The 70,482-nt window shown below is 43.0% G+C and overlaps 1 protein-coding gene across 4 annotated transcripts; it reads right to left on the bottom strand.

Annotated features, from left to right (window-relative positions):
* Positions 1 to 12,948: 12,948 nt before the first annotated feature.
* On the bottom strand, positions 12,949 to 38,590 carry LOC124131680. Of its 4 annotated transcripts, none has more exons than XM_046495123.2 (2): positions 38,260 to 38,590; positions 12,949 to 13,770 (listed from the first exon to the last, which is right to left on the bottom strand). In XM_046495123.2, exons 1-2 carry the CDS (start codon positions 38,264 to 38,266, stop codon positions 13,181 to 13,183), a joined length of 597 nt encoding a protein of 198 aa, XP_046351079.1. In that variant the 5' UTR covers positions 38,267 to 38,590; the 3' UTR covers positions 12,949 to 13,180. The 4 variants fall into 4 exon arrangements, with proteins under 4 accessions (XP_046351079.1, XP_046351083.1, XP_046351081.1 ...); XM_046495127.2 differs by lacking the exon at positions 38,260 to 38,590 and adding an exon at positions 30,795 to 30,992; XM_046495125.2 differs by lacking the exon at positions 38,260 to 38,590 and adding an exon at positions 30,799 to 30,992.
* Between the last annotated feature and the right edge of the window lie 31,892 nt (positions 38,591 to 70,482).

Here is a 70,482-nt window from a genome sequence, read left to right as displayed (position 1 = left end):
GTCATTGTTTAGGGGGAATTGAAAACTGACATTTTCACTAATAAGACAGGCATTCAGCTCCATTCGCTTTGTTCCGTAACCTACATATGATGACTCGGGCAGCAGTGGAGTAGTAACACGGTGCAGTGCTACTACTGTAAACTGAACACTGACCGACCACGCCGAAAATAGTTCGTACAGCATGGCGGTCAATTTTGAGAAAATATTTTTATAGTTAATATTAATTATGTATGATGTCATGACATAGAGCAACATTAATATAAAGGCTCACCGGTGCCGCCAGATGTAATGGGATAGACACGTGAACTAGTCAAATTAGTTATTCCAGTTCCAAAATGGATCCCTCCCTTGCCAGGATCCCCTAGTCCTAGTCGTCGGTTCCAGTACGAGTTTCGCGACCGACTCCGTGGTCTAGCTGTAGAGCGTCCGGGTTCGATCCCCGGCCGCGTCATGCCAAAAAACGTTAAAAGCTGGTACTTGTTGTTACCCTGTCTAGCGCTCGGCATTAAGGGGCTAAAACAAGGACTGGTCGGCTCGGAGTCAGTATACTGTGTCTGAGTGGGGTATTCATGTTAAACTGTGGCATGGTATCTCAGTGAGCTACTACTATAATGTCGGCATCAGTCCGGACTAGTACAAGCAGCCACACACACGTGCATGCACGTCGCTATATAAGTGCAATAATCTAGCACGCGACGTTAAACCCTATTTTACCTCAACTCACACAAGTTTCGCTTCTTGGTGTGGCTTTACTGATGCTGGTGGACTCTGAATACGGTTCTGGGTGTGGCTATACCCATGCTGGTGGGCTCTGAATACGGTTCTTGGTGTGGCTATACCCATGCTGGTGGGCTCTGATTACGGTTCTTGGTGTGGCTATACCCATGCTGGTGGTCTCTGACTACAGTTATTGTTGTGGCTATACCAATGCTGGTGGGCTCTGATCACGGTTCTGGGTGTGGCTATACCCATGCTGGTGGGCTCTGAATACGGTTCTTGGTGTGGCTATACCCATGCTGGTGGGCTCTGATTACGGTTCTTGGTGTGGCTATACCCATGCTGGTGGGCTCTGATTACGGTTCTTGGTGTGGCTATACCCATGCTGGTGGGCTCTGATTACGGTTCTTGGTGTGGCTATACCCATGCTGGTGGGCTCTGATTACGGTTCTTGGTGTGGCTATACCCATGCTGGTGGTCTCTGACTACAGTTATTGTTGTGGCTATACCAATGCTGGTGGGCTCTGGTCACGGTTCAGGGTGTGGCTATACCCATGCTGGTAGGCTCTGATCACGGTTCTGGGTGTGGCTATACCCATGCTGGTGGACTCTGATCACGGTTCTGTGTGTGGCTATACCCATGCTGGTGGGCTCTGAATACGGTTCTTGGTGTGGCTATACCCATGCTGGTGGGCTCTGATTACGGTTCTTGGTGTGGCTATACCCATGCTGGTGGTCTCTGACTACAGTTATTGTTGTGGCTATACCAATGCTGGTGGGCTCTGATTACGGTTCTGGGTGTGGCTCTACCCATGCTGGTGGGCTCTGATCACGGTTCTGGGTGTGGCTATACCCATGCTGGTGGGCTCTGATCACGGTTCACGGTGTGGCTATACCCATGCTGGTGGTCTCTGATTACGGTTCTTAAAGTGGCTCTACCCATACTAGTGGGCTCTGATCACGGTTCTGGGTATGGCTATACCCATGCTGGTAGGCTCTGGTCACGGTTCTGGGTGTGGCTATACCCATGCTGATAGGCTCTGATTACGGTTCTTTGTGTGGCTATACCCATGTGGTGGGCTTTGATTACGGTTCTTGGTGTGGCTATACCCATGCTGGTGGGCTCTGATTTCGGTTCTGGGTGTGGCTATACCCATGCTGATGGGCTCTTGTCACGGTTCTTGGTGTGGCTGTACTGATGCTGATGGACTCTGATTACGGTTCTTGGTGTGGCTATACCCATGCTGGTAGGCTCTGATTACGGTTCTTGGTGTGGCTATACCCATGCTGGTGGGCTCTGGTCACGGTTCTTGGTGTGGTTCTACCCTTGTTGGTGGGCTCTGGTCACGGTTCAGGGTGTGGCTATACCCATGCTGGTGGGCTCTGGTCACGGTTCAGGGTGTGGCTATACCCATGCTGGTGGGCTCTGGTCACGGTTCAGGGTGTGGCTATACCCATGCTGGTAGGCTCTGGTCACGGTTCAGGGTGTGGCTATACCCATGCTGGTGGTCTCTGACTACGATTCTAGGTGTGGCTATACCCATGCTGGTGGACTCTGATTACGGTTCTTGGTGTGGCTATACCCATGCTGGTGGTCTCTGGTCACGGTTCTTGGTGTGACTTTACCCATGCTGGTAGGCTCTGGTCACGGTTCTGGATGTGGCTATACCCATGCTGGTGGGCTCTGGTCACGGTTCTTGGTGTGGTTCTACCCTTGTTGGTGGGCTCTGGTCACGGTTCAGGGTGTGGCTATACCCATGCTGGTGGGCTCTGGTCACGGTTCAGGGTGTGGCTATACCCATGCTGGTAGGCTCTGGTCACGGTTCAGGGTGTGGCTATACCCATGCTGGTGGGCTCTGGTCACGGTTCAGGGTGTGGCTATACCCATGCTGGTGGGCTCTGGTCACGGTTCTGGGTGTGGCTATACCCATGCTGAATGACTCTGATAACCCTTGTTGGTAGGGTCTGATTCGGTTCGTGTTACGGTCATACCTATATTAAAGGAATTATTGGGTGACGTTTTAGCTAAAAATAATATTTTTCTCTCTCTGAAACTGCAACTTTTGTGCACAGCATCTCCATGACTCAATTTGGGGTACTGAAACTCACTATACAGTAAATATATTGACTGATATTTTCATTATAGATTCCCTGTATCATTACCTATCTCGATGACATTCGCGCCACAGCAATCACAGCATAATGTAATTTATTTTCACTTTTCCAAACAAAGGTTCTCAGTAGTTCATGTTCTTCGTAAGGGCCGTTAGAAATTGGGTTCGGGTGATCACTCCCCGTGACTTGGTTGTTCCTCTGTGTCCCGACGACCAACATGCGTGACATCTGCCACTTGTTTACTTTGACGAGACACGACAAACCTACACGATCTCCTCGGTTGTAATAGTGAGTGAGTGAGTTTGGTTTAACGCCGCTTTTATCAGTATCCCAGTTATATCATGACGCGTCGGAGGAATTTCCGAAGTGTTGCAGGTCGAAGTGATGCTCCCCCCCCCCCCCGTAATTGTTTACATTAGAAAAACATAATGAATTTATATCATATCTATGCAATGCTATAACCATTCTCGGTAGATACGTCGCTGCCATCGGATGAGATTTGATAATCGCCCTTGTTTGCCTACTAGATCTGCATTGTTTAAATTGAATTTGACCTTTCAGCAGTTACATGCTTTAGACATGCATCAAAATCGAACTTAAAGGTAAGGCCAAAATGTGTCTAAAACGTTAACGTGATATTGCTGGAATATTGCTAAAAGCGGCGTAAAGCGATACTCACTCACTCACACTCTACCATACTACATTCTACACTTAGACAAATAGGGGATCATGAAATTATGTCAGTACCAAGTATATATTAGATCACAGTAAAGTGTGGACGACAAACATCCTATGCAAGGACGCTCATGTCTGTAAAACATTAACACCAAAACAAATCCTATATTTTGCACGTGCCTCACGCAGTAGCCACACACATGCGTATGGTGTCATTTCTGATTTGGACACTTTCAAGGAAGATCGATTACTCTCTGTGGACCATTATTTCTGTCAATCTTATTCATTCTGCATGTCATACAGTTGTGATTTACTTTATTTTATTCAGTGTTTGTTATTTGCATGCTAGAAACTGACAGAAGTCAAAATGTTCAATCTTTCACAGTTTGTAATTAGCAGACTATGGAACAGGTATAAACAAACTCAAACAGTTGACGATCGACCCCGTTCTGGGCGGCAGAGGTCAACGACAAAAGTACAGGATCGATTCGTCCGAGACCAGGCTTCACGAAATCAGGCTCAAAGAGCGAATCGAAATGCTGCAAACTTTCATAAAGCTACTGGAGTATGAGCTACGGATTTGACGATTAGAACTCGTCAACATGCTGCACATCTCGAAGCTCCACACCCACATGTTGTGCCGCCCCTTACAAATCGTCATATTACCAATAGGTGAGGTGAGGTGAAATGGAGTTTAACGTCGCGTCCAAGATTATTGCACTTATATAGCGACTTGCATGTACGTGTGTGTGTTTGTGTGGCTGCTTGTACTAGTCCGGACTGATGCCGATTTATAGTGCTAGTATACTGACTCCGAGCTGACCAGTCCTTGTTTTAGCCCCTTAATGCCGAGCGCCAGACAGGGTAACAACAAGCACCATCTTTTAACGTCTTTTGGTATGACGCGGCCGGGGATCGAACCCAGGACCTTCCGCTCTCCGGGCGGACGCTCTACCACTAGACCACGGAGGCGGTCTCTATTACCAATAGACATCAATGATGTGCACAACGTCGAAGCCGTAGTAATCGTCGCTGGTAATGTATTATGTTTTCAAATAAGTCCCGAATCACTTTGCACATTCCTTGACAGGCGTCGTCGTGTCTGGATACGTCGAAATGAACGTCAAGCCAATGTCAACCTGGGCCTTTAAGACGGACTTGGCGCTGGATCCGTTATGGCGTGGGTTGGCAACACTATGACAGACCGAACCCCACTTCACATTGTGCAAGGAAGGGTCACTGGACAATAATATCTGGACAGCATACTGACCCTTTTTGTTGTTCCGTTTACCAGGTGTGTGGGTCGACGTTTTGTCTTTCAGGACGTCAACTACCGTGCTCACGTGCACGAATCGTCAATGTTCACCTCCAGCGGAACAACATCCATAGACTGCCATGGTCAGCAATGAGCCCAGACCTTTCCCCCATTGTACACTTCGCCGTCATGGTGGGGAGTCGAGTGTGTCAACGTCATAAGCCGCCGAACACGTTGGTTGAACTGAGACAGGCGCTGCAAGAGGAGTGGAACAGACTCCCTCAAATCGCCATTGGGAGACCTCGCCGAGTGAATGAATGTTTGACAAATCGTGGTGGTATGACAAATCGTGGTGGTATGACAAATCGTGGCGGTATGACAAATCGTGGCGGTATGACAAATCGTGGCGGTATGACCCACTACTGATCCAAAAACGTCAACATTGAAATTTCCCGTCTTACCCCCATCGCCCTTCAAGATCGTTGGCAAACACACCTGCTATCATACCTGACTGCCGGTTGCAATGACTTCCCAATCCGTCCATTATTAACATAAAGCTTTAACTACAAACTAACATCTCTTACAATCTTGTAGGGGTGCCACGATAAATCAAAATATCGATATATTGCTATTGGTAAGCACTTGAAGACAATAAATCGATTGTTAAATCAGTTTCCGATCAATAGTATCGATTTCAGTTGGGAATATCGATAGTTTCGATTGTATTTACCATAATATTATCAATAAAATACATGCAATGCTGATAAAATTTGTTTTTCTTTTGATCGTGAGTGGTAGTAATTCACACATGGTAATGTGGAAGTTTCTTTTCTTAAATTATTAGGGTAAAGAAAAAACAAATCAGTCATATCTCAAACTTTACTTTTGATTTGCTGTTATGGTTATCACATTCCAAGGAAACTTCAGTTCCAAGGTTTAATTCAACTCTAAAATCCATCTCCAATGATACACTGAAAACTATCGAGATTTATCGCAATGGTTGCTTGCAATATCAATAGCTATCGCAATAGTTTCTTTGAATATCAATAGTTATCGCAATAGTGATTCCCAGACAAATAGTCACCCCTACATTCTTGGTGACTTGAAGTTATTTCCGACTAGCCCCTATCCCCTACTTTTTTAAAGATTATATATATATGACATATTCACGGATAAAAGCTATGCTTTGTGGGCGGGAAGACTACACTGTTCTCTAATACAGACCTTGAAATAAAAATATCCGAAGAATCTGCTCGAAAATTATGGCCAGGTTAGATTGTTTTCTACGAAAACCAAAACGGTTTTCATAGATTATATGACAACCCCTGCCAAACCGCTATCGGTTTAAGTTTTCGACCTGAAACCCGAAACCAAACACCGATGAAATGTAGTTAACAAGTTTCAAGGTAAGAGGTTAATGTAGATAGCGTTAAAATATGTTATGATTTGTAGCCAATTAGAGATGTAGAGTGTGATAAAATCTGCCAAATCTTACATGCACATTGGCTTACTTCCCAACAGGTTGTCTATAACCTTCAGTGGTGCAACATCTACAGTTGGCAATGCACGATGGACGAATGGAGTAACAGTAATCGCATTGCAAAACCCAGTTGAGCTGTTTTCAGGTCAGTTTCATTACGGCAGAACTATGTAAGAGTGTATCGCAGGGAGAACTCTCTATCAGATTGTGGCTTTCACTTTGACATCAACCAATGAGAGCGTGGGCTTGACACTTTACACGCGGTAGTTTCTGGCTCTCTTATCGTGGATGGCGGCCATCTTTCTCCTGTAACGATGTCTACCTCGAGGCGGTTCTGACATTTTTACTTGACCATTATGATAGTTGTGACGACACCGGTGTTCTACATTACATCTCCTCGTGGTGTCGGGCACGTAGAACGCTAAACGTTATCTAACTGCAATGATGGACGAAACTAGAATTGTTTTTTATATATCTAATTATATCTAGAGAATACTGGATGGATGTTTAATCTATACCCTTTGCTTTGAACCCTATTCCTCTGAATAAAATGTGTATGGCACGGTTAGAGCATGTTCCGTTACAGTAAACTACGTTTATAACGAACACGCTTACAAAGTGAGTGAGTGAGTGAGTGAGTTGGGCTTAACGCCGCTTTTAACAGTATTCCAGGTATATCACGGCGTGTCAGCTTAATGTGGGAGGAAAGCCCGTAGTGATGCAGGTCTCAGACGTTTACCACTTCGGTGAAACCTACGAGCACGGTTATGGTGCTTACAAACATAGAAACATAATCGGGGCGAACCGGGACTCGAACCCACAATCATAGGTTTCTGGCGTGCCCAAGGGACTCAACTCTGCACAGCGAATCGCAGCGCCTTAGACGACTGGGCCACCCGTGCCCCCCGCTTACAAAGAAATGACGGAGATAAGGAACTATTTCTTGATTTCCGTCCATTTGTTGTATATATCTTCATGTTGTACATATGCTTATAACGAACTACGGTGTTAACAAATTAAAATTCGTGGTCCCTTTGAATTCGTTATAACCGTAGTTTACTGTATATCAAAGTGCAGATACACACACATACGCACGCACGCGCCCGCAGGAAAACATGTACACCAACAAACACAAAATGTACATGTAACACTGATATTCCAAGTCAGATTTCAGGATAAAGCACTGCTTTAATGTTTGTCTTTTCTCTGTTATAGTATTATCTAATCGTCGTGTAGGATCAAATTAATATCAATGCATGGTTTGTCCTCAAGCAGCTACCGTGTACCATCACCAGTTCATTGATCAACTGCGGTATATGATTTCTACAGGGCAACCAGTCAATGCGCACTATCGGACTTCACCACACATTTACATCTCAAATTCACTACAAATCATGACATATTGCTATAAGCATTAGACCTCATTCATTACATGATTTACAGAAGTATACATTAGCAACTAGGTACTGATTATTACTATGTTACGAGGTCGTCCAGCCTGATGACCATATATCTCAAACCAAATCTTTGGTCACACTGCAGTGTTCATCTTTCCAATCAGCTATTGTCATCTTGCAGGGTTTGTCCTTCACAGGACCTATTGTCATCTTGCTGGGTTTGCCCTTTACAGGAGCTGTTGTCATCTTGCAGAGTTTGTCCTACACAGGAGCTATTGTCATCTTGCAGGGTTTGTCCTTCACAGGACCTGTTGCCATCTTGCAGGGTTTGTCCTACACAGGAGCTATTGTCATCTTGCAGGGTTTGCCCTTCACAGGACCTGTTGCCATCTTGCAGGGTTTGTCCTACACAGGAAGTATTGTCATCTTGCAAGGTTTGTCCTTCACAGGAGCTGTTGGCATCTTGCAGGGTTTTTCCTTCACATGAGCTGTTGGCATCTTGCAGGGTTTTTCCTTCACATGAGCTGTTGTCATCTTGCAGGGTTTTTCTTTCACAGGAGCTGTTGTCATCTTGCAGGGTTTTTCCTTCACAGGAGCTATTGTCATCTTGCAGGCTTTGTCCTTCACAGGAGCTGTTGTCATCTTGCAGGGTTTTTCCTACACAGGAACTATTGTCATCTTGCAGTGTTTGTCCTTTACATGAACTATTGTCATCTTGCAGGGTTTTTCCTTCCCAGAAGCTATTGTCATCTTGCAGGGTTTTCCCCTCACAGGAGCTGTTGTCATCTTGCAGGGTTTTTCCTACCCAGGACCTGTTGTCATCTTGCAGGGTTTTTCCTACACAGGAACTATTGTCATCTTGCAGGGTTTGTCCTACACAGGAACTATTGTCATCTTACAGGGTTTGTCCTTCACAGGACCTGTTGTCATCTTGCAGGGTTTTTCCTTCCTCGGAGCTATTTTCATCGTGCAGGGTTTTTCCATCACATGAACTATTGTCATCTTGCAGAGTTTTTCCTTCCAAGAAGCTATTGTCATCTTGCAGGGTTTTTCCCTCACAGGAGCTGTTGTCATCTTGCAGGGTTTTTCCTTCCCAGGACCTGTTGTCATCTTGCAGGGTTTTTCCTACACAGGAACTATTGTCCTCTTGCAGGGTTTGTCCTACACAGGAACTATGTCATCTTGCAGGGTTTGTCCTTCACGGGAGCTATTGTCATCTTGCAGGGTTTTTTCCTTCACAGGACCTGTTGTCATCGTGCAGGGTTTGTCCCTCACAGGACCTAATGTCATCTTGCAGGGTTTGTCCTTCACAGGAGTTATTGTCATCTTGCAGGGTTTGTCCTTCACGGTACCTATTGTTATCTTGCAGGGGTTTTCCTTCACAGGAGTTATTGTCGACTTGCAGGGTTTGTCCTTCACAGGAGCTGCTGTCATCTTGCAGGGTTTTTCCTTCACATGAGCTGTTGTCATCTTGCACGCTTTGTCCTTCACATGACCTGTTGTCATCTTGCAGGGTTTTTCCTTCACAGGAACTATTGTCATCTTGCAGGTTTTTTCTTCACGGGACCTATTGTCATCTTGCAGGGTTTTTCCTTCACAGGAACTATTGTCATCTTGCAGAGTTTGTCCTTCACGTGACCTGTTGTCATCTTACAGGGTTTTCACAAGACCTATTGTCAACTTGCAGGGTTTTTCCTTCACATGAGCTGTTGTCATCTTGCAGGGTTTGTCCTACACAGGAACTATTGTCATCTTGCAGGGTTTGTCCTTCACGGGAGCTATTGTCATCTTGCAGGGTTTTTTCCTTCACAGGACCTGTTGTCATCGTGCAGGGTTTGTCCCTCACAGGACCTAATGTCATCTTGCAGGGTTTGTCCTTCACAGGAGTTATTGTCATCTTGCAGGGTTTGTCCTTCACGGTACCTATTGTTATCTTGCAGGGGTTTTCCTTCACAGGAGTTATTGTCGACTTGCAGGGTTTGTCCTTCACAGGAGCTGCTGTCATCTTGCAGGGTTTTTCCTTCACATGAGCTGTTGTCATCTTGCACGCTTTGTCCTTCACATGACCTGTTGTCATCTTGCAGGGTTTTTCCTTCACAGGAACTATTGTCATCTTGCAGGGTTTTTCTTCACGGGACCTATTGTCATCTTGCAGGGTTTTTCCTTTACAGGAACTATTGTCATCTTGCAGAGTTTGTCCTTCACGTGACCTGTTGTCATCTTACAGGGTTTTCACAAGACCTATTGTCAACTTGCAGGGTTTTTCCTTCACATGAGCTGTTGTCATCTTGCACGGTTTGTCCTACACAGGAACTATTGTCATCTTGCAGGGTTTTCCTCCACAGGAGCTATTGTCATCTTGCAGGGTTTGTCCTTCACATGACCTGTTGTCCTCTTGCAGGGTTTGTCCTACACAGGAACTGTTGTCATCTTGCAGGGTTTGTCCTACACAGGAGCTGTTGTCATCTTGCAGGGTTTGTCCTTTACAGGAACTATTGTCATCTTGCAGGGTTTGTCCTTTACAGGACCTATTGTAATCTTGCAGGGTTTGTCCTACACATGACCTATTGTCATCTTGCAGGGTTTGTCCTTCACAGGACCTGTTGTCATCTTGCAGGGTTTTTCCTTCACAGGAGCTGTTGTCATCTTGCAGGGTTTTTCTCTCACACGACCTATTGTCATCTTGCAGAGTTTGTCATTCACGTGACCTGTTGTCATCTTACAGGGTTTTCACAAGACCTATTGTCAACTTGCAGGGTTTTTCCTTCACATGAGCTGTTGTCATCTTGCAGGGTTTGTCCTACACAGGAACTATTGTCATCTTGCAGGGTTTTCCTTCACAGGAGCTATTGTCATCTTGCAGGGTTTGTCCTTCACATGACCTGTTGTCCTCTTGCAGGGTTTGTCCTTCACAGGAGCTGTTGTCATCTTGCAGGGTTTTTCCTTCACAGGAGCTGTTGTCATCTTGCAGGGTTTTTCTCTCACACGACCTATTGTCATCTTGCAGGGTTTTTCATTCACAGGAGCTGTTGTCATCTTGCAGGGTTTTTCTCTCACAAGACCTATTGTCATCTTGCAGGGTTTTTCATTCACATGAGCTGTTGTCATCTTGTAGGATTTTTCCTTCACGGGACCTATTGTCATCTTGCAGGGTTTGTACTTCCCAGGAGCTATTGTCATCTTAGTTGCACTCTTTCCCACATGTAGCTATTTTGGGTAAATTCTTTGTTAACAAACACAGAGGGAATATAAAAGACTGGTCTTAAATTTGGTTCCTGTATTCCACATCGTTGGTTCGGCGGGGCCAAAAACCTTATCTTGAATGAAAAAGCATGTCAGGATGATGCATGCTGGGATATCCACTGTGTGAAGCAGTCGTAAAATGCTCTTTCATCACACCTGTATACCCACGTTGCTCATTCGGGTCCACTCGGCTGATAACGATGCTAATACCTCGCTGCACTTGGCGACCATCAGTTTCACGGCCATCTCGGATATGACGACTCCGCTGCTTTCCGATTAAAGTATTATGTAGGTAACGGTAAAAGCTGAGAGAACCAGAATTGATACCTTAGCTATAGATTTTCCACAGGTTCTGTACCTCACATTTCAATGGGACACCTTTTCAGTTTAAATGGAGCTGTTTGTGTCTGTCAAATTATATATTTCCAGAGACTAAGCGTTCGGTACCTCTGTAATCTGTATATCACCCACATACAGTTTGAACAAAATGAGGGCCGATTTTGAGAAAAGCCCTTTTCGTGATTGGTAGATATATTTTATCGAGCGCAACATTTATGTAAGGGTAACACCTGTCGCCAGATTGTGTCATGTAATATTCAAGTCACGTGAACTAATGAAACTAGTAAATCCATCTCCAATATGGATTCCGCCCAATGCTGACACCGGATAGTTTTTGTATTGTGGAATGTGTGTAGTGGGATGTGTGTACAGCTGCTACCAGTGCAATCAGGTGATGATTACGTCACACATCTCTTGTTTCCATATCGTAGCACTGATCCCCGTGTTTGTAGAAGCTATATACGCATGATGATCGATATTCCAGACAGATTTTAGAATGGCCTTGACCTCAATGATCGGTCATCACCGAGCCTCCACGTGAGGCAAGCACTTTATATCAATCTGATAACGCTTCTGTGCGCTTGAGTGTACGTACTTACTTCTACTTGTGTGTGTGCGTTTGCGTGTGTGCGTGTCTGTACGTAGTGCATTAACTTAGGAATAGTTCTAGAATCTGCTGATTTTATGTCACCGTCCACCTATGGCGTTGATTGTTGCTCGTGGATGTCGGCAACCATTAACTTCATCCAGGTGCGATTACTTACATGTCGTGGTCTAGTGGATGGAGCGCCTGCCCGAGGGCGGAGGATCGGCGGTTCGAACCCCGGCCGCATCATGCCATAGCGTTTAAAAGATGGTACTTGTTGTTACCCTGCCTTACTCAGTCCTTAATACACAAGAATGTACAAATGGCAATTACGATAGCGTCAACCTAGACATCTGACATAAATAATGACCACAAAAGACACGCAGCTAAAATGATAACAATATTTATTAATCTGAGCCTCAAACTCTCCGTTATTAACTATACATATTCAGCGTGTCCACCGCTTCATGAAATCATCATGTACACATATCCCGGATACATGAACACTGAATAAAGTGAATAAACTGAATAAACATCTCTATACATTTACACACTGTGTCTTCCTGTGCTATCACACAAGACTAAAGGAATATCATGTATTGAAGGACATTCTGTTTTAAAGAAGGGGACACATTTACTCAGGTTATTTATTCTTAATCTAAGACGACGACCATGTAACCCTAAACACACAGACACTTTAAATTCAATGCAGGGAACTATTAACACGTAGACCTAAACTGAACACCAGTCAGATGAACCGGCTGATTTACATCGACATATTCCACAAATACATTTCAGATAGAAAAATCACCAACCTCTAGAATGCCAATCAAACAGATATTTGTCCTAGTTGATACTTCTTTTTGAGGATTGCATGGCTTATTTATATACAGTACGGCCAGTGTACCACTTCCATTGCCTTCCATTGACCCTAGTTGACATCACTGGGAAAGCATGAGTTATTTGCCCCTTGAATTTAAGCAAACTCTAATAGCTGCCAAGTGATGCACACGGCCCATTCGTCACCACTCGCCCTTTTCCGTAACCTGCAAGAAGGCTCGTCCCCCTATCGATGAATGTTATGTGCGAAGATACGACAAACCAATCAGAATGCGCGTATGATTTCAAGTTCTTCGTCAAAGAATCCCTCAGAATATTTACATATGTCTTGCATTGTTTTAGGTATGCCCGTTTGCGCTAAGACGGAACCCGGTCGCAAAAAATGGCCATGAGAGGGGCACGAGTCGCTATTCGGCTTCGAGTTGGTCGTGAATGGCACACGGCCCTGAGTATCGAGTCAACGCACTACACGAGGTATGTGTAGCCATCTGCATCCTGAACAGATCCAGGTTTGGTAAATCAACGAATAAGTATCACGTAACTCTGAGGTCCCTGTAGTAGATGAATGAACCGATGATGTCGCCATCTTTTGTCCGACCTCCCATGGGGAGATAACCCACTTTCTGAAAGCCTCCCGACCGCTCAATGATCTTGATCATAGCCGTATTCGAGCTGAATGTGTCTACATACATCCCCATGTACCCCAATGTCCCGGCGTACTGTACACACAACTGAAAACACAGTTCTCCGATTCCTCGCCTTCTTTCACAACGCTGAACAATAACAAATGGGTCTACAACATTTTGTCCACGGTAATATTTACTTATAGCAAGCACAAATGCGGCTATCATTTCACCACTCTCTTTATTCAAGATGGCGAAGCCACTACCACCTTTTATATCATCCCGGAAGGTATCTTCTGTCGGGAACTCATCGGCCCCGAAACCGTCGTTGTTCTGCGCAGCTTCCTGTACAATGTGCCATACTTGTTTTAAATGGCATTCTGTCATGGTGTCAATTATTATGTCTCGACCATCCGGAAGTGACGTATAATGTGGTAGGATGATACTCTGGTTTTTCAATGTTTCTTTTAACATCTCGCCGCCTCCGCTGAACAGCCAAACTGAAACCAAAAACAAGAACATATTATATGGATTGGCTAAAACACCTGCTGAGCAAGTCGGGTGTTATGCGGTTATCAATATTATTTTAGCCATATCACGACAAGGGGGTAAGAATGGATTGCACATAATTGTTCAGTTGAGACTCGAACCCGGAACTTCGGCGTGACCAGCTAACGCTTTTGGCACTGGATGTTATACGCTGTGCAAATAAAAGGGACAGCTAACATCCAACCATGAACAAATTGTGTGGTCTCTCTCACATATCAAGAGTCTTTCTCCGCATCAGCCAGCAGATCAGCAATGGACCAATATTGCGGTAGCCTAGCGGTTAAAGTACTCACTCGTCACTCCAAATCTTTTCATGTTTTTAATCAAGGTGTTTACATGATTTGATGCACTCCGCGAGGTAAAATCTGTATTTTAACAATAAAGATCTTGATTCTCGATCAGAACGTCTTGTCGAAGCAAATGCAAGTGATACGAGAGGTGGACGCTGATTGGTGAATAGGGACATATAAGGGACATAACTCGTAAAAGCCACTTGTGGCGCTACGATCGAGCCACGTAATTCCAGTCTAGTTCGGTAAGGGTGTAGACTAACATATAGTCTCTGAAATGAACATATCGTTCAGAAATAAAATAGTCATCTTAATAAAAATGTTATAAAAAGGAGCCCAGAGACTCTCTTAATTTTCAGTTACTGCAGAAAACTAGACTTGCCAAACATTATAGACTTGCATGGGCTGTATTGGATATACTTGTATCAGGGTCTGTAAGACAGGCTAGCAAGGGTGGAAACTGGAATTGTACTGTCAGTTTACTCCCTTGCCTCGGGAAGATGGCCATATGACGGCGGTCTGTAAATAATCGAGTCGGGACCAAACAATCCAGTGATTGACATCATGGGCATCGATCTATACAACTGGGATACGATGACGTGCATCAGCCAAGTCAGCAAGCCTGATCACCGATCCCGTTAGTAGTTCTATTCACGGGGAATTGTTCTGTTACTGCACATATAGCGAATAGTAATCATCTGATATTGCACTATATTGATAAAGAAATGATCTACAATGTGTACATGATGCTGTCTCAACAATTCCGTCAATCGATCCCAAGGCCGACGAGTGTTTTGGTGCGATTACCACTTAAACTAATTCGTTACCCTGTGATTATATTCTGACGTTGAAGGGGTTGCTCGTAGGCATGCGCAGAAAAAGGAAAACATCTGTTAATAATGTGCATACGTCAGTACGCTTTATTATATTATAATGCAAAAAACAAAATTGTTTGACTCCAATGCCTTGGGATGATGCTGCATTCCGCAAAAAAAACATAATTAAAATTTACTCTAGCTTCCCTTATCAGAGGGGAGTTGTTTTGTTATTTCAACAGCTATGTCATCATGTGTACCTCGTTACGCTTGGAAGTAATAACCCCAATTCTTAGCTGTGACATTTAATGAAAACAGCGAAACGTTCACGACGCAATAACCCCCGAGTCCAAGATAGCATGTGTGCTGTCAAACAGATGAGTGGTGTAAGCAGAATGTGGAACAGGCTCGCAAAGCCCCCAACAGCGATCGCGTAGTGTGAAGCTGGGACAAGGTGACCTGGATGGTCATTCACATTACGGCACGAGACTTCTACGTAATGTTATAAACTCCAATGAAAATCGCTAAAGGTGTGCCAAAACAAGTAATCTAACACCCCTTCCTTGACTCTTCTATCGTATAGCCCTGTCCTGTTTACACCCGATGCCGGTAAGACACAGGAGGTCAGTTTTGACCAGACTGCAAGGGAGTTACAGTAAACTACGGTTATAACGAACTCAAAGGGACTACTATTTTTAGTTCGTTATAACCGTAGTTCGTTATAAGCATATATACAGCATAACTACAGCAACTAGTCGGGACTAAAAAGTAGTTTACTGTAAATATCAATGTGATGCAACTTATAATGGCTAGGCACCAGATTTGTTTGTTTATAGTTATATGATACTGTCTGGGTCAATTTCGGCAATGTTTGAGAAACTCTGGAATGTCTGCTGATCACACCTTCTTGACCTAGCTGCTTACAGTTCTATAACAGAACAAGATCCTTCTAGATAGGGACAATGTCTGCGAATTGCATTAAAGTATTTAGTACATATACAGTAAACTACGGTTATAACGAACTCGAAGGGACCACTAATTTTAGTTCGCAATAACCGTAGTTCGTTATAAGCATATATACAGCATTTATACAACAAATGGTCCGGACTAAAAAACAAGTCGGTCAGTTCGTTATAAGCGTGTTCGTTATAAACGTAGTTTACTGTACTCTCTAACCGTCCCAGCGGTGCGTATGCCATGTTGGAACACTAGGATGGCCAAGTTGTTAAAGCACCCGCTTGTCACACCAATGCAATGTTTCGATCTCCACTTAGGAACACAATGTGAGAGGTGAGGTGAAATTGGGTTTAACGTCGCGTCCAAGATTATTGCACTTATATAGCGACGTGCATGCACGTGTGTGTGTGTGTGTGTGTGTGGCTGCTTGTACCAGTCCGGACTGATGCCGATTTATAGTGCTAGCCCACTGAGATACCATGCCGCAGTTTAACATGAATACCCCACTCAGACACAGTATACTGACTCCGAGCCGACCAGTCCTTGTTGTAGCCCCTTAATGTCGAGCGCCAGACAGGGTAACAACAAGTACCATCATTTAACGTCTTTTGGTATGACGCGGCCGGGGATCGAACCCCGGACCTTCCGCTCTCCGGGCGGATGCTCTACCACTAGACCACGGAGGGTCGCCACAATGTGAAAAGTCAATTATGTGTGTCCCTCGCCTTACACTGCTGGAATACACAACACGCGGTGTAAAACACTCCTCATTCTATCGCGCACTCGGTTACGTGTAAAAGCATATGTTATTTACATACAACAAATTGGGCACTGATTATTACAACTTAGATCGCACATTCTACAGATTCACAAGTGTTGTTAATTTAAAATGAATATATTAAATTACAGAAAAGAAACAAGATAAATAGAAAAATATATTCACATCAACATTGCTCATTCAAACCTTTCGATTTTTAGAAAACATATATTTGTCTGTTTTTCAAGGTTAAGTTGACATGATTAGGTAAGCAATGCTGCATTATCAATAAGCATCAGGTCAATATCAACAATAACATATAGCTCAAATAATGTCGTAGTACTGCACCTTGACTGTGGAATATATTTATTTTATGAAAATAAATAAATCTAGAAACGCATACAAGAGCAAGTCTAGTTAGCTCTAGCTAGCTTTATTCCACACTATGAAATCAGCATAGGGAATTTGTTTTATTTTTAGAGTCAAGAAGGATATTGTGTAATATAAGATTTCAGAGACTAAATTTTAGTCTAATAATCCCGATGCGTCGTTAAATTGTAACCCACTCACTCAACAATAACAGGTATCGTGCACAACTGACAATGAGTATATCAATATAAAAAAAAGGACATTTCTATAAAACGAATTGTTTTCATATGGGTTGTCAAATCGGCAGTTTGGATCCTCTTTCTTAATTTATCATTCTTTAAGGATGTATGTTATCTTTGGACGGACAGAGTAACCTATGTTTTTAAGTGTGGCATGTCATAATGTGCGTACTTCATATAAAAACTATCGGTGTAATTGTGAGCGTTTTTTAATTTACAGTATCCAGTAGTTAATGCTATTAATCATAACCTGAGTACTTTCTCTAATGAGGTCAGCGTCCCACTGCCCCACTGCCCCAATGCTCCAGTGTCCCCTTTCAGTGTTCGGCGTGCCATTACCCTCATAAAATATAACTGTCAACAGACCTGTTCCCTGATACCACAAGGATTATATATCTCCGCATGCGTCATTGCAGTGACATTTATGAGCTAGACACTAAAACATGTCTGACTGTCAACATTTACAAGAAACCTTCATATCATAATTTCATAAGTTAAACACCTATTAAAGTGAAGAGGCGTTAGCATGGCTAGACATGATTCAAGGTCCCATACTGTCCTGCACCATGACTGTGGAATATATGTATTCTATGAGAACACAACCTAGATTTATATAAAAGCAGTATCAACAAAATTAATTGTTTTCATTTTAGAGGTGAGGAAAGAATTGTGTAATAAAATAATTCATAGACTATATGTTAGTCTTGGTCCCATGGTAACATGGCACGTAAATTAAAGTGTATGAAGCATCAGACAAGATCAGTCAAGGCTGACCAATATCTAGTCTGCCATACAGACCGTAAACAAATATATCCAATACAGCCCATGTAAGTCTATGATATATAATATAGATTACTGCAGTTCTGAAATTGAAGAAAGTATCTTGCCTACTTTTTATTATATTTTAACATATTTAAGATAATTCAACAACTCTTTTTTTCTGTTAAATATATTCTTTTCAGAAACTAGATGGTAATCTTGCCAATATTTCCCCGTAGAACTATCCCGTACCACAGAGCTGACCACAGGGAGCTGAGAACGAACATAAAGTGCACACTGATTCAATGACCAGGATGTAGCGGCATGATCATTCACATTCAGATTCGATATTCTTTCAGCTACAACATCAGATATGTTTCTATTTAGAACTATGAGCCTGAATTAAAGGAAAATACTTTGCAAAAATGTAATTTTTGTGGGAGGCAATTTCGTTTTAGTTTCAATGGAAATTATTTCAAGTGGTCGGTCCCTTAGGTGCTGACAAAGAAACACTACCCAAGTCGGGTCTTCACGGGTTGTATAGAAAAGAGACAGGTGATTATAAGGACAAATAGACCACAGGTAACGGACAGCTGGCTATATCAAACCCTTATAAACAAAATTTTGACCTTGCGATGCCGACGTGATAACGAAGAACAGTTACATGTACAGTTACAATGTATGCGTGTTGCAATGTATCCTTGTCCTCAGTATGCTGATCGAGTTATAAATATATACAGCCGATCAAAATAGGTCGACTTATCAGTGTCCATTTGTGCTGCGAGAACAGTTTACGGCTGGAAATGATTTCGAGACAACCGTAATTTCGAGACATCCGATTCGACACATCAGAGGTTAAATAGTGACGAATAAAGAATAGAACGCAAGGACCAAGCTTAAGTTCGACACATCAAAGTTCGACACAACCGTGTTTGTCTGTATCTCTTGCTTGTCGTAAATAGATATAACAAAGTCACCGCGAAAGAACAAACTGCCTCGGTTATCCACCGAAATAGACTTCAGTGGGTGCAAAAGGCCACACTTTGACTACGACGTAACACATTCACAGCTTGATACTGAAACACGAAGCGGACTACAACGTAACTCATTCACAGCTTGATGCTGAAACACGAACAGGACTACAACGTAACACATTCACAGCTTGATACTGAAACACGAAGCGGACTACAACGTAACACATTCACAGCTTGATACTGAAACACGCAGCTGACTACAACGTAACACATTCACAGCTTGATACTGAAACACGCAGCTGACTTCAACGTAACACGTTCACAGCTTGATACTGAGACACGCAGCTGACTTCAACGTAACACGTTCACAGCTTGATACTGAGACACGCAGCGGACTACAGCGTAACATATTCACAGCTTGATGCTGAAACACGCAGCTGACTACAACGTAACACATTCACAGCTTGATACTGAGACACGCAGCTGACTACGACGTAACACATTCACAGCTTGATACTGAAACACGCGGCTGACTACAACGTAACACATTCACAGCTTGATACTGAAACACGAAGCGGCCTACGACGTAACACATTCACAGCTTGATACTGAGACACGCAGCTGTTCGATATGCAGATGGCGCTGTTCGAGCCGATGTTTTCACACGACAGCACGGGGAGGTTGTGATGTGTTCACAGAAGAGACAGTTGCTCATATGTCCGCATCCTGATTAATACGAACTACGTCACTGACCAAACATTCCCATTATGTTACTATATCACCAAGCACACTTGTTTAATCATTAACGTCCTTGCCATTAAGCATGACTTCTATGACTCATATCTGTAATAATACTGGTTTAAAATGTCTCATATTTCTCATAAATTCACAAACGGACCAACGAGTATATGTAACGAAATAGTAAGCATCCGTCATCACTCTGAAATATTATTTTTTCAAATGCGTAATGACTACTACGGCGCATAACACAAAATGTACGTCCATGGTTTTCAATGTGGAGTCTGCCCTCTCCAGTTGATGGCGTTATAATGAATTCAGAACCTAAAGCTCAATGGCAGTACATGCAGTGTCGTCATGTAATTGATGACATATTTAACAGCAGGTAATCTGCATCATTACAATTTGGATGCAATGTTAAATTTGATAAACGTGCAAAGTTGTAAATGGAAGGGGTACGTCCAGGTATTCATTCATATGGTGATAAATGAAAAACCCTCAGCGGTGCAACACTGTATGTTACGTTCATCATTTTCACATATTTCATTAGAGGAATATCATTGTAATTTGAAACCTCTGATTTGTCAATCGAGTATTTATCAGAATGGTGTACATCATGGTAATATATGCATTAATCGCAACAAAAGCACAATATCGGGTTATGCCATGCGGTAAGACAGACACTAAGCTGTACAATGTCTCTAGAATGCCATAATTATACCAGAATTCACGTAGGGGCTTCGAATTCCAGATTCGCCTGAATATATATTCTTTGGTCTGTTTGCTCCATACCCGTGATTGTCGGTTTCGCCAAAGTGGTAATTATCTACGACCTGCGTAAGTTTGTCTCCCACATAAAGCTGAAAAAAGCTAAAACTGTGAAAACCCAACTCACCTACTACTTATAATGTTGCAGATAGCACGCGAACTACAATAATGTTGCACACGTAACCGATACCATCGTTACTAAACTTGATGGAACGCGGATCCAAAAAAGTCTAAATATACGCTCACAACCTCGCCTGGTCGCTCTGGCTTGATGCCAACGGTACTATCAGCAAGCCGCATCTAGGCCTACCGTGTAACTCATTCACTCACTGGAGAATAAAACCAAAGTTCACAAATTGAATTCATTATATACTTCAGTGTGAAAGACTGCGTTTTCTGAAGTGGAGAAAAGTGATACTTTCATTGCAGTGAACATAATACTTTGACAGAACAATTGACTGCATTTGTCTCCCCGCAAATTGTCTCCTTTTATCCCCCATACACAAACTGTTGACATCCTTTTTACGTTAGTTCCAAATTGACACGGCGAAATAATGGCAGATGGTCACTTATGCAGTTAATATTGCTTCTTGCCGTTTGTTATTCTCTCGAAAATGTTTCGTTATGCTCTGTAAATTTCTCATTTAACTCGTCAATCGAGACACTTGCCATTTCGCAAAGCGCCTTTTTTGTTACTTGACCAGCGTGTATGACTTTGTTGATTTTGATTTTGTATATAACTATATCCATGTGTATGATAAAGAAATTTAGTCATCTCAATAGTTTTTATTACTTTTGTTTATATTTTTTTTAAGATTTTGCAAAATCGGAACTACTTTGTAAGTCGCAATTACAATCGTGAATGGTGAATCGTCCCTGCGTGTTAGGTAGGGAGAATTTACGTTTCAAGGTTTCACATTTATAATGAAAAAAAAAACCCATTCCGGTAGAAAACTACACCAAAATTATACAAATAATAGGATATTCCATGTGTCTCGTGAAGTATCATGTCTCTCTCATCTCGTGACGGGGAAAAATATCGAAATCGAGAAAATATCTCCTTCACTCGACACATGAAATATCCTCTGAATATTGGCTGGTCACTGAGGCACACATCGCATTTGCAATGCTGGCTTAGTGTGAATCCATGTGAAAGGACATATATTAGTGTCCAGTGAAATGAGTTATTGGAACTCACCAGTGTGGGGTCACTATGGTCACACACTCTGTTGGTCAGTCAATAAGTAACAGGCTGACGTCACTGTATTTCTCCCGTCACAACAACCTGTATGGCCGCCATTGTAATTAGTACGCCCCCGGAACTATTTATATCGCTGATGATACCTACACAAGTGGCACAGATAACCTGCTGCACCTAGTATGTACTTTGTAGTCGACAGTTTCAAATGTTAAAGTCAGTCCTGCATAAACACTGAAGAATAAACACTAATTTTAAAGTCTTTAGATCTGAACAAAATATGACATCATCAAAATAAAAAACCATACATGCCAAAATCCAGCTTCCTCATCCTGGCAATTTCAGTGTATTGCAAACCCAAAAATGCATTTGAAGGGAGTTCATGAGCATGATCAAACAGGGTGAAATCTTAAAAGTGAGTGAGTATGGTTTTACGCCGCCTTTAGCAATATTCCAGTAATATCACGGCGGGGGACACCGAGAAAGCTACCAGACAGCCCTCAAATATTATTGTATTGTGAAAATAGAACACATATCTTAAACCCCACTACGAACAACACATACACAAAAAATAATTACATTTTGAACAAAAAATGTTTTAAACTTTCTATATAATATTGTTACGCCCAAATATATCTGAAAAAAAAGAAGTTTTTAAATGTAACTTTATACATTTATTACTCTCTTGTGTAGATATCAACTTGTTCTCGTCGGTATATGGCTGAAATAATGGCGACGCGACGTTAACTTTTAACTCATTCACTTGAACAAAAACGACTAAGTAATAGTTATAAATCTTTTTCAATATGGCAGCCGTGGCAGCCATGTTGAAAATAGGTTTCGAACCTCTTGAACAAATTCAGATGTCACCATTGGTTGGATAAAGCATGTGGTATCTCAGGTTCGTCAGTGGTTTCTGAGGCGAAATGACGCCGGCGCCAAACAAGCAGGCCAAAACATAAGCTGACAAACCATTCATCAATCTTCCAGGACCCGTATAATAATTTTAGATGCAAACAGATGCAAATTGACTGAGTCTACACTGGAAACACGAAAAGGGCCTCTTCAGTGCATCGCTGACCTTTTACCAGTTGGTGATCAATGCATTTATAGTCATCCGACGATGCCATGTAAACCAACCATTCTTCATATTCCTCATTGAACACATAACCATTTTATCGACAATGTGGGCAAATAAACCATGTGGAACATTTTCGACTCGTCTTCCTTCAACAGAACCGGTAATATCGATCTCTGAAACCCAACCGGTCAGTACTACCGCGTTCCGTCCTAATACGACCAAGCCGCTACACGAACGACGACTCACTTCATGGGTACGATGAGACGGTCTTGTGTCCAAGCCAAGGACCATCATCTCTCGGTGCCGAACTGTTCAACCTTGTATTGATTCCAACATGGGCAAACACGTCGTGTGGTGAGAGAGGGGTAAGTTGGTTATTAATCCTCGCTTGGGGCCACGATGTGTCGATCACCAGCCCTAATGGCATACAGAAACATATACATGATTACCCTCGCTATGGGCCTAACTCCAGGACCATTAACCCGAAACATGTATCAACTAAATCTAAAAAAGTCGATTTGATTGGTATAGAGTGTGTGGTTAACAACAAGACGACGATCAGTGGATCTCCTGAAGTATTTCTTTAGGCTAAAACATCGAAACGGATAATGTTCATCTGAATGCTTGTACGTGTTATCAAGGGGATGGGAATAAGAATTTTTCATGAACATTGCAAGTAATGAATTACAAAAGGTGTCCTCACACATAGCGAATCCCTTATGCAAAAATACATAGGCCAGTTATTTTCCCAAATAAAAAAAGGTCGGTAACGGGGAAAAACAGTCATTTACAGAGACGTTGACCTTTTGTTTGTTTGTTCTCTTCCTCTTGCTCCAGCATCGACTTTACCTGAAGACATAAATACCATTTTCCCACAAAACAAAGGAATACCAAGAGGATGTTATGTACTACATAAGAAAATATGACAAAACGCAAAAAAAAGTCATTTTTAAAAATCCTCGTCTATATTTAGGTATGTTTGGCTTATTTTTGGTAGTTTAAGTTTGGCCTTTGCGTTGTTGCATTGTGTCAAACAGAAGCTATATCTGTGGTGTCGGAGCTGCCTCGACGATTGCCTTGGCTGTGACTTTATCAGTATACCAGATCATGCCTGTCAACAAGCTACTTTGATCTTTGTAGATCCCGTACTTTGATATTGCGGAAACCCCATCATAGAATGAAGTCTGTGTTACAGACTACGTCATACAAGTGGTCATATTTTGGAAGGTATTTGTCCGCATCGGTGTGTCAGAAACTGTTGTCGAGTCTGGACCAGACAATCCAGTGATTGTCATCATGAGCATCGGTCCACGCATTTGGGATACGATGACATGCATCAACCAAGTCAGCGAGCCTGACCACCCGATCCCGTTTGGCGCCTCTTACGACAAGCATGGTCGCCTTTTACGGCAAGCATGGGTTGCTGAAGATCTATTCTACCCCGGATCTTCAGGGGTCGCCTTTTTATGTATGCGCTTCGACAGCATCCATAATGAGTATAGCGCTATGATCCAAATGGTAGCAGGTTGTTCACAGTTTTTTTAGGCCTTATAAAGAACTGGCGTAGGTCATTATCGACAATGTAGACGATACCTGTGATTGTATGATGAACAGGATGGTAACAGTGTGACGTCAGTGGAAGTCAGCAAGCCTGACCACCTGATCCCGTTATTCGCCTCTTACAACAAGCACAGTCGCCTTTTACAGCATGCATTGGTTGCATGGGGTGTAGGTGAATTAAGTTGCAGGCGAACTGAGGTCAAGCCATTCTCTGCGGTCTGTGAGACAGACGTATGCTTGTCTGTCAGTTTCCCTCATCCAACATTGATACTATTGTTCATCAAAAATTGTTTGTCATGTCACTTTCCTTCATTCATTAATAGGGGGCACGGGTGGCCCAGTCGTCTAAGGCGCCGCGATTCGCTGTGCAGAGTTGCGTCCCTTGGGCAAGCCAGAAACCTATGATTGTGGGTTCGAATCCCGGTTCGCCCCGATTATGTTTCTAGGTTTGTCAGCACCATACCCGTGCTCGTGGGTTTCTCCGAAGTGGTAAACGTCTGAGACCTGCATGACTTCGGGCTTTCCTCCCACATTAAGCTGACACGCCGTGATATAACTGGAATACTGTTAAAAGCGGCGATAAGCCCAACTCACTCATTCATTCATTTATACACTCGTACCAAACATACTTGAAATGCAATGGACTTCAGTCCAATTCTAGGTCAGTGGCACTGCATCTAGGACGATAAACAAAAACTCAGTCACTGAATCTCATACTATATTATATATTTGATATTTATCAAATACCTATCAATGATATGAGGCATTTGGCATGTGCGATAGAGAGAACATGGTGACTGTCACATCACAAGGGGTGTAATAACCAAACAAGGTAATCTTCCAAACAGGGTGAAAATTTGTTGTGTTCAAGTGTCATTGCGATTTCTGTCACTGTATTAGACTTACATCTAGTCTCTGAAATGAACCTATCGTACAGAAAAAGCAGTTGTTCAGTTATCTTAATATTACTGCAGTAATATAGACTTGCCAAACATTATAGACTTGCATGGGCTGTATTTGATATATATTTGTATCAGGGTCTGTAAGACAGACTATCACTGTATGTACATGACTGGTTTTGTAAACAAAATGTTGCCCAACCATCCCTGGATAATACGACCACTATGTGTTGTCGCTATTCATTAATGATTATACTTTTAGGTAACGAGTCAAACCTCCGCCTGCTCTCAGCGAGACGGAAACCAACGAGTGCACAAATAAATGAGAGATCAGATTCCATCAACAATATTTCTCGTGCAACACATGCGCAGCCTGCGGCCATCTGCTCCACACATTGGTTCGATGTCAGTCAATGGTAGGGTTCGCACAAAGTTCATGCAAGGAGTAGGCCTCATTTCATCAGATGTTAAACAATAGAGACACGTCACGACTACAACGCAATGTCATCACGGGAGTGAGTGAGTGAGTGAGTTGGGTTTAACGCCGCTTTTAACAGTATTCCAGTTATATCACGGCGTGTCAGCTTAATGTGGGGGGAAAGCCCGATGAGACGCAGGTCTCAGACGTTTACCAATACGGTGAAACCCACAAGCACGAATATGGTCATGACAAACCTAGAAACATAATCGGGGCGAACTAGAATTCGAACCCATAATCATAGATGGAGGAACGGGTACCAATCCGGAAAGTATTAATGATGGTCTTTGACAAAATCTTGAAATTCTATCATTCAATCGATTGTTGACACACATTGTTGATCCTTACGAACTTAAATAGTGCTTGTCATTTGTCATTTTAAAGATCGAATACAGATTCTTGGCAAGGCCTTTTCATTACTACAAGTAATGGTCACGATATACCTGTTTGGGTAGCGAGCACTCTTGCACCATAGACAGAACCACTGAAGTAGATCTGATCCCAGATAGTATATCTCTAACAGCGCACAACAGGAACAGAATCTGGCGAGTAATTACAGTCGTGTGACATGTGTTGTAGGAACAAAGGAAACATGTCTCATTTTACAGCCCGCCATTCCACGGGGGCGTGGTCGGAAGGTGGAAAATTCCAAGGTTAGAGGAAGGGGGATAGTCTGTCATACAGACCCTGAAACAAATATATTCGATACAGCCCATGCAAGTCTATAATGTTTGGCAAGTCTAGATTACTGCAGTATCTGAATATGAAAGTGGGCTCCTTTTGTTTTTGTATACCGCATCGATTATTTGATACGTATGCACGTTCTTAATGAAATATTCTATGTGGAGACAGGTGGTGCGATAGAATCAAACTAACGAATGGATCTGATCCTATGTCTGATCAAGGCGGCCATACGGTACTGAGCTCTGTCATTATTCATTCAACAGGGTCTACATTCGAGAGTAAACTAACATGTAGTCCCGGAAATGAAGTATTATTTAAATACTAGTATATATATATACAAAATAAAGCATAAAATCCTAATGGAGCCCAGAACAATGCCTAATTTCAGGCAAGAGTTAAGGCAATATAGACTTGCCAATTTTTCTAGACTTGAGTTTTAATTATTCTCTAGAGTCTGGGAGACAAACTTATTCGAGATAAACGCTGAGGTTAACATTAAGTCTGTGCGTTGTGGGAGTGTTTGTTGTTTTACGTGGCAGACTAGAGGTTGGTTGCATGATGAACACCCGAAGACGTCGGGGTACGATGCCATATAGTCACCCAAGTCATAGAGCCGGAGCCTAGTGATTAAAGCGTTCGCTCGTCACGCCAAAAAGCCGTGTTCGATTCCCCACATCGGTACAATGTGTAAAGCCCATTTCTGGAGTCCCCCTGATATTGATGGAATATTGCTAAAAGCGGCGTAAAACCATACTCATTCACTTTAGAGGTTAACCTCTTCCCCTCAAACAATCAAGGTTTACATGTTGTTTCACAAAACTCTATGCAGTCAACTCCAAGGAATACATAATATCTGTTCATTGTCCTTATGCAAAACGACGATGTCGACCCACCCCTGGGAGTTTAAACCTGGGTTCGTTGTAACTACATATTCTTTATAACCGACTTCGAGATATCCAGTGCTGACTATATTTACCATTTCTGGATGTTACGTGAAGGCCGGAACCAACATTCAAAGAGGAACACAACAGCATATATACACATCAACACATGCATATTAATTAACGTTAGTGTTAATCATTTTGTTGTCACGGCGTGTCAACAGTTATTAACTGTAACCACGAGGCAAAGGTGACAACATCGCTGACCGCATTCATTAATTGAGGAATCTGAACTGTATTGGTAACATCTCGACAATGATCCCCCTCAAACAGTCGCCTGCAGCATACACGGATATAGCATGCCAGTAACATCTACCGGGAGACAATACACCCATTAGCTGCACGCAAGCGGAAGCGTGATGATTTTCCCACGCAGGTAGCTGTTATTACACACGTGGTAAATACACGCAGTAGCATCAGTGTTTACGAACGCCCACCGTGGGATGATAGCTTGTACTGGGTCTGGTCTACAGGTTCTTGTTGCGTAATCATGCTGTGCATTCTAGATGACCGAGGGCGCGCACCAGTTTATATTCTGGTATCAAATGATAATGGTGACGCAGAAGGTTTATTTTTGGTATCACTTCATAACCAACCTCTACATTTAAGTAAATACTCATTACTGGGATTTAGAAATAATGGTTTTCTGTTTACATACGACATACATTGATATTAACAGTTTTAGATTCGTGACTGACAGAACAGTTTCATTGGAACAGACGTATAGTCAGCTTGTAATAGCGTCAATGGTATCCTCCCTAAAACCATAGTATATTTGTTATATTGTTTTGAAAACAATGTGGGTCGTAATGTGTGTGTACAGAAACACACTTGTCCCTTCACCGGATGAAAATTGTTATCTTTTCAACTGTTTGAATTGAGGTATTGGGGAAATGAGGACAAAAATATTCAAAGTTATAATTGTTTTGTTCTTCTTTAGTTCGGCCTGCCTATTGGCACGGTGAAATGACAAGAGGTATATCTAAATACCAGTTGACATTGCGATATGTCACACAACCCATGCTTGCCGTAAAACGCGACTATGCTTGTCATAAGAGGCGACTAACGGGATCGGGTGGTCAGGCTGGCTGATTTGGTTGATACATGTCATCGTATTCCAATTGCGTGGATCAATGCTTATGATTTCAATCACTGGATTGTCTGGTCAAGACTGGATAAAAGCTAGAATATCGCTGAGTGCGGCGTTAAACAAATAAACAAACAAACAAACAAACTTATGACACTTATTTATTCAAATTGTGTGATAGTCCGGTGCTACCGGTAGAGCAGGCCATGCCAACCTGTTTCGTAAACACCTGGGCCCACTTGCACAAAGCGATCTTAGCGCTAAGATGATCGTAACTCCCATACTTCAGCATAGGCTTACAACAGTCTTAGCGCTAAGATTGCTTTGTGCAAGTGGGCCCTGGTGTCATAACTGATTTTAGTGATCAATTCACATAATTTTCATCACTATTTTGCCTTTTACGCCATCCCATTTGTACCCACCCACCACATCCTACCATTACCAAGCCCTTTCCTTGTTAATATATGTACCCACCCACCACATCCTACCATTACCAAGCCCTTTCCTTGTTAACATTTGTACCCACCCACCACATCCTACCATTACCAAGCCTTTTCCTTGTTAATATATGTGCCCAAACCTACAAACGTTTTATACATAAACGTCAGCAACTTCAGTATCAAATCTAGAATTCTACGCTCTTATTGTTACATTGATCTTCATTTTATTTCACCTGTATATAAGATATGCTATGTTAAATAAGAAATGCTATGTTATATCAATATATTTTAATGCCACTGTCTCTCATACATCCAAGTGGTGTGGCTCATTTTAGTTTCATGTCTATATGGAAAAATGAAGTGAGACGTTAATAAACTATCTGTCTGTCTGTCTGTCTGTCTGTGCCCCACGCCAACGCCCAGACTGGCGGCGGATTAAGTGATTACCCCCTGGGCATTTAAATTTTAAAAAAAAAGACCCCAAGCGCTCAAATACTTATTTGAGATGCGACAACAATTTTGTGGCAAGGTTCTTTAACATGGTCGATCGTTGTGCCCAGGCGGTATGTGGCGTTGCTCATTATATCAACCATTGGTTTGTCTGGCACAGATTTAATTATAACAGGCACCGTGATATAGACGGGATGGTACTGACTGCGGCGTAAAACAACTACATGAATTACAGAATCTGGTAAGAATTACATTATGTGGTTAACTAGTTCATTTTGTTTTCGAACGTTACGCTGTGAGGGTGGTGTGAACATTTAGTCCTGAGATGAGGAAGATAACACACTATTGGTCCCGAGATTGACATAGTGTGTCCATTAGTGGTAACTCTCACGTCTTTGAGCTTATCAATAATGACGGACAGAAAGCGGGAACGGCTGGGCTTGTTGTGACAAGATGGATGGATGCAGGTAACAGTAATGAATCTGTCCTGTTTACAGTGTGATGGGAGCAATGAGTGAGTTTGGTTTTACGCCGCTTTTAGCAATATTCCAGCAATATCACGGCGGGGGACACCAGAAATGGGTTTAACACATTGTACCTATGTCGGGATTCGAACCCAGGTCTTCGGCGTGACGCGCAAACGCTTTAACCACTAGGCTCCCCGACCACCCCTATGGGAGCAATGAGGCAACGACACGAATGTTTGTTTGTTTGTTTATTTAACGCCGCACTCAGCAATGTTCCAGCTATATGACGGCGGTTTGTAAGTAATCGACTCTGGACCAGACAATCCAGTGATTGACAACATGAGCATCGATCCACGCAATTGGGATCGATGACATGCTTTAACCAAGTCAGCGAGTCTGACTACCCGATCCCGTTAGTCGCCTCTTACGACAAGCATAGTCGCCTTTTACGACAAGCATGGGTTGCTGAGGACCTATTCTACCCGGGATCTTCACGGGCCTAACTACGTGAATGACAAATACGACCATAGATCGGTTTGCATCTGTCGTGTTGCTGAACATTCAGTGTTTGCTTATTTCTACCTCTATAGCGAAACCTAGATTCAGGGGGTCAGATTCGGTGACTTAGTTGTCAGCGTGACCTCTAATCCCTACGGCGTGGATAACTGTTCACGATATCAATCACTGGATTGCCCGGTCCAGACTCGATTGTTGACAGACCGTCGTTATGCAGCTGGAATATTGCTTAGTGCGGCGTTAACAAACAAGTTAATCTGGAAATTTGTTTTTATCCAGACGATTTCACTGGGAATTGTATTGCCCGGATGAATGGGAGTTCACTGTACAATGTATACCAATCGCATCATGGAGAAGGCTACTGCATATGCACGTCGCTATATAAGTTCAATAATCTTGGACGCGGCTTTAAACCCCATTTCACCCCACCTCACACACATAATGTGAAACAGCCCGTCAACAATGACTGACGACTTGCTAATAATACAAAGGCAGAAAAGTAACTTACTAACCTATTTTGAAGTACTATGGAGCGGTCATTGCCACACATCAACAGCTGGCCCGTCCGTGCTTTGCAACATCCCACAGATTTGAGCGTCAGTATTTGGCCAGAGGTAGTTTAGGTTGCACGCTTCCTTCAAGGAGTCTGGCGCGGAGTCAAGAACGCCAAGCACTCAGCCAATTTCATTCCTCACTACCTTCCTACGAAAGACAGATTCTAGATAGTGGTAATGTTTGTCTTTCTCAGTAACATTATAGATTAATGCTCTAACAGGGCACGTGTATTGGTCAAACCAGCCCTGAATATGATTTGTTAGATACGATCTCCGACTGTAAACACGTGGGCGGAGGAACGGTCCGTCAGGTGATACAGAACCTCGAAGGATGTATTATTCTTCACGAACCAGGTGTTGGTGAGAAACGTGCTCAGAGAGCATACGCATATTGCGGTAACATTATCAATGTTGCATGGCGTTGACATGTATAACACACTCGTAAGAAGACTTTAAAACCTTTAGATTACCGATAGTAGTGTCGAATGGCGGTCTGAAAGATCAGGGTGAATTTAAATGTCAGCGTTGGCTGCAGTACAAGGCGCTATCTTGAGATGCACTATTCTGCTGTTGTCTGCCAATGTGTATCTGCTAAAGATCTATTGTGATAATCTCTACAGACAGCTCAAACTCATAGCAAACAAGTCAACATGACATCTAGATGCCAGTATCTAACTGACATGAGATATTGGTATAATATAAAACGTCAATGCCAGAGAATAACCAGTCTCGATTATCAACCGAAACAGATTCTATTGGGCGTAAAAGGGCGTAAAAAAAAAAAAGCGGTGAAAATTATGTAAATGGATCACTGAAAATCAGTGAAGACACCCGGTGTTCGCGGAATCAGTTCTGTAATTTTTATAGTTTTTATTCAATTCAGTATATGATGTTTTATATTTTCACATAAAGTAACATGACATGTTAAATACCTGTTAGGTGTAGGTTACATACCTGTCCAGCAGGCAGCAAACTTTAGTTGGCTAGTTATGATACAGGAGTACAACAATGTTAAAGAGTGGTCATCTAGCAGACATTTGCCATGCTTATTGGGGTCATCATTAACAAAGTGTGAAGCTAAATCCTTACAGCACAGACCGCCTCCGTGATCAAGTGGTAGAGCGTCCGCCCGGAGAGCGGAAGGTCCGGGGTTCGATCCCCTGCCGCGTCATACCAAAAGACGTTAAAATATAGTACTTGTTGTTTCCCTGTCGGCATTGAGGGGCTAAAACAAGGACTGGTCGGCTCTGAGTCAGTATACTGTACTTGAGTGGGGTATTCATGTTAAACTGCGGCATGGTATTTCAGTGAGCTAGCACTATAAATCGGCATCAGTCCGGACTAGTACAAGCAGCCTCACACATACATACACGTGCATGCACGTCGCTATATAAGTGCAATAATCTTGAACGCGACGTTAAACCCCATTTCACCTCACCTCACCTTACAGCACATGGTAAGGATTCAGTATCAGTTTAACAGAATGAGCATAGATCATCATCTCGAATTTTCATTCTTAACAGTTCTTTCTGTGTATGGATGATGCGAATGAGTAACACCTTGGAAGCGGCAGTGCGATTTTAGCATCCTTCCTTTAGAAACCGTTAGATTATGGAGGAATTCGAAATCAGGCACATCCAAGCTACCCAAACATAGCGTTTTGGTCCACTAATCAATTAAATATAAAGAAAAGCTACAGAAATATTTTCATAAGAACTACTCTTACTCTTTAATCATGAGAGGATCTTGTACGCTTCCCACGATATCATGTGCATTTGTTTATGAATCGCTATCAAATATTGATGATACTAGGTGTTTGCGAAGAGGTGAGCGTGGCCTGCTCCACCGGGTGCACCCGTCACAAACACATGGGAAGGCAAGTCAATCTAATACCAATGATATTCACTTTAAAGAAATCTAGATTAAATTGTGATTAATAACTCTTGTTCCAAATTGGTACCTGATTGGTAGTTCCATGACTGACACAAACACTGTTTTGTTACTAAACATTCAACGTTGTTACAATACGGAGTCCAGCAAACATCGGGACTCGTGGCTATTGATCACTGATTGTGCAAACTTTACTATTGACGGAAAAATCACTTGCAAAACAGCAATCAGGAGATAAGCCGACGGTTGAAGGCCAAGGATTGCTTACTGTTCCGCGCCTTCAAAGAACGGTTGCCATGACAACGTTGATCAGAGCTGATTAATGGCTCGAGATGGTCGCAGCGGTCACATCTGGCCACACTGACCAATTACTATCTTCAGCCTACCCACGCGCTTTTACCATTGCATGTGTCTGTTTCACTGACCATAGCATATTACTTGTCTCTGTCCGTTTGGTCGGAATGATTGAATAGCTGAACTGACCAGATTCAGTTTCTTGGTTTAATGAATAATGTATGTAGGACTGTTTTGTATAATAAGGCGAATACCATGATATCGAATTATTCATTTATGTCAGTTCAGACACAAAATGGTAATAAATGAAAAATGCACGAAATAAGATATCGAAAAGATTAGTACAAGACCATAATTAGTCACAATGGTTTGAATATTATTCGCAGAGAAACATTTTTAAATGAAGCGAGGTAGGGTTTGGGCATTTTGTTTATGGCAATATCATCGCATACATAAGAGTAAAGATTCTTCTCAATAACTTACAGATTGCTGGGATTTAATCAAGACATTATAAACTTAACCTCAATGACCACCAGTTATACAACTACATATAAGAATTTTTGATAGGCATTACTCAGAAGTTGATGGATGACAAGATAGACACAATTTATGGATAACAACTTCTTTCATACTGTAAAAAGCGACGTTTCGGTATAGATCCTTATACCGTTATGCCGTTGTCAAGCAAGACAGTCTTGCAAGAAACGTCGCTTTTTACAGTATAAAAGAAGTTGTCTACCTTGGCTAAATCATAAATATACACCTAATCTACTTGAGTGCCGTGATTACCATCAGTGATAGTGTGCAACTATTGTGCTTGACTGTGTAACCTTAGGGGCCGACCATTTGATAGTTGGATGGGGCCTGGGATTTTATAAAAAAATATACATTGTCCCCGAAAGTTCTTGAAAAAAATAGTTATGCTTCAGACAATTGAAAATAGAAGAAGAAATTGTCTGCCACAAAAACTACATTGTTCCATGTTTTCTTCTTAAAAAACATATTCAGGCTGATAGTTTTAATTTAAAAAACCCATCACGCACGCACGCACATACACACTTATATCAAATGATCCGTCCTTAGTAACCCTGTCGGGATGACGTGTTGAAGTGCATACGCTGTCGGCTACTAATCTTGGTGTCACGAGAGACGTGTGGTTATGACAGGTCTTACGTTACGAAATTCAATACATCATCACCAAGATTACGAAATTCAATACATCAGCCAAAGATTACGAAATTCAATGCATCATCACATGGAGTCGAAGTCCTATTGTTTCCCCGCCATCTCCGAGGCCACAATGACAGTGGAACATTATCAGGTGTCTTGGCAACCGAGACATCAGTCAATAAATGGCACGCGGAAGACTATACGTCAGTATTTAGAATCGTACATATTGTCATCGTCCTATTAGAGGAGTAACATCAACAGAACACGTGTACAATCTGCAAATACATGAACTTGGCAGAAAATATGTCCCGTTGACATTGAATGTCATTGACAGTTAAAGTGATCAACTCTCATTGAACTTTGACATCAGTGAAATTCATGTATGTGGCAGATGTTAAAGTTAAAGTTAAAAACAACAGTGACTGTTTTTTTCTTTACTGTTTTAACCTTATGTACATGAATACCCAACTTTTGAAACTATTCGTTTACTCAGTCCAGTTAATATTCTTACAGACACTTATATAACCTTTTTTTAAGTTTGTCATCTTCCTTTAGTTCTATTGAAACAAATACATATTATCAATGAAAAGGGTATCCATTCCGTCTGGTGTGTGATGCGTGGTAAACGTTAGACATATATACATTTAAAAAATCCTGAATTTCAATCAGCGTCATTTGACCTTATTCATATGCTCTTTCAATGGGGGCATACACGAGAACCGGGTGAATAATACTTAGATGCATGACGATACTGATGGTTGAATTCATGCATTAGGAGGTTTGAATGAAAGTACACAATGTGCATTCCACCATGACGCTGAAGAACATGTGCATGGTCCAAGAAAGATTAAAATCTGGTCTCTAATTCCACTCGAATTTTCACACAAAAATCTTGACTTACTTGACATGCTATATTTTAAATTGATTGTGTATAATGAAATCATTGTTTGTTGCTCGGTTCCAAATAAAAGTAAGTAAATTCTACAATTAGCCTACCTTAGCAGTTTCGAAAGTTTATCTTCTTTCGTTATCGCTTGGCGACGATACATAAAATGTACACAACATAAAGTTATTAATATCAAGCAAAACCACAAAATCAATTGAAAGTAAATACAAATTACGAATCATAAATTTGATTCCACGTCAGTCGACTTTATGATATTATGACGAGTTTTTGTTTGATCCAATATGATTTGTTTGTTTGTTTGTTGTTTAACGCTGCACTCAGCAAATGTCCAGCTATATGACGGCGGTCTGTAAATAATCGAGTCTGGACAAGACAATCCAGTGATTAATATCATGAGCATCGATCCTCACAATTGGGATCGATGACATGCATCAACCAAGTCAGCGAGCCTGACCACCCGATCACCTTATTCGCCTCTTACGACAAGCATAGTCGCCTCTTACGGCAAGACTGGGTTGCTGAAGACCTATTCACCCCGGATCTGATCCAATATGAGTAATGAAAGTCGAAACCGTTGGGTTGTCAGCCATTACCCGTGTCCTTGACATTGTTTGTTAGTCACCCGACATCAACCACTTCAACGATGACGATTACACGTTACTGTTACAAACTAATGTAGCTACATATCAAGATAAATACTATTAATTGAGTCCCAGAGCGCCCACCCTGACAATCGGTTGGGTGATTGAGAAGCCACAACGCGGACCATGACGTCAAGGAAAAGTCAGTGACAGACCAACAGGCACAGTAGGGTGTATTAAGTCAGGTATTGTAGCCTGCTTTTTAGGAATGCAGTTTGCTATCTTGTAGTTACAATGATTTCTTTCGACACAAACAATTTCAAATTATTCAAACGACGCATTGATATTATAATATAATCATGTGTTTACGTTTCATCCAAAAAGATCATCGCGTAAACATTGCTTTCAAACAATAGTCCAATACATGAAGAGAACTGTACTGGTATACGATTAGACAAAAAAAACCTTTTGTGACTGGTTTAAAGCGTTTAGCAGTTGATACGATCACAAAAATCAACTATCACTCGCTTCAAAATATTACTCATACAATACTATAACATATAAAAATACGAAGACGTATTTCAACAAGTTTGAATGTTTTGCACATGTTGAAATGTCAGTGGTAATTGCTCTTTCAGATGGCAACACTGAACCTGTAGTATGCTGACCCGTCTGTTATGGAAGCTCTACTTGGGTTAAGTTTTGGTGCGATTTCCGTAGGGGCCCTATAGCCTGGCAACTAAAACAACCGTTGCATACTGAATAGGCGAGCGCTACGCTAGTCAGTACTTAACATGAAGTGTTGGGCGAAGTGTCGGAAACTGAGTATTGGCGTTAAGTTGCAGGGAATCATATGAAACCAAAGGACATAAATAACCGTTTCCATATAAAAGTGTCAGGAATATATTCAAGATTTGTGCTAGGCCTATGGTGGGTCTCTGGTAGGTCTCCTCTGTTGGGTCACTGTTAGATATATGTCATGCTTGTCTGGAATGTGTCCTCTGTTGGGTCTCTGTTAAATATATGTCCTGTGTGTCTGGAATGTCTTAGGTCTCCTCCGTTGGGTCTCTGTTAAATCTATGTCATATTTGTCTGGAATGTGTTAGGTCTCCCCTGTTGGGTCTCTGTTAAATATATGTCATATTTGTCTGGAATGTGTTAGGTCTCCTCTGTTGGGTCTCTGTTAAATATATGTCATGTTTGTCTGGAATGTGTTAGGTCTCCTCTGTTGGGTCTCTGTTAAATATATGTCATGTTTGTCTGGAATGTGTTAGGTCTCCTCTGTTGGGTCTCTGTTAAATATATGTCATATTTGTCTGGAATGTGTTAGGTCTCCTCTGTTGGGTCTCTGTTAAATATATGTCATGTTTGTCTGGAATGTGTTAGGTCTCCTCTGTTGGGTCTCTGTTAAATATATGTCATGTTTGTCTGGAATGTGTTAGGTCTCCTCTGTTGGGTCTCTGTTAAATATATGTCATGTTTGTCTGGAATGTGTTAGGTCTCCTCTGTTGGGTCTCTGTTAAATATATATCATATTTGTCTGGAATGTGTTAGGTCTCCTCTGTTGGGTCTCTGTTAAATATATGTCATGTTTGTCTGGAATGTGTTAGGTCTCCCCTGTTGGGTCTCTGTTAAATATATGTCATATTTGTCTGGAATGTGTCTTGTGTTGGGTCTCTGTTAAATATATGTCATGTGTGTCTGGAATGTGTTAGGTCTCCTCTGTTGATTCTCTGTTAGATCTCTGTTAGAACTCTGTTGGGTCTCGTTTAGGTCGGACAAAGATGTCTTGAGTATATCTTGAGTATCCTGAACTTTGTTGACACTTTTCACTTGTCTTTCCATTCTTTAACTAATCAATCAAGAATCAAGAATATCCTATTGTATAAAAACGCCCATTTTGGACCTGGTACAACAATAGAGTATGCATTTTGGTGTAGCGATGAGAACATGATATAATGGCATATGGCATATGCACAGGGTAAACAAACACCACATCATAAACACTAGCACAATGCCCATATTGGTTCTGACCGCCTCCGTGGTCTAGTGGTAGAGCGTCCGCCCGGAGAGCGGAAGGTCCGGGGTCATACCAAAAGACGTTAAAAGATGGTACTTGTTGTTACCCTGTCTGGCGCTCGGCATTAAAGGGTCTAAAACAAGGACTGGTCGGCTCGGAGTCAGTATACTGTGTCTGAGTGGGGTATTCATGTTAAACTGCGGCATTGTATCTCAGTGAGCTACCACTATAAATCGGCATCAGTCCGGACTAGTACAAGCAGCCACACACATACATACACGTGCATGCACGTCGCTATATAGGTGCAATAATCTTGGACGGGACGTTAAACCCCATTTCACCTCACCTCACCCATATTGGTTCTGGTAACCATGGTTAAACGACTCAATTTGTACAGCTGTAGACTTTAATGAATAGTAGCAATCGCATGCATTATACAACGTATACAAACTGACATGTAAGAAAGTGTACATTTCACATACACGTTCCTTTACTATGACCATATGCAAACAGCAAGGCAGAAGGGTATGGCAATGCTAAACAAAGTGGCCACTCACCGCACATTGACCGCACAGACTGACCGACGGACGGACACAGGGAGTGGTGTATCCCTATGACTGTTGACTAGATTCACAACATCAGCTGACTCACACCAGCACCTCCTCTCCAAGTGTTGTTTCCTCGACTGCCAGTGTTTTCATGACCCAGCCGAGAGCCGCTGGCTGGTCACGTGACTCGTATTGATTCTCCTGCTTGAGTGAGCTTGAAGGGTGTCACGTGATTTCCATAAATCTTATCAGGGATTTAATACGGGTCAATGCAGATGACCATATCTGTTGAACATTACACAAATAATGTGTTTATGCATCCCTTCGATCCGTGGGTCGGAAATTGTGCTCGTTCGGTCCGCGACAACAGCACTGTAAATACAGCGATCGAGCAGGTCGAGGTGGACGTGCGGTGGGAAATCCCCTGCTGTCGTGGGAGAAGGTAAACATGTTTACAAACGACGTCAGTCAGCAGTTCAAGATGGGTCATTGTACGATGGATGTCTCTCGCTGCACTCTTAACATAATAACAATGATAATATTTCAGTTTCCTTTGATTGCTTGACATTACCGATGATATTTTAAATTCTTTGGTATTAACTCTCTCCATTCAAAAGTCAAACACATATGTTTATCAAAATATCAAATTTAAGCGCTCTCTCTCTCTTTTTCTCCCTCTTTCTCTCCCTCGTATCCCAAGTGCGTGGATCGATGCTCATGATATCCATCACTGGATTGTCTGGATTATACTCGATTATTTACAGAGCGCCGTCATATAGCTGGAATATTGCCGGGTTCGGTGTTAAAAAACGCAAACAAGCAAACATGCACGCGACCGACATGTCTGAACTATTTAATAGGGCTAAGTCACGCAGCCATCCTTAACTCTTGATCAGATCGTTATAAGTATCGATTTTGCCAAAACCTTGCTCTGCAGAAAGTTGTTTACAAGACGTGACTCGCCAATTAATTGATGACTAACCGCCACCTTGTGACATGTCGGGATTGTCAGAATACAGAATGTCCCTGAATATACCATGCACTCGGATGTTCGTGGTATAATAACGAGCTCTCTCAGGGGCCACTTAAACACTACATGCTGTGCACCAATAAAATAATAATGAGAAAACATTAGCAAAACATGCAGCGTAATGCCAATAAACAAGTTACGTTCTCCGGGTCATGCCAAGAGAATTAATTCTGAGGATTGTCGCTTTTGTATTAGGTTGCTGCAACTGAAATGTAAATATTATCATAACGTTGGGATGAGGCCGCGTCAAACTCGTAATTTTAGTTCACAATAATCACTGGCTCACTTGTTAAACTCCACGAACCGACTGAGTTCAACATTTTTGTCAGGTATAATTACGAACGTACCGGAACCCTCACAAACAGGCTCTCAATGAAGAGTTTGCCATAAACTACGGTTTGCAGTAAATGTTCAGTGGTTTTGTTCTTCTAAACTGTTATGTACCCAACAGCCCTTAGCTATGCTCATCAAGCAGCTGAACGAGGCAACAGAAGAGGTTTACGGGGCTTGTGTAGATGAGGAAGGTGGTAGGCTAGATGAGGCTCGCTGATAGCACCGATAGCATCAAGCCAGAGCGACCAGGCGAGGATGGGTGCGGGGATTTAGACCTTTTTTTGTATCCGCGTTCCATCGAGTTTAGTAACGATGGTATCGGTTACATATACAGGTAACAAAACATAATATTGGCTGAAATATTGCCGACGTGACTTTACACTCACTCACTCACTCACTCACTCACTCACTCAGGGCAAAGCACCACGATTCTTATTCCTATTCTTGAGACCTCCCAAAGCGTTTCATTTGTTTCAGAAAATTATGTTCACCCAGTCTTGGAACTCGCTAGAAGATATATACGTGTAGGTCATGAAGTTTGTGCCCTTGTAGCTTGGCTGTGATAACGACGACTAAGAAACGCCCTGATAGATAGGCACTCATAGGCGCAGACAGAGAGTTCCACATAGATTAAAAGACTTTAACTGATAAAGGAAACACGGAGAGAGAGAGAGAGAGAGAGAGAGAGAGAGAGAGAGAGAGAGAGAGAGAGAGAGAGAGAGAGAGAGAGAGAGAGATGACGGCGCTCTGTAAATAATCGAGCATGGTCCAGAAAGTGATGGATATCATGAGCATCCATCATGTCACTGAGTCGGACCACCAGATCCAATTGGAAGCCTCTTACGACAAGTAAAGGTAGCTGTGGACCTATTCTTAGCCGGAATCTCTTCGGTTTGTAGAGTAAACATAATGAGCTAGCTCCCACCTCCCCTATACTGTAGAATAACAAAAGGTTGGTCCCGTAAGAGAATAAGACAAATGCAGGCGGAATGACAACATAGTTCCAATATGGAATCCTGCCAGGGTTGATCGAGGCCTGGACTGCCGTTTAGAAACAAGTAACTACATTTAAATTGAAAAGGAGCCCCAGTGATATGGGACATTCAGAACTTGAACCTGTGGAAAATCTAGACTTGCTTCATTTAGACTGTAGCATTACCGTAAGGGATGGTGAAATCATAAATGACATGGTTCAGGGACTGTGAAATAGACCAGGTGAGGTCCCAGCTATGACCGAGTCGAACTGAGCGGGTCGCAGCAGTCATACTTATCTCCCTTGTTATGCGTAGAAGACAGTTTACGGGCGCTTCTATCAATTACATCGGAGCAGCGCGTGTTGAGACGTAGCGGCTGGATCTTGTTCATTTTATCCAGAACTGAAATAGTAACTGTGATACCTTCACCCGAAGATACATTTTGTTTAAAAGTGTAAGAAAACAAATTAAGTAAAGAATCTCTAAAACAGTTTTGATATGATACTAAGAGCACATAACAAAACATACACGTTTATGGATAATGACTTCTGATTTATTGAATATATCGACGTTTCGATGTAGACCTTTATACCGTTATCAAGCTAGGGTCTATCACAGCATTATTAATAAGGACATGGCATCTATGAAGATCAAGGGTAGAATAGGTCTTCAGCAACCTTTGCTTGCCGTAAAAGGCGACCATGCTTGTCGTAAGAGGTGACTAACGGTCACTGATCGGGTGCTCAGACTCGCTGCCTTTGTTGATGCATGTCATCGTATACCAATTGCGTGGATCGATGCTCATGATGTCAATCACTGGCTTGTCTGGTCCAGACTCGATTATTTACAGACTGCCTTCATAAAGCTTGAATATTGCTGAGTGCGGCGTTAAACAAACAAAGAGTAAGAACATGGACACAGTTACTTTTGCGTCTGAGTAAATTACTGTCTGACGTCAAAGGCACTAATGTATCCTCTGACAGTAAACCCGCTCAACTCAAGTTCAGGGAAGCGCTCATACAATACACCTCTCAGGCCTGGCGTGAGCTGGGCGGAATCGACGAATTGTCGTTTCTAGCTGTCGCCTCGCAAGCCTCACGAGGCAAAAATCACAGCAATTATTTGTTTTTCTAAATGTTTTCATCATAGGTACATGTACTCCCAGCCTTTCCATGATCACAAGGTTTAATCAAGACGATGGGCGCCATGACCTGTGTAATTTCTGTCTTCCCTCGCTCAAATGGCACGTCTTGCTGTTACTGAAATACTGGCCGTCGTTAAACCCAACTTCATCATCCACTCTTAATTATCAGGAACAGGCAAGTACACTGCATGTTCTTACACTTAATTACTACTTTGCCAACAATTGAGTTGGGCCATTATAATGTCCCTGTAAAGTACCAAGAGAAGTTGTTTCGTTTGGTGGTGTTTTACGCCGCAGTCAGCAATATTTCATCTATACCAGAACCACCTGGAAATAATCTAGTCTGGCCAGGCGAAGCAGTGGTTGACAACACGATACCCATGTTAGTCTGTTTACACGCAAGCATGACGTTGTTTGTTGTTTGCTTGTTTGTTGATTTACGCTACACTCAGCAATATTCCAGCTATATGGCAGCGGTTTGTAAATACTCCAATCCGGACCAGACAATCCAGTGAATGACATCATGAGCATCTCCGAAATTGAGATGACATGCATCAACCGAGCTCCCGAGCCTGACCACTCGATCCCGTTTGTCACCCTTTCTATCCAAGGAACTGGGATACGATGACATGCAAATCAATCAAGTCAAAGAGCCTGACCACCCGATCCATATTATTCGGCTCTTACGACAAACATAGGGTGCTGGAGACCCTTATTCTTACCCAGAATCCCCACGGAAAGACAAACATAGGTTGCTGGAGACCCATATTCTTACCCAGAATCCCCACGGAAAGATAAACATAGGTTGCTGGGGACCTATATTCACATCCGGAACCCCCAAGGAAAGACAAACATAGGTTGCTGGGGACCTATATTCACACCCGGAATCACCAAGGAAAGACAAACATAGGTTGCTGGGGACCTATATTCACACCCGGAATCCCCAAGGAAAGACAAACATAGGTTGCTGGGGACCGATATTCACACCCGGATCCACGCAATTGGGATCGATGACATGCATCAACCAAGCCAGCGAGCCTGACCACCCGATCCCGTTAGTCGCCTCTTACAACAAGCATAGTCGCCTTTTTACGGCAAGCATGGGTTGCTGTAGACCTTTTCTACTCCGAATCGTCACGAGTCAGAAGTATAGGTGTGCAAGTTGAGAGCATACACTGGATAGTTACGCCGAGTACTGATATACACTGCCGGGCAAGAGAAAGTACCACACCCATGTGTTATGGTGGCTAAAATGAAACTAACACGGAAAGGTTATTCCATAGTGATGTGTTTGACACAGGTGTCAGTTTTTAAACTTACGTTTGTAGTGTTTCGGCGACTGTTTACAGCCTTGTAACGTTATGATGCCTTTTATAAAATCAAATGTTCAAGTGTATGGTTACTTTTGCCCAGTGGTTTATCATTTGTTTTTTTAATTTACGCAAGAAAGTCAAAATTCATTGAGTAATGATGATTTATTTTTAGTATTTCACGCAAATACCCAGTTTTTTTTTTAGCTCTGTGATGCCATCAGCTTTGCATACGTAATATAGTTGAAAGTTGCTGAATGGTTGGTGAAAGGTTGGTGAAAGGTTAGTGAGAGGTTGGTGAAAGGTTGGTGTAGGTTGGTGAAAGGTTGTTTAAGGTTGGTTTAGGTTGGTTTAGGTTGGTTTAGGTTGGTTAAAGGTTGGTGTAGGTTGGTGAAAGGTTGGTGTAGGTTGGTTTAGGTTGGTTTAGGTTGGTTGAGGTTGGTGAAAGGTTGGTGAAAGGTTGTTGTGAGGTTGGTGTAGGTTGGTGAAAGGTTGGTGAAAGGTTGGTGTAGGTTGGTGTAGGTTGGTGTAGGTTGGTTTAGGTTGGTTTAGTTTGGTTGGTGAAAGGTTGGTGTAGGTTGGTGTAGGTTGGTGAAAGGTTGGTGAAAGGTTGGTGTAGGTTGGTGTAGGTTGGTGTAGGTTGGTGTAGGTTGGTGAAAGGTTGGTGTAAGGTTGGTGTAGGTTGGTGAAAGGTTGGTGAAAGGTTGGTGTAGGTTGGTGTAGGTTGGTGTAGGTTAGTGAAAGGTTGGTGGAGGTTGGTGTAGGTTGGTGTAGGTTGGTGAAAGGTTGGTGAAGGTTGGTGTAGGTTGGTGAAAGGTTGGTGAAAGGTTGGTGTAAGGTTGGTGTAGGTTGGTGTAGGTTGGTGAAAGGTTGGTGTAGGTTGGTGTAGGTTGGTGTAGGTTGGTGTAGGTTGGTGTAAGGTTGGTGTAGGTTGGTGTAGGTTGGTGTAGGTTGGTGAAAGGTTGGTGAAGGTTGGTGTAGGTTGGTGTAGGGTGGTGAAGGTTGGTGAAAGGTTGGAGTAAGGTTGGTGTAAGGTTGGTGTAGGTTGGTGTAGGTTCGTGAAAGGTTGGTGTAGGTGCACTAATCAACATCTTCATCTACAGTGTAACAGTAACATTCGCCAATCCAAGCACATGAGTGAATTGGGTGTAACGACGCTAAGCAACATTTCAGTTATATCACAACCCTAAACCTAATCCGTAAGGAAAGCCCGACATAAACCAATCAAAGACCTTAACAACTTAATGAAAGGATTGTGGTGCGAAGCTGGGATTTCAACCCGCGACTGGGAGCCCTGGATTGGCTAAGTTACACAACTATGCAGTTGAAATTGAGAAGCACTGCTAACCTTGACCCCATACAGAGGAAGACGAACCTAAGTCGATGTGGCCTACACAAAGGATGATAGCTTGTGTGACACACAGGAACTTCAAAGCTGGTAAAGAAACTATGCGTACACCGCCTGTCACGGTATATGCAATTTCATATGGGGACACCCTGGGAGCTTCCCACCTATCTATTGCTGGTCTAACAGGCGATCGGATGGTCAGACTGACCGACTTGGTTTATGCATTGTCATCGTATCCCAATGCTCATGATATTAATCACTAGATTGTCTGGTTCAGACAATTATTTACAGACCGCCGTCATATAGCTGGAATATTGCTGAGTGCAGCGTTAAACAAAAAATAAATAAATGATACACCGTAATATAGCTCAACTACTTAACACCAGACACTCATGACGTGGGTCTAATTGAAAGGTTATTATGTTTCACAGGATCATTGTCTTACATTCTCCATGTCGTCAATTTAACTAAACTCCACCGCCAGCAATATTGGAACCAATCCACGACGACCCGGGTCTAATCTGGATGAGACCACAAGAATCAGTAGTAAAGAAAGAGCGTTTGACAATAAAACAGGGTACAACGTCCTTTTTTATTTTGAGATACATGTGATCAGACAAACATGTATGTTGATGATAGTCGGTGTAACGACCTACGTCGTCGGGTGATGATGACACAGACTCAGGAGACAGACTGTAATCAAATCGATCTTTATTTTAGTCATCCTTTGCGACAGATGTGAGATGCTTTGGGTCCAGTCTGCATCGGAATTCACAAAATGACCCTCAAAACGAACAGCCTGTGATGCGGACTATTGGGATGATACACCAACAAAAGGTCAAATGACTATGGTCAATTCATTGGTAATTCTATGAACTACCGAAGCTTTGAAGTAAGCTTCCTTAACAAAGTGTCTTTTCTCCATTAGTTTCTAAAAGTGTATCTACCCATGCTCAGAGAGAGGATGACAAACGGGATCGAGTTGTCAGGCTCCGGAGCTCGGTTGATGCATGTCATCTCAATTGCGGAGTTGTTCGTGATGTAAATTACTTGATTGTCTGGTCGAGACTCGATTATTTACAGATGGCTGGAATATTGCTGAAGGGGGCGTTGAGCAACAAACAAACAAAAGTGTGTCGGATATTCAACCTTTACGTTATTTTCATAAATGAATGAAACTATGATGCATCAGGATGATTGATTTAGGAGTATATCGCACAACAGAATCGCAGAGCAAATGGACCCGTGAAGATTCGGGGTAGAAAAGGTCTTGAGCAACCCATGCTTGCCGTAAAAGGTGACTATGCTTGTCGTAAAAGGCGACTAACGGGATCGGGTGGTAAGGCTCGCTGACTTGGTTGATGCATGTCATCGATCAAAATTGCGTGGATCGATGCTCATGATATCAATCAATGGATTGTCTGGTCCAGACTCGATTATTTACAGACCGCCGTCATATAGCTGGAATATTGCCGAGTGCGGCGTTAAACAACAAACCAACCAACCAAAGCAGAGCAAATGAGAACTGTTAATTATTTCTGTTGTACAACCACCTCACATTGCAACGAAAAAGGTTTCATGCTAGCTCAACTATCTACTTCTGGTGTACATGTACTCGGTCCCCCGTACTGAACTACCAAACCAGGGTGGACAGGTATCTGGTGTCATGCCGCAAGGCATCGTGTCTCCACAGTGAAACAGTAGCCACAAACACGATCTGGAAAAATTCCGTTGACACGCAGACAACAGTACTCTCTCTCAGCTGGAGCCTACAATAAGTCGTTTTCAGTTACCGGGTTAGAGGTTCCGCCAATTAAACATTCACGAATCTGGAATAAAAATGAATCAGAATTGCGTAAGGGAATATAATTCAAAGTAGGTCAAAATGGGAAGAAACCCGACATAAGAAACCTCATGCCATTTCATGCAAGTCACTGTGTGGTATCCTGGGAAACATCATGCCATTTCATGCAAGTCACTGTGTGGTATCCTGGGAAACCTCATGCCATTTCATGCAAGTCACTGTATGGTATCCTGGGAAACCTCATGCCATTTCATGCAAGTCACTGTGTGGTATCCTGGGAAACCTCATGCCATTTCATGCAAGTCACTGTGTGGTATCCTGGGAAACCTCATGTCATTTCATGCAAGTCACTGTATGTATCCTTGGAAAGGGTTACTGAATCCACCTGTCCCGGTGTTATATGACTGAAAGAGTTGTTGACTGTGATGTGAAATTCCCATTAGGCATGATTTACCCTTACTTGGAACAAAATACAACATCAACGTACTTGTATTGTCAAAAGACGTGAATTATATCGATATTACAAGTTATACCATGAATGAGAACAAAAAAAGAAGGTACTGTGTCCACATTTAGGAGGAAGGGGTCAGTTGTTCAGTATTAGATCAACCGTCAATTTTGAAATCAGTTGCACATGAAACTCTCTTAATCTTTCAGAATGTCACAGTAGTCAGTCAGTATTGTGTATGTCTACCACTGGAATCAATGGACACCCCGACTCGAGAAGAAGATGTAATACGTCTGATCACAAATGGGATTCAACACCACTCTTCCCAGAGGGCTTGTGCTAACTGATTCTTGTTATGCGTGCTCGCATTTGTCGGTCAAGAAGATCCTACAAAAGTCCCATAGGTGATAAGTCTGGTGATTGTGCTGACCAAGGCAAGATGCATGGGGTGTTGTGTTATCTTGTTGAAACAGGGCCTGTCCTGTTTTGTTGCAAGAACGATTGTACAACAGGGTAGAGATATTGTTCAATGTAATTCTCTCCAGTCATATTCCTTTCAACATCACCAGATCTGTCTTGGCTTGGCTACAGATGTTGCATTGATAGGATTAATGATGCCGGATTTCAGGACTAATGATACCGCATTGCGGGACTATTGATGCCTGCTACAGATGCCGCCTTATCAGGGCTTATGATGCAGCATTGATAGGGCTACAGATGCTGCCACCTCCGAACGGAGCAGCAATGGCCTCCTTGTTGGAGGTTGACACGAATGCTTCATTCTGCTAGGAAAAGCTTGAATCTGCTCTCTCCATTGGAGATGACTCTTAGCCAGTTCCTGTTCTACCAGCGTTGCAGTGTCAGTGTTACATCTCGTAGTGATCTCTGATATTGTACCAACACATTTTTCTGGACACTGACAGGATGACTGCCTCAGCTAATGACGTCAAAGTGATACGCATGTAAAGTTTCCTTGGTGGTGGTTACAGGAGGTCTGCCACTCCTAGACCTGTCTCTCCTCCTCCCAGTTTGCCTGAATAACGCCATGCGCCTGGTGACCATCACTCGTCTACAACCCAAACTCCTTGCAACGTAATCATGCGTTGCTCCTTGATGTATCCGAGAGCAGAAGGTCCGGGGTTCGATCCCCGACCGCGTCATACCAAAAGAACTGTCTGGCGCTAGGCATTAAGGGGCTAAATCAAGGACTGGTCGGCTCGGAGTCAGTAAACTGTGTCTGAGTTGGGTATCCATGTTAAACTGCGGCATGGTATCTCAGTGAGCTAGCACTATAAATCGGCATCAGTCCGGACTAGTACAAGCAGCCACACAAACACACACACGTACATGCAAGTCGCTTTTTAAGTGCAATAATCTTGGACGCGATGTTACCCCTATTTCTCCTCCACTTTCATGTATCATACCAACAGCCTGTTTTTACTGTTGTAGGGTTAATCTTGGCATGCTGTCTGACGGTTTGGGTGTGAGTGAACAGTAACTTGTTCCTTTTATACCCATATCTTTGTGAAGATGAATATCCTTTTTTAGTTAGTGTGTCCCTACTACAGGTTGAGTAGAAATATGTTTTACCTACATACTATCATCGTTATCCCTCAAGACGGAAGATTGTAGATTTGATGTCCGGAAGATTGTAGATTTGATGTCAGCAAGAAAGAGAAAAGCTTTGAAATGTTGAGCCATTTTCATTATGTTAAAAAAAAATTAATGACATTAATGGAAATTCCACAATTGATGTACATTCAGGCGGTCTGTAAATAATCGAGTCTGGACCAGACAATCCAGTGATTGACATCATGAGTATCGATCCACGCAATTGGGATACTGTGACATGCATCAACCAAGTCAGCTAGCCTGACCATCCGATCCCGTTATTCGCCCCTTACGACAAGCATAGTCGCCTTTTACGGCAAGCAAAGGTTGCTGAAGACTGATATTGATATAGTATCGTAGATTTCCATCAGGGCAGAATCATGTAGACTTGTAGCTTGATGTCCACTTGATGATACCCTCAGCGATATTCCTCAATATAATCAAGAGATAGTCTCTAACGGCGATTTAATTGAAGTCAGTGAGTGAGTATTCCAGTTATATCACGGCGTGTCAGCTTAACGTGGGAGGAAAGCCCGAAGTGACACAGGTCTCAGACGTTTACCACTTCGATGAAACCCACGAGCACGGGTATGGTGCTGACAAACCTAGAAACATAATCGGGACAAACCGGGATTCGAACCCACAATCATACGTTTCTGGCGTGCCCAAGGGACGCAACTCTGCACAGCGAATCGCGGCGCCTTAGACGACCCGTGCCCCCGATTCAATTGAAAATTTCATGATTAATGTAATGACTATAGAATGCATGATCAATGTACATTTTAAATTGTTATACCACACACCACTCGCCATTTGTGTAAGACTTACACTGGGCCAGGGGGGTCTGTCTGGCTGTCTGTCCTTCGGTCATGGGAGCCGAGAGTGAACCTCGATTCGTATGAAAACATGACATTAGCCTAACATTGATTATCCCAGTGCTCATGTACCCTATACCAGCGACCCATCTGATTCAAATGACGTGCAGTAAGTTGTGGCATGACACGCGGACGTCGTGAACGCAAATGCAGTAATTTTTATGAAGACGATTTCGCACCGTCTGGGCATTACACCAGTTGCCAGTTCCAACCGGTCCTTTATCTGAGTGGCAGTTTGCAAACAATATCTCAATGCCACTGTTCTGACTAATATGTCCTGGCCTGGGGTCGTTGCCCCTGAGCGTCCAGAGCGGCGTCGACGTGATGTGTTTGTTGATATCAGGCCCACATCCTGCTGATGACAGATTGGGAAACATGCAGCGTTTCGGCAACAATATTCTGACTTGTGCCCACCTGCAACATGCCATTGGCGCTTAAACTTTCAGCACGATGCAAACGTCGCATGATCAATGCTGTTGCTTCCTTAATTATTAAATGTGTTAAATAAAGTGTCTGTGAACGTTTGGTTCCAGAAACACAATATGCGTCTGCTCACAACCGAGTCTGGGTGACAATAGTAAATCTGGCATACCACCCCTTGCACGTGATGTCCGTGGTCACGTGATTCATGACTGTAACAATGTTGTGTTTGGAAACTTGATTTCTTTGGAAATGTTCTTTCCACATTAATCACTTTAACTGGAGCTCAAAAGAAAGTTTACAATGGAAAATTTTAAATAACCACAAAACGCATGCGGTCAAATGTTTTGTAACATAATGCAAACAATTGCCCCCATTCGTTTCCAAAGAACCTAGACCATACAGCCGTTGATGCACGTGCTGCGGCGATAAATACCGTAAACAGGTTTTTCGGTGCTGCATGGAACATCCGTGCAGGTATCTGTATAAAATTCGACCGAAAGTGTCACACACAATCATTTGAACCAAAAACACACCGAACAAATGCCACATTTAAAAGCAGAATAGAGAAAGACGGCCATTGGCATGACCATGGACTTCACAAGTTCAGATTGCCAGAACACTCGGTACGACAGGATTGGCCACACCACTGACATATACCGGAGTGGCAGACCACGTGTTACCACCCTCTTAGAAGATAGATATCTGCCAATCTACGCAACCGGTTCCTGACAGTCGTGGAATCGGCAGCAACGGCGTTAGGTCACCGTGTCAGCCGCCACACAGTGAGAAAACGACTGCGTGCTGTTGGCATTAGGGCATACAGACCGGTTCTTGGGATGGGATCGACGTGTACGACTTTGGCAGCGGCACGATTGGCAATGTGCCTTGTTCACCGACGAGAGCAGGTTCCACCTATTCCATGCAGACGGGAGGGTCCGTGTTTATCGCCGTTGGTTGGGGGGGGGGGGGGGGATAATGGCTCCTGGCTGTAAACAAGATGTCAGCTCGTTGTTATCCATCGCAAGCTCTATGCATAACGGTACGTTGACGAAGTCCTGAAACGAGTAGCGATGACATTTCTGCCGCGACAAGCAAGGGGGGTCCTGCTGCCCGACAACGGCCGACACCCCCCCCCCCCCCCCCCCCCACACCCACACCACCCCACCCCACCCCACCCCCCATACACACCGGATTCACGCAGGACTTTCTAAACAACGTCAACATGCCCGTACTGCCTTAGCCCTCACGTTCTCCCGACCTGTCTCCCACGTATCACTCCTGGGATCATCTGGGTAGAGAGAGCTGAGGAGACGATACAACCATCTAAACAACTCACAGGACCTGGAACTGGATGTTTGGCAACACATTCCGGCAATAGCCATCAGACGTTTGACGTCATCCATGAGACGGCGCATTGAGGGATGCATCCTTGCCATGGCAAGTCATACGAGGCATTGATGACGTCGCCCCAATGCCACCTAAGTGTCCGCTGATGTTTCCATCCACTTATTGGCCACAGCCTATATCACGAACTTTGTGAGAACTGACTTTTGGTTCCTCCAGTCATATACACTGACCGCCATTGGTGTTCAGCTGACTGAATGCTCTTTGTTACGAACTTTGTGAGAACTGACTTGTGGTTCCTCCAGTCATATACACTGACCGCCATTGGTGTTCAGATGACTGAATGCTTTTTGTTACGAACTTTGTGAGAACTGACTTGTGGTTCCTCCAGTCATATACACTGACCGCCATTGGTGTTCAGATGACTGAATGCTCTTTGTCACGAACTTTTTTGAGAACTGACTTTTGGTTCCTCCAGTCATATACACTGACCGCCATTGGTGTCCAGCTGACTGAATGCTCTTTGTTACGAACTTTGTGAGAACTGACTTGTGGTTCCTTCAGTCATATACACTGACCGCCATTGGTGTTCAGCTGACTGAATGCTCTTGATATTTTGCATGATTGACAACAAGTGAAGTTAATACACAGAATCAATTGCATCAGACCTCTTTTGCTCAAAACAAAGTATCTTCTACGTTTTTGCATAGTACATATAGGCTACAGTCAGCACCCTAGCAACACACATAGGCGTTTCGCAAACACCTGATGTCATCACTGATTTTCAGTGATCCATTCATATAAATTAATATTCATCACTATTTTTGCCTTTTACGCGCAACATGTTGTCGGCAGAGAATGGCGTTAACGTTTAATTAATTAATCAATTATTATTTTCATTAATATATATATTAACGATCGTTTTTAAAGACGAAAAAAGCCTGTAGCCGCCTCTTTTGATTGCTGTATATAAGCATTCGCCAATTAGTCACGTTCGGGAAAGTTAAAAGTTTGTATGCCAGATACTCATACTTACATATGTATATATATGCACTAACTAAAGGTCACCTAAAGTAATATTCTTGTTTCCCATCACTTTATATTGGTAACTAAATCGAATTAAATGTTTAATATTTTTTATTACCTCGTGATAGGAGCCGGTTGACCCATAGTGCCACTTCGGAATGATTGGCCATCTTAAACATGAGGTTCGTAAACGAACATAACGTGCAAAATAAAGAAAATTTCAGGGTCGGGCAGATGTTATTGGTCGCTCCTTTATACGCTTGGTTTTACGTTGCATAACAAACACAAATCTCTTGAGGCTTGGCGACTTCTGCCGATGTAACATGTTTGTTGAGAGTCATCGCCGGCAGTATCTAGTTAAAAGATGCCGATACTGCACAATCCATGCACACCTCAATGCCACAGCACTAAGTAAAGTCCACAATAGGACTTGGGCTATTTTTGTTAACTAAAACACAGCGACATCTCCTCGGTACCTTCTGGACGAAGGTTTAGCATTAAGACGATGTTACTTCTGGCAGCAGGAAGGTCAATGTAGCCCTCGGAATCCTCTTGGTCTCACTACATGGGCACAAGGACCACTTCTCCACGCCCGCCGGTGCTGAAGTAAAGGTGAGAATGGTCAACACGGCGGTTCACTGGAACAAACATAGGTCTTATTTTTTTCATTCGAGTCAAGGCTCCAAGGGGCTTGACTGGGAACTGTCTTTTGATCTAAAGTTCGGCGACAACCTCAAGGTTACGCTGCGAAAAATAACCTTTGTGTAGTAGTGTTTCAAATGAAGATGACTTTCTGTGGGGAAAGAGTCTAATTGTAAATTTATAGTGAGTGAGTGGGTTGGGTTTAATGCTGCTTTAAACAGTATTCCAGTTATATCGTGGTGTGCCAGCTTAATGTGGGAGGAAAGCCCAAAGTCTCAGACGTGTACCACGTCGGTGAAACCCACGAGCACGGGTATGGTGCTGACAAACCTACAAACATAATCGGGGTGTCAATTCATAAGTAGGTGTTGGTGACGTTCACGTATGAGTTAGTGAGTGAGTGAGTATGGTTTTAAGCCGCCTTTAGCAATATTCCAGCTATATCTTGGCGGGGGACACCAGAAATGGTTTTAGGTTGATGTTGGTTCTACGTGTGACGTGTAAGTATCGACCTGTATGTGTTAAATCATCTTGGATTATTTGACGTGCTTAAGTCCAGGGACTTTCTGATAATTGCCTCTGAGGTACCCTGCCCTTCAACATTGAAAAGGACAAAACTGTGTATATAGCAGTCTTATTCTGTACTCTGGAGGGTCAATCACTGACTTATAGTCATGAACTGATGCATGCTGTTTATCGGGAGGCTGCCCCTACATATGCCACAATTAAATGCTGGGTGAGGGAATTTCAGCGTGGGAGAGAAGTTTGGTAGATGACTTCCGCTGTGGTCGACCCACAACCAGCACCACAATAGTAAACATTGACGCCTTCTACAATTTGGTACGGGCCACTGACACTCAGTAGGTCAATGGAAGGAATCGAATATATAATACACACACACACACACACACACACACACACACACACACACACACACACACACACACACACACACACACACACACACACACACACACACACACACACACACACACACACACACACACACACACACACACACACACACACACACATACACACACACACACACTTCGATTTGTTTTTTGGATTCTTGTCTACTCTCGGGATCATAATGGAATGGATTCCTTTCTACTCTCGGGATCATAATGGAATGGATTCTTGCCTACTCTCGGGATCATAATGGAATGGATTCTTGTGTACTCTCGGAATCATAATGGAATGGATTCCTTTCTACTCTCGGGTTCATAATGGAATGGATTCCTTTCTACTCTCGGGATCATAATGGAATGGAATCCTTTCTACTCTCGGGATCATAATGGAATGGATTCCTTTCTACTCTCGGGATCATAATGGAATGGAATCCTTTCTACTCTCGGGATCATAATGATATGGATTCTTGTCTACTCTCGGGACCATAGTGGTTTGGATTCCTTTCTACTGTCTGGATCATAATGATATGGATTCCGGTCTCATCACCTACCACTAACCTAAAATGTTGAAGAGTAGGGTATCTCAAAGTCAATCACCAGGAAGTCCCTGGACTAAAGCACGCCAAAAAAGACAGATGACTCAACAAATACAGGTCGATACGTACACACGTAAGACTAACAACAACACAGATATGCCAGGTGAAATCTGCCCCCCCCCCCCCCCCCCCCCCCCCCACACACACACACACACACACATATGTCAGTGTCTCTTCTGTGTAGGCGTCAAGTAATTAGTCTACATACGTGTGTATGGTATGAACACCCACATTATTCCTCATTCAATCCATGCCTAGCGCTGTTCTTTAAAGCTCCAATTCTGCCTTGTTGTGTATGTATTCCCCAAATCGTGCAGTCATCTCACCAGTGAAAAAAAAACCCTGTGATGGTGACCAGTTTAGGACGGCAACGCTCTTCACGAACTATGTGTTGTGGAATGTTACAGGATACTGGGAAGACAAGAAGTGTTCACATATCAATATACTCAAACAGATGGTGCTATAGTCCAAAGTCCCTATTCAGTTAGTCTTGTGTCAACGCATTGCGTAACAAGGCAACTCTATCATGCACTGACAGTGACTCAGTAACATTCCTGTGTTCTGAATGAATTGCGGCCCCTCGTACGACTTGGCCACCTGATTGAGGTCATGTCGTGTAAACCCAGGGGGCCAGATGCTGTGTGTATCCTTATATTCAGTTGACTGTAAAACGTACTGAGGTCATGTCTCGTGTAACGCATTGTGGTAGAACGTCGAGGTGTCGCCATGAAGCTTCATGTACGCACACCGGGTGATCAGTGAACCACGTCTCACTCGTGTCTAGATGTATTTCAAGTGACCAGGAACATTAATTCTGTTACACTTTCTGAAACAGGAGCTCCTGGTATGTCAAGGTCAGGGTTCATATCTGGAGCGATAGCGGCAACCATCCTGATATAGGACGTCCTTGTTTGACGAACACCAGTATCTACAACAGATCAGTGATAAAAAACCCCGACCCTTTGACAGCACATTTTTTATGGCGCGGGTGTAAGAAATCTAAAATAGACATCACCTTGTTAAAAGACGCATGGCACCATTCCTTAGTGTAACCGTGACTACAAACATCCACTAGCTAAGAGGGCACTGGCGCATCCTTTAGTTCATAGAATATAGAGGCTTTGGGTAACCCATAGAATGAATGCAGTGGCAACAGGTCTCTATTACATTTAGCAAAGGTACACCATTGGGTTTAAAGGCACATCTCGAGACACTTTCTTTTAAGAGGAGGAGCATCAGACTCAAGGGTTCAGGGTGGTGTAAGCCCGAAATCCATTGTCATTACTGGAGACGGTTATAACGAACTCATAGGGACCACTAATTTTAGTTCGTAATAACCGTAGTTCGTTATAAGCATATATACAGGATGTATACATCAAGTGGCCGGGACTCTCAGCAGTGTCGCATCGGTAATGTTGACGTTTGATAACTAAAGCCATTTGCTAGGCATTCTGCTTTTAGGCTCTTTTGAACACAACTGATTTCATCAGTATTGCTTACAGACATATACACACACGCACACACGCACACACGCGCATACATACATACATACATACATACATACATACATACATACATACATACATACATACATACATACATACATACATACATACATACATATGGATGTCAACAAGGTCACAGTGATTGTTGTGTTATATTTAGTGCCTTAAATATAAGGGTCGTATCTGTTTGGAGTATATGAACTACACATATGAAGAGTGTTCCAAAGTAATACATTGTATATTGCTGTTTACTAAAAAATTGACAAGTTTACAAGTACAGTTAGTTCACGATAGTGGTTTTTATTCCATTGGCATCCGATAATTGACAATAACCATGCAATACAAAAATATGACTTTACTCTCCAGAGTTTTGGGAAAGACTCATTAAAGCCTGAAAAGTGACACGCTTTAGTCCAAGAGAACATATATACATGTGGTTTGATTAACGGGTGAATATGGACGTCCTTAAGTGTACAATCCGGCACAAAGACGTTATTCTGATTTCACATTGAATATGTATATGTATTGCACTTGGACAGCCTTTCAACCTGTCACCTTCAGCATGATACTAATATATTGCTGTATTGGAATTCCGCAATCTGACGCCTTGAAGCCTCTCGACATTTAATTGCGTATGAATATTTATCAAGAAAGGTATCTTACCCCCAATATACATATACTGCGTAAGGTTATTATTTATTTGTAATAACTCAATTTAGTTGCAACGGAGAAAAGGTGATATTATTTGCAGGTGCTATATCAATCAACACAACAGTCAGTGTTTACGCTGTCAATACACACAATGGTCTGTGTTTACGATGTTGGTTCCAAATGAAAATACCACAATAACAACCCTAAATGTAAAAACTACATATTGTTCATGTCGTAAATTCAAAACGTATATGGACATACCGTGCATTGTGACATTGGTGAGGGAAGTACTTTACTGATGTTTATTTCATGCAAGATCCGGTTCGTGAAAAAACAATCCAGGGTCAAAACGACGGTCAGCTGCATAATATCACATTTCAAGAAAATTGACGGTGTTAGATTTAGTTTTCAATAGATGAAAACCGGTCCCTTATTTTGTCAAGAATATCCAGCGATAACACGGTTAACATATTCACGAAGCAAGACAGGTGCACGAGTTTTAAACTTGTGAAGGAATAGTGTCAATTAATTCAAGCTTGTAACAACTTCTTGAGATGTAACCATTAATGTTACCGATATGCATTATGAATAGAAATTATCACCCTGACCACGAACGACAAAGGGATTTGATCATGGGATCTAAATACGGAATAGCATCAACAATAGTCAACGGTAAGACTTGATATTCAACTTCAACATCATGTATAGGAGCAAGACACGCTGGGCTGAACCTCATCGACGCCGACATAAATAAACCTCATACAATTTGTTATTCACCATGCGCCAGTCATACACCACCTGCCACCGTCTATTGAACCAATGCCGTCTCTATATATTGTGAGTGCCTGTCATGGCTATTCCATACACTCGTAATGTTTACATTACTTTTAAAGTGTTGAAAAGTCTCATGTTTCTGCTTTATTTTGAATTTAGTAGTGCGCAAACATGCCCCACATTTCAAGTCTTCGCGGTACACTAGGCGGTTTGTTTCGTTTATGCAAGCGTTTAAATCACGTGTCCGATATATCCTGCAAACACTAATGTTCAAATACGTTATTTACATACACACAATTGCGGCTTGTTGGGAAGAGTATGTGAATGTTATTTGTCACCGTAACCAGCAATATTCAAGTTATTTCGGACAGCCTGTCAATACTTCATTCTGAGCCAGGCAAAACAGTTGTTGATAGCATGAATATATTCAATCATCCAGGTCACACATTGTAAACTCCATTCTGGGTGACCTTTCAACAAGCATGAAATAATGGGGTTATTATACCCGGACCCTCAATGTGATGCGTTTAAAAATGTTGTATGGAGCGAGAACAGAAGGTCATTGTATTCTTGTTTGAACAAATCCAGACAAACAACCAAGGTATACGAAATCTTACGATGTTTATGCTTAGATATATGTACCAATTGGTCTGAACGCACAACAGGTATCCATACTCCATTCCAGTGTCATTGTGGACATCACGTGGGGACAAGCCCATGTACATCCTGCCTGTAGAGGTTGACACCCATTGGAATAGGGCTGTCAGACTTGGCTGGATGGGTGTCATTGTTCCTTGGTGACATTGCTGAATGGGTGTCATTGTTCGTGTAACATCTGAATGGGTGTCATTGTTTCTAGATGTCACAGCCGAATTGTTCCTTGGTGTTACATGTGAATGGGTGTCATTGTTCCTTGGTGACATTGCTGATTGGATGTCATTGTTCCTATTTGTAACATCTGAATGGGTGTCATTGTTCCTATTTGTAACATCATGATGGGTGTCATTGTTCCTAGGTGTAACATCTGAATGGATGTCATTGTTCCAAGGTGTCAGAGCTGAATGGGTGTCATTGTTCCTTGGTGACATTGCTGAATGGGTGTCATTGTTGCTAGGTGTAACATCTGAATGGGTGTCATTGTTTTGAAGATGTCACAGCTGAATGGGTGTCATTGTTCCTTAGTGTTACATCTGAATGGGTGTCATTGTTCCTTGGTGACATTGCAGATTAGATGTCATTGTTCCTATTTGTAACATCTGAATGGGTGTCATTGTTCCTAGATGTAACATCTGAATGGGTGTCATTGTTCCAAGGTGACATTACTGAATGGGTGTTATTGTTCCTCTGTGCAACATCTGAATGGGTGTCATTGTTCCCAGGTGTCACAGCTGAATGGATGTCATTGTTCCTTGGCGAAATTGCTGAATGGGTGTCATTGTTCCTAGGTGTCACAGCTAAATGAGTGTCATTGATCCTTGGTGTCACATCTGAATGAGTGTCATTGTTCCTTGGTGTCACATCTGAATGGGTGTCATTGTTCCCAGGTGTCACAGCTGAATGGATGTCATTGTTCCTTGGCGAAATTGCTGAATGGGTGTCATTGTTCCTAGGTGTCACAGCTAAATGAGTGTCATTGATCCTTGGTGTCACATCTGAATGAGTGTCATTGTTCCTTGGTGTCACATCTGAATGGGTGTCATTGTTCCCAGGTGTCACAGCTGAATGGATGTCATTGTTCCTTGGCGAAATTGCTGAATGGGTGTCCTTGTTCCTAGGTGTCACAGCTAAATGAGTGTCATTGATCCTTGGTGTCACATCTGAATGAGTGTCATTGTTCCTTGGTGTCACATCTGAATGGGTGTCATTGTTCCCAGGTGTCACAGCTGAATGGATGTCATTGTTCCCTGGCGACATTGCTGAATGGGTGTCATTGTTCCTCGGTGTCCGGGATCGTTGCACATACTCACGTCAACTATTTGATCCAGCCTCAAATATTTACAGGCGGCAGTGAGATAATCCGATTATTACAGGGCGTTGTTGTACGCCTACCTTCACTCACTCATTGCAGTGTTCAAATGCGGCGCAATGTACCGGGATTCAAACCAGCTTCATCCCGATTACGATCCTTGGCTTCAAGTGTAAGTATCGTTCTCGTGCTTGTGGGTCAAACCAGAGCTGCTGAATGCCATATGAAGTACGTTGATACGTCACATCGTAACGTACTCGACAACATAGCGTAAACCTCACCTCACTTACTCACCCACTCCAAGGTTACGATGTCGAGTTTGCTAAATTGACGATGAACAGTTTTGCATCCCGTTATAAACATTTAACTCAACATCAAAGTATAGTTAATGCTGTTCAATCGTTTATTTATCACATAAAAAGATTCAATACCTTGTTACAACTTACGTCTTATCATGCATATTCTATTCTGCTTCTCTTTCCCTTCTTCGGCATATTGTATATGTTGTAATTATATGACGTAAATAGTATGAACGTTGCACCATTGTGAATAAAATACAATAAAGTTGCAAAGTTTGTGAAAACCATCTTGTGATTTTGATGCTTATACTAAACAAGCCCCATCACATGTCTGTAAGGTGACAAAGTCTTGACATAAACAAAAATAATCCCTGTTGATAGTGTTTGGTGTTGTTGCTGTGCCCCGTGGTGCATTGCCCTTTCCTCGCACCCCGGGGCCCCTCTGAATCTCCTAATGACAGTCACAGGGGCTAGCGGCAACTGTCACGGGACTATATGGGGCATCGGGCCATTGTAAAACCGATCATTGACGTCATTGTCACAGACGAAGATTTAGGTCGAAGAGACATTCATGGTAAAACCTGAATGATGCTTGAAGTCCACGTCATCTAATCGTAGCGTTTACCCAGTTAAATAAAAGCAAGAACTTGATGGATGGGGCCCATATTACATACCACGTGCCGTGAATGAGTGTGTTTTCACGCTGCTTCTAGCAATATTCCAGCAATACCATGGGGAGGGGTGCGTATGTGTACACATGTTGGGAATCGAACCCGGGCCTTTTGCCTGATGTTCGAAGGCTTTAACCACTAGGCTACAACACCCATCCACCCCATTGTACTAAGTACTACAGTTAGCCATTGTCCCATAATAATGAGAGTAACCATATATCAGTTGATTGACCTAGATCAGAAAGAGGGGGAGTAAGGTGGCGAGTACCCAGATGCTAGTGATTCACACTAGCTGACACACCAGTTGACACGTGTACTCGATGAAGCGCCGGTGCATTTCTTTGTCTGACACATGTTGTTGACCTCAGCTTGTTGCACACAGAGACCAGGAATAACTACCTCGGTGAAAAACTTCAATATATGCATGGCCTACATACCCGTCTTCATTGCACAAATGTAATGCACATGTGCTGCGTGCAGGGGTTGCTATGTGAGATGGCTTTACTTAACACAGCTCCAGGGGCTTGCAGTGTCCGCGAGAGCGTCAGTACAGCTGGAGGCTCTCCAATCAGCTAAACGGCCCGACAGGAGAAAGTATACACCCTTTTAAAAGTGAGTGAGTGAGTGAGTGGGTAAGTGAGTGAGTATGGTTTTACCCCGATTTTAAGCAATATTCCAGCAATATCACAGCGGGGGACACTAGAAATGGGCTTCACACATTTTACCATGTGGGGAATCGAACCTGGGTCTTCGGCGTGACGAGCGAACGCTTTAACCACTAGGCTACTCCATGGGCCCTAAAAGACTCACAAGTACATATATACGTATAGTTGGTATATTGTATAAGGTACACATGTTCCACAGTCTATGTGCCCTATGTTTACCGTGGAGGTTATGAATTCAGGGTCATCTTGCAGACATGAGTCATGTAGAGTCACCTTCCGTTATCCTCGGGGGGCACGGGGGGGCCCAGTCGTCTAAGGCGCCGCGATTCGCTTTGCAGAGTTGCGTCCCTTGGACACGCCAGAAACCTATGATTGTGGGTTCGAATCCCGGTTTGTCCCGATTATGTTTCTAGGTTTGTCAGCACCATACCCGTGCTCGTGGGTTTCACCGAAGTGGTAAACGTCTGAGACTCGCATCACTTCGGGCCTTCCTCCCACATTAAGCTGACACGCCGTGATATAACTGGAATACTGTTAAAAGCGGCGTTAAACCCAACTCACTCACCCAAGCACTACGAAACCGTTATCTCGGTGATACAACTACCAATTAGCTTTAAAAACCCGCCATGCATTGTGAAGTTCTGTCTGTTAGCATTTTCCGATTGAGATATAATCAATGGAAATGGGTTTACTTTTTACGTCGCTTTTAGGAATATCCAAGTACAGCACGGCGGGGGCAGCCCAAAACAGTACATATTGGTTCATCAGCGTGTCGAATCGACTCTTTGAATAAAAGCGACAAACCCTTTCCATCTTCATAAGAAATCTCTGCAAACGCAGAGCAGATTGTACGATTCCGACTATATCATGCGCAATTGTATATGAATCACTAGAAAATAGGGATGATACCATGTGTTAGAGAAAACGTGAGGATATCCTGCCCACCTGGTGTCGCTTGTCATAAACACATGCCTTGAAGTCAGTGAGTATGGTTTTACGCCGCTTTTAGCAGTATTCCAGCAATATCACGGCGGGGGACACCAGAAATGGGCTTCACACATTGTGCATGCACGTCGCTATATAAGTGCAATAATCTTGGACGCGACGTTAAACCCCATTTTACCTCACCTCACCACCTTGATCAAACAACTTTTGAGCAAGGGTCGTATGACGCCTTACGTAGGAGCATGTTCGAATGTGTAACATCAAAAGTTGCGAGCTATATACACCAAAGGATGCAGCCTTGCTCCTGTACTGCTTTTTCAGTTACATTCAACTTTACAATTAAAGTGTCGTCAGCTAGTTACGCGTGGCGTGTCACCGCGGGACCACACTATCAAAGTCATGTTGTTGATCATACATGGCAAGCTGTACATTGTATATCATTAGCGATGCAATACTTACATGATATGGCACAGGTGTGCCCCCGTCATCAATTGAATAATTATCTCGTTATGATAAAGTTGCAGACAGGTAGATAACACCCGGTGAGTCAGGGGGAAGCTGACCTGGCCATGACATCAGGACGACGGTATCCTGGAGATGTGCGTAGCTACACGTATATTTGTTGCATTAACATACGTTTAAAGACATTTTCCAAAGACTTCTCTAGAAATACCTCGACTCCCCACATGCGTGCAGTGTGTAATGCCTGTTTCTGGAGTCCCCCGCCGTGACATTCCTGGAATATTCCTAAAAGCGCCGCAAAACCAAACTCACTCACTCACTTTAGATGTCATGTGCGACTGATTGAATGTAGATACGTGTACGTCATGTGCGACTGATTGAATGTAGATACGTGTACGTCATGTGCGACTGACTGAATGTAGATACGTGTACGTCATGTAAGACTGATTGAATGTAGATACGTATACGTCATGTACGACTGATTGAATGTAGATACGTGTACGTCATGTACGACTGATTGAATGTAGATACGTGTACGTCATGTGCGACTGACTGAATGTAGATACGTGTACGTCATGTACGACTGATTGAATGTAGATACGTGTACGTCATGTGCGACTGACTGAATGTAGATACGTGTACGTCATGTACGACTGATTGAATGTAGATACGTATACGTTATGTACGACTGATTGAATGTAGATACGTATACGTCATGTACGACTGATTGAATGTAGATACGTGTACGTCATGTGCGACTGACTGAATGTAGATACGTGTACGTCATGTACGACTGATTGACTGTAGATACGTATACGTCATGTACAACTGACTGAATGTAGATACGTGTACGTCATGTACGACTGATTGAATGTAGATACGTATACGTTATGTACGACTGATTGACTGTAGATACGTGTAGGTCATGTACGACTGATTGAATGTAGATACGTATACGTTATGTACGACTGATTGACTGTAGATACGTGTACGTCATGTACGACTGATTGAATGTAGATACGTATACGTCATGTACGACTGATTGAATGTAGATACGTATACGTCATGTACGACTGATTTAATGTAGTAACGTATACGTCATGTGCCACTGATTGACTGTAGGTACGTGTACGTCATGTACGACAGATTGAATGTTGATATGTATACGTTATGTATGACAGATTACACGTAGTTACGTATACGTCATGTACGACTGATTCAATGTAGATACGTTTACGTCATGTACCAGTGATTCAATGTAGATACGTATACGTCATGTACCACTAATTGAATGTTGTTACGTATACGTCATGTATCACTAATTTAATGAAGATACGTATACGTCATGTACCAATGATTGAATGTTGTTACTTATACGTCATGTACCAATGATTGGATGTTGTTACGTATACGTCATGTTCCACCAATTCCACGTAGATACGTATACGTCATGTCCCACCAATTCCACGAAGAAACGTTTTCGTCGTGTACGACTGATTCAATGTTGATACGTATACGTCATGTACGACTTATTCAATGTAGATACGTATACGCCATGTACCACTGATTCAATGCAGATACGTACATGACACACCTTACGTGTCATGTACCACTAATTTAATGCACCATTAATTTAATGTAGATACGTATACGTCATATAGCACTGATTCAATGTGGATACGTATACGTCATGTAGCACTGATTCAATGTAGATACGTATACGTCATATAGCACTGATTCAATGTGGATACGTATACGTCATATAGCACTGGTTCAATGTAGATACGTATACGTCATATAGCACTGATTCAATGTGGATACGTATACGTCATGTACCACTGATTCAATGTAGATACACATACGTCTTGTACCACTGATTCCATGTTGGTACGCATGCGCGATGATCCACATTTTCAAAATGTCAGAGGAATATATATCAAATATACATCTTAGAACAGGAGAAAATATAACAGTAAAAGTAGCACTGACAAATGACGAAGAGCAAACCAAGAAACTGTGGAACGACAAAATAATATCTTGATGACCATGCAGGCCAGTCATTAATTCGGGACATAATTACGTCGCAGTGGGGCCATGTCGTACACATTGTACCAACTTAAACCAGTTTATCATATATCCTAATTTGGATATTGCAGCACGTGTGGAAATTCCACGTCGTTGTGTCACAAAATCTTGAACTAGATACACTTATCTCCTGGTAATCTAACATGGATCGAGTATACACCCTCTGCATCTCCACCCCCATAGAGGAGAAAGGTTCATGAGACGTTCTGGATCTTCTGAAAAAGGCGCATCGTGGGTCAAAAAGTAATTATATCACCTCTACATGCTTGCAATCAGGTGTGTACAGATAGGAGCTGACTTTCACCCAGACATATCAAATTAGGCCACTAAATAGTTCAAAGGTGACACACCGGTGATATAGAAAGCCGTTTTGTAATGGTAAATACTAGTATCCTTGCTAGATAGAGGTCTGACAGGTGTGTCAAGTGTCGAGATACGGTTTGGCGAAGAGTGTCATATATTTGGAGAATATAACGTGCCCGTGTTGTATTATGAACACTGATAAACAAGCCGGCAACACCGGCAGTCTCCGCACGTGGACATTGCCTCGTGCATTGCGAAACCCTTGCTCTTGTCATGGGGAAGTGATATAGATAATATTTAATGTGGGTGTTCATGTACCCTATTGATACCATTCTAGGTGTGTTCTTGGTTAAAACTCTGTATTCAATTTAAATAAATTATATGTACATTTAACAAACAAAACCCCCGAAACATTTATTGTTTGTTGCTTAACGCAATATTATTGACTGAGCAATATTCCAGCTATATGACATCGGACTGTATAATCTAGTCTGGTCCAGACAACCAATGATTGACATCATGAGCATCGATCTAGGAAAATGAGATACGATGACATGCATCAACCAAGTCAGCGAGTCTGACCGACCGATCCTGTTAGTCGCCTCTTACAAGCATGGATGGCCGAAAACAACAATTCTAACTCGGATTGTCACGGTGAATCAAAACATTTAACATGAGAGACATTCAACTTGGAAAGAAATCGGAGAAGGTTGGGTAGATATGTCTGCCAGAACTTCACATAAAGGTGATCACTTGAATGATATATTAACACAATTAAATATGTGAGTGAGGTTCTTTAACGCCAATTTGAACAGTATTTCGGGTAAAGTGCGGCATGTCAGCTTGATCTAGAAGTCTGAAGAGATGCAGATCTGAGACGGTTATCACCATCGCATGGGTATAATGGTGTTGACAAACCTAGTGACCAAGTCAGAGCGAATCTGGGATTCGAACCCGATATCATAGGTTTCTGACACGCCGAAGGGGCGCAACACTGCATAGCATAGATACATCTTTATGTATACTACAAATAGATATTACTACATTAAAAAAAATTCGAAATTGCATCAATATTTGGTATGTACATACACTGTTTCAGGTGTCAGGTTGTCTATATATATCCAGTTTTACAACAAGGTTGGGAGGGGGGGGTGGGGGGGGGTGGCACGGGTGGCCCAGTCGTCTAAGGCGCCGCGATTCGCTGTGCAGAGTTGCGTCCCTTGGGCAGGCCAGAAACCTATGATTGTGGGTTCGAATCCCGGTTCGCCCCGATTATGTTTCTAGGCACCATACCCGTGCTCGTGGGTTTCACTGAAGTGGTAAACGTCTGAGACCTGCATCACTTCGGGCTTTCCTCCCACATTAAGCTGACACGCCGTGATATAACTGGAATACTGTTAAAAGCGGCGTTAAACCCAACTCACTCACTCACTCACTCACTTACAACAAGGTTGACAGTGCCAAATGTACAGAAAAACAGATCTGTGTCACCCAAGCCAGTCAGCGGCTCCAGACGACAAGGACAGGATGACCTCGTATCATTCGTTTAGAAAAAAACTTTCCCTGATAATGACCCTTCTCTCTGTAAGAAAACCCCTGTGACGAAAGCGTGGATTACGGAATTATTACGAGCTGGACGTTCGTGTACATCGCGAACACTGTCATAGGTCTCGTACTGTATACAAACAAACCCATTCACCTCTCACAATCCAGAACATTCCGCTGCTGACGCACGTAACACATATAATTAATTATTACTCGTCATGTAATTGTCCTGCAATCTAGCCAGCTAAATCGTAAGGTTATCATTTTCGAATTGTGTATAAACGATTTTGTCCGCATCTGTATGATAAGTTTGTAAGTAACTGCTTGCCGGTCGGACCATGGCTAGCCCCTTAAGGCTTTGTTAACTGTAGTTCTTGCAAACGATTCTGCTAACTGGCGGTGTTAGGACTGCCAGTGTTGGGTGGGTTGGTATCGTCTCCGGGTACCGGGTAAACTGTCTTATAACATCCCGGGTACCGCAGTCGCAGACTAGCTAACCGTGCGCAGGTTTGGTAAATTGGTGGAGGGTCGGGCTTGCAGTGTTCATCTTTTCTCTCCAAGAGCGTGACCTAGTTGACACGTTTAGCCTCCGTACTGAGAATCCGAAGGAAAACTACACCTATGTTCAGAGAAAAGCATCTTTAAACGCGTCTTGAAACGCGTGAACTCGTCATAAACAAAAGTTACATTGTAGTTCGATCTCGGGTCCAATTCATATCCTCAAACCTCCTAGAGCCCGCTATCAGCACATGAAATACCTATCTCATTTTATAGATGCTAAATATATCAAATGAATTTTACGCATACCTACATCACCTATGCTGTCATCGTAATGTCATTAGGGATTTACAAGGATGAAATAAAATTTCAAACCGCCAGTCACTTTAAAATAAACACATGTTCCATGGGCGTAACTATCACTCAACACATCATCGTTTTTCATACACCGTTGCTGTGTTGTTTTAGAGGACGACAAGTAGCTGAACGAGTTGACAGTGTGTAAAACCCGAATACATTAACACTTTAACTGACCCTGTGTATATCTATCACATTATGTGACAAGTTAGTGACGTCAAAGCAATTATTTAAGAAAATGAAAAAAAAATCTGTCTCAAGGACTTAAAAAACTAGGTGTGACCATGCGGTACACTCGTGCAAGGTTGAAACACGTGTGCCGGAGTGTAAACAGGTGCATTGTACATACATTTACCAAAGTGCACACACGTGCATCAAAGTACATTAAGATGCACCTGAGAGTCAGTGGAAGCTAGTGTGTGCGTCAGCCAGACTAGCCAGTAGAAGCTAGTGTGTGAGTCAACCAGACAAATCAGTGGAAGCTAGTGTGTGCGTCAGCCAGACTAGCCAGTAGAAACTAGAGCGTGAGTCACCAAGACTAGCCAGTAGAAGCTATAGTGTGAGTCAACCAGACTAGCCAGTAGAAGCTAGTGTGTGAGTCAACCAGATTAGCCAGTAGAAGCTAGTGTGTGAGTCAACCAGAATAGCCAGTGGAAGCTAGTGTGTGAGTCAACCAGACTAGCCAGTGGAAGCTAGTGTGTGAGTCAACCAGACTAGCCAGTGGAAGCTAGTGTGTGAGTCAACCAGACTAGCCAGTAGTGGCTAGTGCGTGAGTCAATCACACAAACCAATAGAAGCTAGTGTGTGAGTCAACAAGACAAGTGAGTGGAAGCCAGTGTGTGAGTCAACCAGACTAGCTAGTGGAAGCTGGTGTGTGAGTCAACCAGAATAGCTAGTAGAAGCTTGTGTGTGAGTCAACAAGACAAGTGAGCGGAAGGTAGTGTGTGATTCAACAAGATAAGTCAGTGGAAGGTGGTGTGTGAGTCAACCAGATTAACCAGTAGAACCTAGCGTGTGGGTCAACCAGACAAGTGAGTGGAAGCTAGTGTGTGAGTCAACAAGACAAGTCAGTGGAAGCTAGTGTTCTAGTCAACAAGACAAGTGAGTGGAAGGTAGTGTGTGATTCAACAAGATAAGTCAGTGGAAGCTAGTGTGTGAGTCAACCAGATTAACCAGTGGAACCTAGTGTGTGAGTCAACAAGACAAGTCAGTGGAAGCCAGTGTGCGAGTCAACACGACGAGTGAGTGGAAGCTAGTGTGCGAGTCAACCACACAAGTGAGTGGAAGCTAGTGTGCGAGTCAACCAGACAAGTGAGTTGAAGCTAGTGTGCGAGTCAACAAGACAAGTGAGTGGAAGCTAGTGTGTGAGTCAAACAGACAAGTGAGTGGAAGCTAGTGTGCGAATCAACCAGACAAGTGAGTGGAAGTTAGTGTGTGAGTCAGCCAGACAAGTGAGTGGAAGCTAGTGTGCGAGTCAACACGACGAGTGAGTGGAAGCTAGTGTGCGAGTCAACCACACAAGTGAGTGGAAGCTAGTGTGCGAGTCAACGAGACAAGTGAGTGGAAGCTAGTGTGCGAGTCAACCAGACAAGTGAGTGGAAGCTAGTGTGTGAGTCAGCCAGACAAGTCAGTGGAAGCTAGCGTGTGGGTCAACCAGACAAGTGAGTGGAAGCTAGTGTGTGAGTGAACAAGGCAAGTCAGTGGAAGCTAGTGTGTGAGTCAACAAGACATGTCAGTGGAAGCTAGTGTGTGAGTCAACACGACGAGTGAGTGGAAGCTAGTGTGCAAGTCAACCAGACAAGTGAGTGGAAGCCAGTGTGCGAGTCAACCAGACAAGTCAGTGGAAGCTAGTGTGCGAGTCAACCAGACAAGTGAGTGGAAGCTAGTGTGCGATTCAACCAGACAAGTGAGTGGAAGTTAGTGTGTGAGTCAGCCAGACAAGTGAGTGGAAGCTAGTGTGCGAGTCAACACGACGAGTGAGTGGAAGCTAGTGTGCAAGTCAACCAGACAAGTGAGTGGAAGCCAGTGTGCGAGTCAACGAGACAAGTGAGTGGAAGCTAGTGTGCAAGTCAACCAGACAAGTGAGTGGAAGCTAGTGTGCAAGTCAACGAGACAAGTGAGTTGAAGCTAGTGTGCGAGTCAACCACACAAGTGAGTGGAAGCTAGTGTGCGAGTCAACGAGACAAGTGAGTTGAAGCTAGTGTGCGAGTCAACCAGACAAGTGAGTGGAAGCTAGTGTGTGAGTCAGCCAGACAAGTCAGTGGAAGCTAGTGTGTGAATCAACCAGACAAGTCAGTGGAAGCTAGCGTGTGGGTCAACCAGACAAGTGAGTGGAAGCTAGTGTGTGAGTGAACAAGGCAAGTCAGTGGAAGCTAGTGTGTGAGTCAACAAGACATGTCAGTGGAAGCTAGTGTGTGAGTCAACACGACGAGTGAATGGAAGCTAGTGTGCGAGTCAACCAGACAAGTGAGTGGAAGCTAGTGTGCGAGTCAACCACACAAGTGAGTGGAAGCTCGTGTGCGAGTCAACCAGACAAGTCAGTGGAAGCTCGTGTGCGAGTCAACCAGACAAGTCAGTGGAAGCTAGTGCGTGAGTCAACAAGACAAGTCAGTGGAAGCTAGTGTTTGAGTCAACAAGACAAGTCAGTGGAAGCTAGTGTGTGAGTCAACAAGGCAAGTCAGTGGAAGCTAGTGTGTGAGTCAACACGACGAGTGAGTGGAAGCTAGTGTGTGAGTCAACAAGATAAGTCAGTGGAAGCTAGTGTGTGAGTCAACAAGACAAGTCAGTGGAAGCTAGTGTGTGAGTCAACCAGACAAGTCAGTGGAAGCTAGTGTATGAGTCAACCAATTTAACCAGTGGAAGCCAGCGTGTGAGTCATCCAGACTAGCCAGTGGACGATAGTATGTGAGTCAACCACACAAGTCAGTGGAAGTCAGTGTGTGAGTCAACCAATTTAACCAGTGGAAGCTAGTGTGTGAGGCCAGACTAGCCAGTGGAAGCTAGTGTGTGAGGACAGACTAGCCAGTGGAAGCTAGTGTGAGAGGCCAGACTAGCCAGTGGAAGCTAGTGTGTGAGGCCAGACTAGCCAGTGGAAGCTAGTGTGAGAGGCCAGACTAGCCAGTGGAAGCTAGCGTGTGCGTCAACCAGACTAGCCAGTGGTAGCTAGTGTGTAAGGCCAGACTAGCCAGTGGAAGCTAGCGTGTGCGTCAACCAGACTAGCCAGTGGAAGCTAGTGTGTAAGTCAACCAGACTAGCCAGTAAAAGCTATAGTGTGAGTCAACCACACAAGTCAGCGGCAGATAGTGTGTAAGGCCAGACTAGCCAGTGGCAGCTGGTAAGCGAGGCCAGATTAGCCAGTGGAAGGCAGTGAATGAGGCCAGATTAGCCAGTGGAAGGCAGTGAATGAGGCCAGATTAGCCAGTGGAAGCTAGTGTGTGAGGCCAGATAAGTAGGTGACAGCTTGTAAGCGAGGCTAGATTAGCCAGTGGCAGCTAGTGAATTAAGCCAGATTATCCAGTGGCAGCTAGTGAATGAAGCCAGATTAGCTAGTGGTAGCTAGTGTGAGAGGCCAGACTAGCCATCGGAAGCTAGCGTGTGCGTCAACCAGACTAGCCAGTGGAAGCTAGTGTGAGAGGCCAGACTAGCCAGTGGAAGCTAGTTTGTGAGGCCAGACTAGCCAGTGGAAGC

The sequence above is a fragment of the Haliotis rufescens genome, unplaced genomic scaffold (assembly GCF_023055435.1).
Source record: "Haliotis rufescens isolate VD_foot unplaced genomic scaffold, xgHalRufe1.0.p SCAF_1, whole genome shotgun sequence".
Lineage (NCBI taxonomy): Eukaryota > Metazoa > Mollusca > Gastropoda > Lepetellida > Haliotidae > Haliotis > Haliotis rufescens.
Note: the sequence above shows the minus strand (reverse complement) of the source record. Positions and strands in the feature narration are given on the sequence as shown.